The sequence below is a fragment of the Pyrgilauda ruficollis genome, unplaced genomic scaffold, assembly GCF_017590135.1.
Source record: "Pyrgilauda ruficollis isolate IOZ18807 unplaced genomic scaffold, ASM1759013v1 scaffold12, whole genome shotgun sequence".
Lineage (NCBI taxonomy): Eukaryota > Metazoa > Chordata > Aves > Passeriformes > Passeridae > Pyrgilauda > Pyrgilauda ruficollis.
The window spans coordinates 3,953,980-4,023,645 of record NW_024510321.1 but is presented as its reverse complement, the minus strand read 5'-3'; the positions used below and the strand labels follow the sequence as shown (position 1 = coordinate 4,023,645).

General features: G+C 45.0%; 3 protein-coding genes across 7 annotated transcripts; 2 read left to right on the top strand and 1 right to left on the bottom strand.

Annotated features, from left to right (window-relative positions):
* Positions 1 to 6,429: 6,429 nt before the first annotated feature.
* On the top strand, positions 6,430 to 14,368 carry CRYGN (crystallin gamma N). The gene is made up of 4 exons (XM_041487983.1): positions 6,430 to 6,477; positions 6,939 to 7,187; positions 8,941 to 9,086; positions 14,151 to 14,368. Exons 1-4 carry the CDS (start codon positions 6,457 to 6,459, stop codon positions 14,284 to 14,286), a joined length of 552 nt encoding a protein of 183 aa, XP_041343917.1. The 5' UTR covers positions 6,430 to 6,456; the 3' UTR covers positions 14,287 to 14,368.
* A 15,041-nt stretch (positions 14,369 to 29,409) lies between these two features.
* Positions 29,410 to 52,605, top strand: WDR86 (WD repeat domain 86). Of its 5 annotated transcripts, none has more exons than XM_041490152.1 (8): positions 29,704 to 29,821; positions 30,058 to 30,327; positions 33,184 to 33,325; positions 34,779 to 35,018; positions 35,103 to 35,211; positions 43,910 to 44,045; positions 48,311 to 48,414; positions 50,311 to 52,605. In XM_041490152.1, exons 2-8 carry the CDS (start codon positions 30,165 to 30,167, stop codon positions 50,527 to 50,529), a joined length of 1,113 nt encoding a protein of 370 aa, XP_041346086.1. In that variant the 5' UTR covers positions 29,704 to 29,821; positions 30,058 to 30,164; the 3' UTR covers positions 50,530 to 52,605. The 5 variants fall into 5 exon arrangements, with proteins under 5 accessions (XP_041346078.1, XP_041346070.1, XP_041346086.1 ...); XM_041490151.1 differs by having other exon boundaries at positions 34,779 to 35,211; positions 50,311 to 50,414; positions 50,607 to 52,605; XM_041490144.1 differs by lacking the exon at positions 29,704 to 29,821 and adding an exon at positions 29,410 to 29,449 and having other exon boundaries at positions 34,779 to 35,211.
* Positions 52,606 to 53,755: 1,150 nt separating this feature from the next.
* NUB1 (negative regulator of ubiquitin like proteins 1) lies at positions 53,756 to 67,512 on the bottom strand. The gene is made up of 15 exons (XM_041489854.1): positions 67,335 to 67,512; positions 65,060 to 65,177; positions 64,812 to 64,973; positions 63,497 to 63,555; positions 62,887 to 62,957; positions 61,973 to 62,155; positions 60,377 to 60,465; positions 59,275 to 59,381; positions 58,220 to 58,406; positions 57,745 to 57,852; positions 57,425 to 57,577; positions 56,413 to 56,559; positions 56,017 to 56,112; positions 55,052 to 55,244; positions 53,756 to 54,422 (listed from the first exon to the last, which is right to left on the bottom strand). The coding sequence occupies exons 2-15, from the start codon at positions 65,174 to 65,176 to the stop codon at positions 54,259 to 54,261; spliced, it is 1,836 nt and encodes a 611-aa protein (XP_041345788.1). The 5' UTR covers position 65,177; positions 67,335 to 67,512; the 3' UTR covers positions 53,756 to 54,258.
* Between the last annotated feature and the right edge of the window lie 2,154 nt (positions 67,513 to 69,666).

Here is a 69,666-nt window from a genome sequence, read left to right as displayed (position 1 = left end):
CAGCTTTCCCTGACCATCGCCAGGCTTTTCCATGGCTTTTGGACTGGAGGCTTAGCAAGCTGTAATCTCCCAAATCTGGAAACAAACTACTTACAACTACGTATTTAAAAAATTTGCAGTTGACCTACTTTGTATTGAAAAGCAGAACAAAACCCAAAACAAGGCTGATTTGGGGAACAGTTAACTAAATGAAGTGTTTCGCCTGCATTTTTGTGTTCATTTGAAAACTTAATTTCTGACAGGAATACATAGGAAGGGAAAGCTGGAGTGTATTTGCAACCAGAATTAACTTTTACCTTACAGTCTGTGCTAAAAGATACAAATGAAGCATTTTGTTCCTTTATTTTCTTTGTGCAGTTGTTCCCTCCTATGATATAAAAAATTGTCTAAATCTCTTAGCAGTGTACATTGGGAAGCTTGGTATTTGGTCATCATGAGAGTAACTGGTAAAAGAAAAAAAGCCCTTTTTCTCCACTTAGGTATTTCCCAATGTTTCTGAAAACCCATTTTCCATGAATTCACACACCCTTGTGCCAAGCACAGGTTGAGTAGCTGGATGATTGTTATGCATGTTGGATTGCTGGAGTTCAGCAGAGAGTTTGTTCAGGGAAACGAGCCCATGCTTTGATTTTGGACCCAGACTGAGCTGGGGCTGTTTCTGCCCAAGAACCTGCAGCATTGCAGCGAGGGCTGCTTGGCTGGCAGTGGAATGGCTGAGGAGGATGCAGAGCATGGCCTGAGGAGCAGAGCACAGGGTGGTGAAGGTCTGTGATCCTTCAGTGCCCCATCCCCAGCACTGAGGAGCTGTTGCACGACCCGAGGCTGTGGCGTTGTGTCACGGGCACAGCGTCGTGTTCTGCGTCACAGGGTGGAAATTCTGGAGTAGCACAAACCTCAGTGACCACATCTGCTCCATTTTTTTGTCAAACTGGCTGCAGGTGTAATGGCATCAGTCTAACCCCCATAATAGCTGCTGCACTGCTTCTTGAGGCGTGCCAGCTGCTAAGAGTTTTAAAGGAGATGCATGAGGGCATGTGCAATTTAACAGTCTGGGATAACTGAAGTCCTGCCTTGCAGTGGTGAGGCTTTCCAGAAGGGCTTGCTTAAAGGCAAGTGCAGATTCTCTGGATGATTTGTGGTGGGAGTTTCTGAGACTTGAAAGGGACATTTCACAAGGCCATGTGTTGATAGGACAAGGGGCAATGGCTTCAAACTGCAAGAGAGTAGGTTTTGAATAATTAATAGGAAGAAATTCTTAAGGGCAGTGATACACTGGAACAGGCTGCCCAGAGTTTGTGGATGCTCCACAAAACCAGGTTGGATGGGGCTCTGAGCAACCTGGTCTAGCAGAAGGTGAACCTGCCCGTGGCAGGAAGGTTGGAACTGGATGGGCTTTTGGGTCCCTTCCAGCCCAAACAATTCATGCACTCAGCACTGAGATGTGTAGTGCTCTTGCATTTTCCATAATAGCTGAAGAATTGAGCTCATCCACATGTTATTCCCTTCCTCTTTCTGCTTCATCCAGTAAAAAATTGAAATTATTCCACTCGTCCAAGCCTTTGTTAATAAGATTTAAAGACCAGCCATGTGCAATAGTCTTGCAGTTCTGCTGAAATGTGTAGTCAAGCTTGATCAGTGAATTCCTCCTCATCCTTGGCTGTACACAGATTTCACTTGGCTTCTCAGGGTGGCACTTCAGCAGCTGGAGTCTAACAGAGGCTGGGGCAGCCTTGTGCTTGCTTGTCCTGAGCTGGCACAGGTTGGGTTCTTCACCCTGAGAGCCCTGAAGGTGAGGATGGGCAATTGTGGAAGTCCTGTTATGTACAGAAACAAAATACTGCTTTGTAGCAAACTGCTGCTTTCCTGGAGTTGATGAATTTATACAGCCTTGTTAAAGTTCTCTGATCCAGGCTAGAAAAATAATTATGTAGACTTAATAACCTTAAGTCACCTTAACTACTCTTAAAGTCATGTTAAGTTATCACTGACTTGATAACTTGATAACACTGATTTATAACGCCCTGGTTTGGAAGTGACTCCTGCCTTGCTTGTGCCCCTGTCCAGCTCCTGCTTTGCTGTGTGAATAATCCTGAGAGCCAGGGCTGGAGCTGCCCATCTCCCAGCCTGCCATGTCTGGAAATGCTCAGGATGAGTAAGGCAGTGGGGCAGGTGAGCTCAGCTGGGGGAGGATGGACTGCAGGTGCTAAATGGAAATTTTAAATTATTTTTCCTGTTGTTTCCATACCTAAACGAAGTTTGTCCCTGCCTGGTTAACTGGATGACAGGGAGTTTGGGGAGTCAGCTCTGGGTCTGTGGGGCCTTCTTTGTTGTGCTTCTTCCCAGCTTCTGTAGAGGGTTGGTGAGTCCATGCTGGAGAAGAAAAAAGCTGGAAAAGTGTTTTCATTGCTGCTGTGTGTCTGCAGTAGCAGTGCTGTCATATCTGGACGAGGTGCAGATGTCCCAGGTGCTGTGTGAGCACGGTGCAGGTGGTGATGATGTGATGTGCCCAGGCTTGCTGGGCTTACCCTGCTAATTAACACAGCTGAGCCTCTCCAGAAGGAGAAATCATCAGCTTCTAATTAGCCCTTATGTAATCAGGACTGCTCATCTTCAGAGCATTTTGCTAATACTGGCTAATCTTCACAACTTCATCTCATATGGTCAATATTGATTGCTCCCCTTTGACAACTGGGGAGGGGGAGTGAAAACCTTTGCACAGATCCCTTCAGCTATTGTGAGTATGCAGAAATGTGGCTAAACTGGTGTGGGTGATGGGTGTCCTTAGCATCCAACTTTTCCTTGGATATCCTGTTTCCCTATTTTTTGAAATACAGTGAAAAATGAAAGGATTTCTCCCCCTAGGCTTTCTGATGCTTTCCAAAATGAAGTCCAGGTCCCATCTCAGTCAGTTGCTGAGGTGTGTGATGAACCCTGGACAGAATATTACTGAAAACAAGACTGTAATTGGCTAAACCTGACCAGCAGGTCCCCTCTCCAAGGTGAGGAGCTGTTTTTCCTAGTAGGAATCTGGCCAGATCCATCATTTTGTGACAGGATTTGCTGAGTGTGAGGAGGCTTTTTGGAGTCCTTACCCCACAAGGGCAACACAAGGTGTTGCTGCCATGGGATGGGTGGTGGGTCAGGGTGTGAGATGGCCACCCTTGGTAGAGATATTCCAGAGATTTTTATGTTGTAGTCCATCCATGCTGAAGGCAACACACTGAACCCAAAGCCTGGCAGCTGATTCCCATTCCAGCAGCAGGTGATGTGTTCTGCCAGTGAGGGTGTGGGTTGGATGTTTTGCAGAGATGCTCTGCAGTCCCCCTGGCAGCTCTGGGAGGCAGCACGTGGTGCACTCAGGTAGAGGAGTGGGTTATCACCAGCAGAAATTGGTACTTGTGGCAGCTGGTCTGAGGTGGGCCAGCAAGCAGCGTGTATTTCACACAGAAACTCTCCCTTGAGTCCTGAGATGGTTTCTCACTCAGGTCTGTTGCTGCTCTGAGGAGTCCCACAGGATGTTCTCATCATTCCCAGCAGCAAGCCAACAATTTTTCCATGGGAAGGAGCAAGACCCATGGTTGTTTCATATTTAACGAGTTCAAAGTATCTCATGCTGAGGTATGTGAAAAATCTATGAGCTTTTCAAAGCAAGGTGGTGTTTTGAAAGACCTGAGCTAGGGATTTTCCGTGCCAGGTGTTAACACTGCTTTGCAAATATTACAGGCTCCTCCAGAAGCTGAAGTGTGACCCTTTCAGAGATGTGGAGCAACTCCTTGGCTGCTGCTCCATTACTGGTTATTTGTGTGGGGCTGTGCCAGCTGTAGGAGGTACCTGTGAGCAGAATGCTCATCCTGCTGAGCCTCTGACAGGGAATATTCCACTCACATATGTGAGGTCACTCCCAAAGATTCACCTCCAGGAGTCACACCCTGCTCAGCTCCCCTGGCTCTGGCCTGGACAATTTGGAGAGCAAATTGTCTCTCACCACTTCATTCCTCAGCCTTGTGGCAGCAAAGGCCAGCAGAGATAGCACAGCCTGGAGCTGCCCTTGTGGACACCAAACCCAATTCCTTCCTCTAAACCAAACCCACAAAAGAATCTCAGATTTTTGGGTTTTGGCTGTTGAAGCCAAATACTCAAGCTTACAAGTTCATTTCCAATGCTTCATCCTTTAAGCAGCCACAGTGGAGGAAAGCTGCCCACAACCCTTTTGCTGTGGGGCTCATGGTCAGATGGACCTGGGCAAGAGCAGGAGGCAAGAATCACTTGCCTGAAATGCTGTTTGTGGCCATAGGCTCCTCAGGCTGCTCTTTTCTCTCTTCCATTGGCAGCCTTTCCATCTTTGGCAAGGAGTTAAATGGCTTTGTCCAGGAATTATGATTTGCCATTCTCCCCTATTCTTTTTTTCCCCATCATTTTGCTTTTTTCTAGAGATTTTTCTTATTTCATATCTTTAACATGGTTTCTCCAAGAAATTAGGATAAAATTGCCACAACCTCTTTCTACCTCTCCTGAAATGGCTTTTGAACCCGTTGGACAATCTCTAAGAAATGTGACAGCTGGGCACAAGTCTCAGATTCAACAAGCTCTTGCACATTGAATTAAATGTCACACCTTAAGAGAAACAGGAAAATCCCCTCATGAGACAGAGCCAGAGGAAACCAGGCTTTTGTGGTTCCATAAAAATCCCCTGAGGCAGTGTTTGCTTCCCTGGGTGCTTTGGAGCAGTTTGCCATGGATACCACGGGTTTTGCCCTCCAGGCACCCAACAGCTCATGGCCAATGCAAAGAGTGCTTGAGCTCCGACCCCAGTGGGTGCAGAGCTGGCTCCCATGGTGCCAGCCCATTGTCCTCGTGCTCCCAGCCATGACTCAGAAGAGGGACACTTCTCCTTCCTTCCCAGGGCACTGACTGTCACAGGGAGTGCCTGGTTTTTGGGTTTTTGGGAACACTGCTGATGCCCCCCATCTTGGCTGCAGCTCTTCCAAGTGGGACTCTCTGCGTGCTGTTGGTTTTCCCTGCACCATCTGGTGATCAATTTAACACCTCAAAATTAGCACTGCTGTTTCAAAGAGGTTTTGGGCAGGGTTGGTTCTTTTAATCAGATGAGGGTTTTTCATTGTTTCCTGCCTCACAGCACAACAGATACGTGTGAGCCGTGTTGCTGGGATGCCAGGGCAGGTTTGCCTGCACCAGCTGGAGGATGTGTTTCCTTTGTGCCACTTTGTGCCACCTCTCTCCTTCCTCCTCCAGTGCATCCCAGTCAGTGACATCCTCTGGCTCAGCCTACGTGTGTCTGCACATGTGCTTATTAACTTTTACATCTTAATTGAAAGGGTGGCACAGGTTTGAGCCCTAATAATGACATCCTTTCTCCTGAAGCAGTCTTTACTCTCAAGATGAAGCAGTGAGCTGAGGCAGGCTGCTGGCACACCTGAGGATGGGAGCAGCCTGCCAGGAGAGGAGGTTTTAGGTTCCGATTTGGAGCCTGTTCCTGATGGTCCAGGGAGAGAGGTGGCAGCAAGGGGAGGCGATGGGGGGCCAGTGAGTGAGAAGGAGGATTCAATGAGCAGGAGCTGCATGTGAAGTCTCTTCCAGAGCTATTAAAAAGCATAAAAGCACAAATCTCCTTTTAATGTGGCCCCTTGGTATGTCTCTGCCTGCTGGTCCATGGGCCACCCCCATGCATCTGCCTTTACTCTTCCTAGCCTGGCTCGTTAGCATAAACTGATGGGATTTATGGGCTGGGAGCTTCCTTTGCTGTTTGTCCTGGGAATATGATAGTTAAAAATCTCTGGATATTCTTATAACACAAACAAGGACTTTATGGTCCCATATAGCTGCAATATAAGTTACTTTAATATGGTAACTTTATGGTCCAAAAGTTCCTCTAATCCTGACTTACAGCTGTGAGTCAGGGCTTCAGTGCTGGAAGATCAAAACATTCCTGAGAACGATGCTCGTGAGTAACATCAGTGGGTTTGTGAGGCCAGCCTTTGTGCTTTGGAGGGGATCAGGTCCTTGGCTTTTGGAGGTGCCATTAAGAGAGGTTCAAAGGTTAAATGAGAAACCATTGGTTTGACAGATGGAGTGCAATGTTTGTTGGTGGGGAGTCTTCAAGGACACCCTCTCTTGGCTGCCACGCTGCAATAGGTGGGAAGAAGCTGGGAAAAAGCAAACCTGACACAGAGAAATTATGTGCCATGCTTAGAGATGCTGCTGTTTCCTCATTTACTTGTTATCTGTTCTGGGGGAAAAAAAAAAGAAAAAATAGGGGAAAACAGAGGGGGGAAGTAAATAAGAAACAGAAACAAAGATGAAAAAAGTAAAAAAAAAAAAAAAAAAAGGCCCCGCCGGCCCCCCCGGCGGCCCCTATATAGCGGGGTGTCCAAGGGGCTGTCCATCGCCGTTCTGCCCTGGCTCCCGCTCTTGGTCTTGGGTAACAGCCAGCAGAAAATGTCTCAATACTCAGGAAAAGTAAGTAGCGACTCCACCGCTTCCCTTTCAGCCCGGGGCCGGAGAGCCGGAGCATCCTCTGGGTGGACGGAGCTGATGAGGGTAATAGAGGCAGCAGATGTGGTGTGAGCGGTGATCCCGGGAGCAAATTTGGTAGGAGGGATGATGGGGAGGGTGTGGCAGAAGGAGCTGCATTTCGGGAGGCGAATTTCCTGTTTAAACATTCCTTCTGGAAATATGTGTGAGTGAGCACGAGGCGGTGAGAAGTGTCACAAATGCGGGACGCACTGCCTTCCCAGAAAAACAAATACGCTTCTTAGGAAAAAATGCCAGTGATGCCGTGCTCCTTTTGCTGGAAAGCAGCTCAAATAACCCAAACCACCCTGAAATGATGCATCTGCAAGAGATTCCCATCTGCTTGGAATGGGAGTCCGGCCGTGTCCCTGCTCCTCAACGCGGGCCCTTTCTCCTCCTCCCCCCAGATCACTTTCTACGAAGGCAAATGCTTCACAGGCAGGAAGCTGGATGTCTGTGGCAGCTGCAACAGCTTCCAGGACCAAGGTTTCCTCAACCGGGTCAACTCCATCTGTGTCCAGAGCGGAGCTTGGGTCTGCTTCGACCACCCCGACTTCCGAGGGCAGCAGTACATCCTGGAGCACGGCGAGTATCCCGACTTCTACCGCTGGAACGGGCGCAGCGACCACCTGGGCTCCTGCCGGCCCATCGGGATGGTGAGTGCGGTGTTGCTGCTGTTGGGTCTCCCAGCCAGAGCACTGTTGGGTTTGGTTTATCCTGGTCACAGGAGCCCCACGATAAGAGCCATAAAAAGGTGTGTTCTGTAGGAATAGGGTGTCCCACTGAGTAGGAAGGAGATTCCTGGGTGGGTTTGTCCCCGTTCAGAGCGGTCTCTGCAGGCCACAAAGCTGAGACAGTTTCCTGTGTCCCCAGAGAGGAGGAAGATACATCTCCTTCCTCTCACAGTGAAAAACACAGTGCCTTTAAGAGGGTGAGATATTCCTGTGGTTTTCCAGATGAGATGGCAAGGTCCTGCTGGTACCATGTGGTTTTCCTTTTAATGTAAGCTGCTGTGAGATACTCTTGGGGGAATTCAGAAGGAGATTCATTGCCCAAGGCAAGTTTGAGCTGCAGCTGCTCCATCTCCCCACGCACCCAAAGCGGGAGAGGGCAGCCCAAGGGCTTTCCAACCTGACCACAGGGCTGCTCCTAGCAAATTTTAGTTAAATTCTCTGCTGTTGCAAACCACACTCTGACCCCGATAATCCTAAACTAAACCCAGTATTTTCCCTTACCGTTATCAAGCTTTCAAAAGCACTGTCCAGAGGAAGGGTTAAATGGGAAGATTAAAAAGTAAGAAAAAAGAGTGTGGGTTGGGTCTTTCCATTGATTCTCCTGCCACGGAGGGCCTCTGGGGCAATGATGAGCCCAGCTGGAGCTGGTGGGATTTCTCACTGGCCCTGAAACTGCTTTTGGCACAGCAGCAGCTCTGTTTCAGGTCTGTAACATCATTCCTAAAGCACCTCCATGATCCATACGTGGAGGGATGCTCTGGCCCAGGCCCTGGACCTTGGCCAGCACAAGGATGTGCTCCTCCTTTCCTGGCCCAAGATTTTCCCTGTGAGATGCCAGCAAGGGCTTGGAGGCGTTTGTGCAGCGCAGATTCCCAGAGGAATGTTTGCTCAGGCCCGGTATCCGCCTGGCTGCTGCCGGCGCTGCCTGCTGTGGGGTTTGGCATGGCAGCCCGGCCTTCTTGTGTGCTGACGTTGTTTATTTGAAAAATGCCTTTAGGTATTCTTTGAATTTGGCTTAAAAATATCCTTTGAGCTCACTCTGTCCCACATAGCTCTGCCACAGGCTGCAGAGATCTCCCCAGAGTCATTTGTGACACGTCAAGGGCTCACGCAGCAACAATGATGCTGGGAAAGTTTCCTTTTCTCCCCCCTGTTTTTATTTTCCTAAAAGAAAGGCAAACATCTCTCACGAGGAACAGCAGCTATGCATGAAACTGCAGGCAGCACTAATTAGCTTAGGGGAATACTCCAACATCTTTGTACACTCGGGATACGTTTCTTTTTTCCTGTTTGGGTGTGCGGAGCGTCGGGGCTGCAGCTGATGCTGCATTGGGATGGAGGGTTTGTGGGCTGGTGGGGGGATCTGCAGATGGATGAGGGGCTGTGTGTGCCTGAGCACTGGCACCCCACGATGTGTTAGCACGTGGACAGCAGCGCAGGAAGGTGCAGCTGGGCACGGGCTGAGGGATTTTTGGCTGCTTTCATGGTCGGTGTGCTGGGAGGCAGCACGAGTTTGTGCGCGCTCTGTTCATGCTGGCACCAATGGTCTTGGATTGCTCCTCACATTCCCTTTCCAAAGCACCCTTCTGTCTCCCTCTTTGTCTGACAAAAGCCAGAGAAATAATTTGTTGTGCTTTTTTGGTGTTGCTGTTGACTCCAATCCCTTTGTCCCCAGCACGGCGAGCATTACAGGATCGAAATATTCGAGGGGAGCCATTTTAGGGGTCCCAGCCTGGAGCTGACAGAAGATTGCTCCTTCCTGCAGGGACAAGGCTGGGACAAGGCCTGCATCAATGCCCTCAAAGTGTACGGCGACGGCGCGTAAGTGATTCCACGTGTCCTGGCATCAGCCACTGCCACGCTCCCTGCCCTGGGCACTGCAGGGGACAGGGGGCTGCAGACACTCCTCCCTCATGGAAAACCCTGTCAGTGCTGGGGGCACTTGGAGAAAGCCTAAAAATGTTTGTTAAGCCTTTGGTTAAAGGTGAATGTTGGTGCCTGCCCACTGTGAGCTGCTTCAGAGGGGTGTGACTTCTGGAGGGTGGCAGCAAAGCACGAGTTACAGGAACTCTGAGACACCTTTTAAAGGTGTATGAAATGAGAAGCCTACAACCATCTCCTTCCTTCCTTCCTTCCTTCCTTCCTTCCTTCCTTCCTTCCTCCCTCCCTCCCTCCCTCCCACACCTCTTTCAACCCATGCTGGAGCTCTCAGGGAAGTTGGATTGATGGTCCCAGGTGATACAAGTCAGGGCTTTTGCTTTGAAAGTGGCCTCACCACACCTTTTCCTATGATGGCAAAACTGAGGCAGCAGCACCTCCCCTTTCCATTAAATCCTGTCTCTGAAAGGCAGGGCTGGCAGCCGTGGTGATGCCCAGATTGAGGCTCAGCCCCCCTCCTTGCCCTGCAGATGTTCCTGAAAGCCTGGGCAGAATGCCAGTTTTGCCTTTTCCTTGATGTTTGGTGGCAGTTTGTGTTTTCTCAATGGTGTTGGTCCTTTTTGTGGTTTTTTTTTTTTTTTTTTTTTTTTTTTTGTCAGACAGGCTGTTGTCTGTCTCCCCTTTCCTCTGTCTGACTGCAAGTGTGCTGGGAGCTGGGGAATGCCATAACACCTTCCCAGAGCCAGGCAGAGGGTGGCTGGGTCAGAGGGAAGCCCCTGCAGAGGAGTGAGCACAGATGCCTTGTTCTTGTTCTTCACCTGTCCTAGACTGGATGTTGTGCAGCTCACAGACACCTGGTGTGACATGCTGCACCCTTTGTGCCCTTTTTTTCCTCTTTTTTTTTTGGAAGAATAGGGAAAGGTTGTTGCCATCAAGACATCCTGACAGCAGCAGGTGTCCTGCAGGAGTCTTTCTGATCCAACCAAGGCCTCTCCTCTTCCAAAAATCCAGCCTTATGATTAGGCAATGGTGGTTCATTAAGGAGCAGAGCTAGCCACACCTGACAGGAAGAAATGGTTGGAGCCCACCAGGGACCCTGTTAGTGCTGAGCATTTGAGTACCAGCACCACAAAGCCCAGAGGGAGCCTTTGACTACTCTGGCAAGAGCTTTAGGGCCAATTTACTGCTTGGGTCCCTCTAGCAGAGGCTGAAGCTTGAGAAATTGGGAAGCTGCCCAGAAACTTTCAAGCACTTGAATTTTTCAGAGTGATTTTCCCCCTCCACTACAAAATATATAAAGAGCACAAAGCTTGCTCTCCCTCAAATGAGAATCTGGATTGTTTGTGTTAACATTACAGGACTTCTCAAGGTCCATGAATAGTGAGAAAAAATTGGAAAAAAAAAAGCACAGAGAGGAGCATGGTGAGGAAACTCGCTGAGGTTTGTAGCATTACATTCAGATCCTGGGAAGATCAGTGTTGGACATGCTTGGAAAGGTCTGTAAAGGCAATTAAAGGCAGGACAATGCAGAGGGACCTGCTGTCCCGGGCTGCAGGAGGAGAGAGGGAAGGATGAGATACCACTGCAGAGAGGTGAGAGCAGGGAGAGGTAGGGACCCTGTAGCACCACTTTTCTCCTTTGGATGGACCTTCTAAACCCAGGTGCCTCCAGAGGTGCAGCAGGTGTAGATGGTGCTGGCCAAACTGTCCCAGGACTCATCCTTGGATGTCTGGGGGGCAGAGGAGATGGGGTCAGTGGAGACAAAGGGAATTTCAGCCACAGTCTCCCTCTGTGATTTTCACCCTCAATTCCCACAAAACGACATCTGTTGGATACAGAAATATTTGTTTCCATTTCAAAATCCATGGATGGTGTCATGTGCTGATAAAAAGTTGCTGCCTGCGCTTTGTGGAGGTGGCTGTGCCCGCGGGAAGTGATGATGGATCAGCTGGAAACATGGCAATGGAGACAAACATCGGCCTTTGGCATGGGGCATGGTGAGCCAGAGGGGGTCCAGCACCTTCCCTTCTGCCTTTCTGGGGTGGGCAACTGCTACCCCCACAGCCAGAAAGGGTGATGGTAAAGCTGTTTAAGGCACACTGGCGGTGAATTGCTATTTCGGAGCAGTTTTGAGGTGTCACCGCCTCCTCGGAAGCTGTTGCAGGTTTGTGGTGAGTGGCTTCGCCCGTCCCACGGCACAGCCAGCTCCAGTATCACATATGGTATCATCTGATTTTAGATGAAGATGTGTGCTTCTTGTCCTCCTTTGTGCCTCAGCCACTCCACAGAGCACGGACTAGAAACTGCAGTTTTAAAAAGCTGAATTTGTTTTGTGGCCCAGGAGAGAATACCCCAAAAAGAGCTTTTCTACACTACAGTGGAATAACCTGAAGGAACCAGACCAACCATTTATTCTGCTGAAGCATTCATGAGTGCTTGGTAGCTGCTCTGCAGTCAGGTTGCAAAATACAAAGCAGGACAGGTACCCAAATACTGCTGCCCAATGAACATCACATATTTCTCAGCAAAGGTGCAACTCTCAGTTTCTTGTGCAACTGCTCAAGTCCTACATGGAGAATAAGTGACTTTGAGCTCCACTGAAAGCCTCCTGCTTGGTTCAGGCAGATGCTACAGCATTCCCCTCCTCATTTTTCAGTTGGAGCAGCCAGTGTTGGCTTACAGAGTTTGAGCTAGTTCCATGAGCATTTTATTCCCATGTCCGCTGGGATTATGTGCTAATGAAACACAGCACTGAGATGTTTGAGGGCTGTGTGCTATGTGCCTGGATCAGCTCTCTCATGCTGGGCTTGAGGACAAGATCATCTCTTTTTTTTTTTTTTTTCTGGGCTCCTGACTGACTTGATTTCCCCTCTTGCTGATGGTCTCAGAGAACGTAAATTTTAGGCAATAAAGGAACAGCTAAGTAAGCCATACAGTCCTTCACTCATCACCTTGCACTGCCAGCACAATTCACTCCCATCTTTCTGCTATTCCTTTTATTCCTTTGGGTTTTTTCAGCCCTCCCCTAAGCAGAGGGACAAGTCAGGGGGGGTTCTTATCACCACACCAGGTCACTCAGTCTGCTTATCTACACCAAAGCCTATCCCATTCCCTCCATGTAATGGTGCAGACACATCAACCATGTGTCTGGAAAGAAATCTTGGGAAAGACAGTGACTGTGAGGTGCTGCTCTTCCCCCTGCTCTATTCCCCAGGGTCCACATGTCATTAAAAGATGCCCTAGAGCAGAAGAGCTGAAAAGAAAGAGAAGGAAAATTTTATGAATTGTGGTTAATTAAGCTGAGGACGCTTTCTGTCAGTGCACACTGGGATACGTGGTGGGGGTACCCTACACTCACAGGTGAGCAGTGGGCAGCCTTCCCCACATGCTGCAAAGGGAGCATCAAAGCAAAAGGCTGAGAATGATTTTGTAATTCCAGTCTGGGATACAAACTGGCTGCAACAGGTGCCAGAGAATGATGTTGTTTGTTTGCAGGAACCACGTGTCAGCAGTGCCAGGGCTCTGGTACTGCAGGATGCTCTTTCACAAAACCAAGGCACAGTATTCCATGCTGGTATCCACAGGCTGGTCCTGCACAGGGATCTGGGAGAAGGGACCACCACAGTCCCACCTCATGTCCTCTCAGAAACACAACACAAATATGTCAAGGAACCTGTAAGGTGCCTTGGATAAATACCCCAAATTTTCTTGTTTTGTTTTTTTTTTAAATAATGCCTGTGGGTGGCTGGTTTTATAAACAATTTTTCCTAAGCCTCCAGCTTTTTGCTTTGGGTTAGACTGATCTGAGTTCACCAGCTGTTCTCTGACCCTTAAGGCCCAGCAGTCTTTGACCCCTCCAGTTCCTGAAGAAGTTTCCCCCTGGAAATCCCACAAACAGTAGGTCCCAACCCCAGTGTCCCAGCTGAATTCCTGCAAAGACAGACCACAGAAACCAAATTATTTGGAGGATTGCATTTCTGCTTTGCTGTCATTGCTGAGCACTGAATAAATGGGAAAAGCAGCAGAGATCCTCATAAAATCTTAAAAAATATGGGGATGAGAGGAAAGAGGCAGAGATGAGCAGCTCAGCAATGGCAGGGTGGTGACCTGACTGTAAAAATGTCAGAGCAATGGCAAAATTTGGTTAAGAAGCATGGGAGATTCTCATAGAGGATAGGGGTGACACTTGTGGCCACAGTAAGATCATGTGAAGTGAAGGGACAGAAAAGCAGCAAAATTGTCCTTCTTGGCCATCAGAATTGCTCCTGACTTGACCTTCAAATGGAGAAAGACATGTCAGAAGCCAGGGCGATGGAGAGCAATGTAGCCAAGCCAGGTGAAGAAATCAGGCATGCCAAAACCACCAAGGTTATTGAATGTTGTATCCATTTGACTGCATTCCAGGGGAAAGTTGTCATTAACTCTGGATGTAGAGATAAAGTAAAGATAACAAAGCCAAGCCCTGCTCTCTGTTGGAAAGCATCAAAGAGGCCATTAAGAATTATTAACAAGGAGAGAAATTACTAAATATGGTTCCCATCACAGCTAATGAATCAGTTCAAAGAGGCAAAGCATCCATCAAGCATTGCATGTTTCTCCTTACAGTCCCTAAAAAAGGGGTTTATGCAGGGGCTGAGGGGACTCATGTCCTTCTTTAGCACTCTCAAATGCTATTAAATTGTTCCTGTTGCACATGGTGGAGCTCAGAGAGATCCATTCCTACAGTAATGCGAAGCAGGGAGCCCTTGGGCCCAGGCTTTATTGCTGGTGTAACCCAAAACATCTTCCAAAGGCAAGGTCCAACCTGGCTTTGGGTGTTTGCCATGCTGGGGGGAGCGGGGGAGGCGCCCACAGTGAACTCCACCAGGAGCATTTCCATGTGCGGGGTGGGACTGGGAATCAGGCCCTGTGGTTTGCAGTGCAGCAGTGCCTAAATGCAGCCCCTCGGAGCAGCCACTTTGCAGGAGCACGCTGCTGGGGCCCAGGTGACCCCCTCTTTGTGCCCAGGTGGGTGCTGTACGAGGAGCCCAACTACCGAGGCCGCATGTACGTGGTGGAGCGCGGCGAGTTCAGCAGCTTCAGCGAGTGGCAGGCGCGCAGCGCCAGCGTCCAGTCCATCCGGAGAGTCGTCAACTACTTCTAGCTGAGCTTCCACCCTGCCTGCCATGGCCTGCTGAGACTGAGCATCACCCTCCTCCCCTCTCACTGACCCCTGGAATAAATTGTTAAACACCAGCTGTTGGCTCTAAGCAGTTTTTTTTTAATATAACTGAGTTCATGAGAGAAGAGGCTCGTAATCTTTCTAAGCTTGATTTACATTATGCTGCGAGTTTGCTTTCTTATTCTGCAGTGGTTTATGAGGAGGATATGGGAGGATGGGCCAGAACTGGTGTGACACGCAGACCTAGAAGATGCCTGCTGTTGTGGTTGTGCTCTGACACATGTTCCCTCTGCCCCGACCAGGGCCACCGTGTGATGGCCCCAGCTGACTCCAGTGCCTGGAGGGGATCACATGGATGCACACATGGGTGGGGAGCACAGACTCAGAGCCATTGGGAGCCATGTGAGGACACACATGGGGATCATAGCAGGAGCTGAGCGACTTGTGGGGTCTGTCTGAGCCTGACATGCTGGTCTTGATAAAAAGGTGAAAGCCACCATTCATCCGGAGTTACTTTAACTTTAGATCAGTACACATTAAAAATATATAATAAAAAAACCCCGTGCCTGAAGGCACAAAACCTGAGCAGCCTTCTCTTCATTCCCAACCCTTCATGACAATGACATTTTGAGGGATCAGCAGCAAAGGGAAACAGCCACTGCACTGCCATTTATTTCACAACCCCCTTCCCATCTTTCTGTCCCTTCAGTGTTCCTGGTCCATCCCAGTTGTTTTGGTGTCCCTGAACCCCATTCCATGGCTGGCAATTGGGATGGGAACCACTCTGCCCCTTCAGCTACAGACTGTCCACTGCAGCCTGGGCACTTCCCCTGCCATGAAGCCCCCAACAGTGCAGTAGCCTCTCTTCTGTAAAATCATAAGCTGTGTTCAGCATTAGCTAGGGTGTTTCTGGCTATTTCAGAAAGGGGTAATTTTATTCTCTTCACTCCGTTACTCTATTAGCTGTTAAGCCTTGGCTGTCTGATAGATCCTGACAGGCGCAGGCATGGTGCCGGCAGAGCTGCAAAGCTCTGTGCTAATCCAGCGGGAAGGCTGCTGATGTAACCCCAGCCCCAGCCCTCTGAAGGGACATGAGTGAGGCTGACAGGTCCCCAGCACACTGGAGCACGAGGCATGTGTGCCCTCAGTGCTGCTCTGCTTTGCAGCCATGGGAATCTGCCCTTCCCTGAGCGACGGGGAGGAGCAGGACTGTGCTCTGTGCCAGGGGCTGCTGTGTCCCGTGCTGCATCCCAGTCTGACACTGGATCCACCTGCCATTCCACCAGCTCACACTCATCCACTTGGATCTTGGCTCCCTGTGGCTCTCCACCAGCACCAGGGCTGGGGTGACTGGTAACAGCTGGGCCTGCGTGAGGACATGTGCTGTTCCCATGATCAAGTGACACTGTTGGTAGAGTTGCATCGATTGAGATTTGCCCCACATGCACATGTGCTGTATATGTGTCATGAGGGGGTATGGAAATGCAAAAAAAATTCCACCTTGTGAATTTAACAGCAGTTTGGGTGATGTCTGCCTTAGTAGTGATACAGATAATCATGCCTTCTTGTAGACAGCCTGTTGTCTCCATGCAAATCATCACAGCAGCACTTACAGTTACACCAGCTCAGCTCTGGACTGCAGTGGCCATGTCCTGGGTGGCTTGTGGTGACACGGTCCATTAGAGCTGTAAAAATATTTAAGATCTTTAATGGGTTGCAAGGTATTTCTGTGTCAGAGAAGGCAGGGAAATGATTCATTCATTGAGTGGGATGCACAAATGTACAACTCGTGCATCAACTCTTGCGTATTTCATTTTCTTTTAATTAGATGCAGCTTATGAAAGATTTTAGGAGTCCTTCCAGGATTAGCATTGCTCTTGCCTCATGAAGGCTGTAATCGGCTCCTGAGCAAAATGCACTCTATTAAAAGTTAATATCCAGTCGTATGCAGTGCTCTCTGTTGTGACCTCCTGGACATTAATCTGTTAAAAAAACCTCAAAGTGGTCCCAGAGAAAGACAAGCATCGAATTGTGATGAGCTTTAAAGGAGGTTTTTCATTCATCTGAAACACATTCAATATCACAGTGCAGTATGAAGGATAAAGAAACAAAGGTTTTAAAATATACAATAAGTGGAGCCCCAGATGCTCCAAGTATTTGGGGAACAAAATAAAAGAAAACAGAGAACAACCACCCACCCACATTCCCCTGGGAATAAGCCCAGACACCCCCACATCTGGGTCTCTCAACACTCAGTGCACACAGCCAGGGGAGGTGACTGTCCCACTGGTGTTGGGGTCAGAGCTGTGACATCACAGATACTCTGCTGTGTGGCTTCCATGGTCAGTGGTGCAACTCCAGCATTAGAGGGATCCACTGACATCCCTGCCCGTCCTCAGTGGGAGCGTGGGACTGTGCACGTACACACAGCTGTACAGGCTGACTCCAGCATCCAGCCACTGTGTGCAAGCCCACTTCATCTACACACTTCAAACTAATTATTTGTTTATATGATCTAGGAGATTAATATTTGCTGCCTAAATTGTGGAAGTATGCTTAGGATCCCAGTCGTGGACTGAGTCATGCCTTGTGCTAGGAGTCAAAAGCACAAAAAACGCAGTCTGGTTAATCTGTGCTGTTGTGTGGAACCCTGTTTGTAACCAGCGAGTGTTTAACTACCTATAGCACATTTTACACAAGTCTGTAATATGCCTACAGAGTAAACACTCATCATTTATTGACATCTGATATCCCATTTATGAGCACACTCTCGATGCCAAGAGCTGGTCCCATGTGAAGACTGTTTAAAAAATTCTTCTGTGTGCACAAGCCTAATCTCACTAAAAACTGGCAGCAGGGAATTGAATACTATCTATTTTTTGCTTATTTGAAACCTAAGTAGGGTGGCCATGGGCCTAATCCAAACAGTGATGCTGCAGGAACATGCATTGCGTTGGCAGCGGGGGGACGTGGCTCTCGTTCTCTTCCTTTTCCCTCCCCCTCCTTGCTAAATCTGCACTTGTTCAAAGGACAGAACGTACAGATCCCATATGCTTGCTAGTGGCTTGTTGGTGGTTTTTTTCCCATTAAAAAAAAAAAAAAAGAGATTATTGACATTGCTCTAGTATGAAATGACATGATTTGTGAGTTTATAGCGTATAAAATATAAATGACAAAAATGCCAGCTCGATGTGAAGTGGATGTGAGATTGTGCAGCAAAGGTTTGAGCTGCACGTGGTTAAACTGTGTGGCTGAATGAGCTCTGCTACGTGAACCGAGGAGGCAAGCAATGGATTAAGGAAATTGGAAAGTGTTCCACAAAACACTGAAGATGAAATGAAGATTCAAAATGAACAAAAGGGACAAGTTATTAATTACAAGAGAGAGAACGAAATGAAATCAGCTCCATCTGGAAAACCAGGAAAACCCTAATAATCAGCGTTACTGTGCTTGGCTAAGCTGCTGCAGTGTAATATTCAGAATAACTTTGAATTACATATGGCCCCAAAGCAAATAGCTCCTGCCAGAATGCCTGCACACACGAACGTCCTTTCTTTGTAGCTGGATAATGTGCAAATGTGATGGAATATCTCTTTCAAATGAATCCTTGGAAGATATCTGAGGAACTGCAGTGCTTTTGCCTTGCTATACTACTTGGCACATGTAGATATAGTGAAGGTAAGGAGGAAACTGCCTACTGATCCACTGTTGGCATGCGTGATGTTGTCATGTTCAAACCAGTCTCTCCTCACTACTTACAGAGGTGAAAGGGCTGCCCAGCCACCACCTTCCCTGTGGAATCAAAGAGGTGTTATTCTGCTATCGAGGCTGCCCCACACTCACACCTTCCTGTGCTTTTTTCTCTCCTCCTCCAGAGACACTTCTCTGGACCTGGTAGAAATTAGTTCACTCCTTGGTGTCTGCTAGAGCTGTTTTATTACTTCTTTAAGTAGGAAGTCTGGCTCAACAGTGACCTCTTTGACTGAGTGCAGAAAGGAAATGAAGAGCTTCAAAAGGTCTCTCCGAAGTCTGGCACCAGCAGGAGAGCCCTGGCCATTGTTAAAGCCTAAGCAATGGCAGGGTGAAAATGTAGAGAGAACACAGTGATTGGGCTCTGGAAGAGGCTGCCCAGAGAGGTTGTGGAGCCTCCTTCCCTGGAGATATTCAAAAGCTCTTTGGACACAGTCCTGAATAATGTGCACCAGGGGACCCTGCTTGAGCAGGCAGGTTGGAGCAGATGACCTCCACTGATTCCTTCCAACCTCACCCATCCCGTGATTCTATGATACCCAGGACCATTGACAGACATTTGGTTCCCATGCTTCATCTAGTTTGGTTTTCGCTTACTTTTCTTTACACATTTTCTCCAATTGAAGTCGAAGGAAAATTAACTTGGGTGAAAACACATTTGGCCTTGAAATTTTTACTATCCATGGGCTCAAACCCTGTCGAGGAATAAATGTGATCTTTTCTTTACACATTTTCTCCAATGTTGTATTGAAGTCAAAGGAAAATTAACTGGTGAAAACACATTTGGTCTTGAAATTTTTACTACCCATGGGCTCAAACCCTGTCGAGGAATAAATGTGATATGCACACTTGTTTGTTTTTTTTTTTGGTTTTTTTTTTTTTTTTTTGGGTTTTTTTTTTTTTTTTTTTGTGCCACTGGAAACCAAGAGCTTAGAGAGAAATAGCAAAAGACTGTTCATGGGACAGACCTCTTCCTTGCACGCTTTGCACTAAAACCAGTCCCTTACATGCACATGAACCAGTGCTACAGCATCCATAAGGCACCTGCACACAACTGAGCCCTCTCTGACACAGAAACACACCCAACATTATGGGCTTCCTTTAGTCCTGCAGGGCAAGCTGCACAGAAATCCTGCTCTTAAATCAAGTTTTCAGGAAGACAAAGCACAGTGTGGGCCACTCCACACACAGGGCTGACCTGCTAAACTCTGTGAGTGCAACAGCTGCTCCAGCAATGTAAGTGGGAATCAAAACTGCTGAGATTTGCAAAACTTTGTGTGGTTGTCTTTGGTTTTCTTGGCTGGTAATGCAAGAAGAAAACAATAACATTTGAGTCATATGAACCAATAATAATAGTAGTAGTAGTAATAATAATAATAATAATAATAGGATTTCAAAGGTTTTCTTTTGTGTGAGTCTTGCTGTTATTGACTTGCCCTTCAAAATGATTCTTCTGAAAATAATAGAGCCTTCTTTTTTTTTCACTGAGGATTGGGGCTAGATTAATTTGTCATCTCCCTTCTAAAAAGAGAGGAAAAAACCCAGGCAAACACCATTTTGACTTCTGGAATTTATCATTTGTGTTCCGGTCTCTCTATACAGTTGACAATCAGCCTTTCAAAGGTTTCAGACTTCTCTTCTTAGAACGTATTAATATATTAATGATATTTAATAATCAGCTTCCTGACAATTAAACACCACACACCCCATCAGAACCAGGGGCTTCCACAACATTGGAAATACTTCTGTTTATATTGAATGATTCTTCTTTTCAGCTGCATTCAGATAATACAGGTTTGGAAACACAAAAAAAAATTCTGGTAGGAATCCAAAATTTCTGTAACAACCCCCCAGGCCTGGGATTTGTCTAATAGTTTGCTATTAAAGGGTTCTTTGGCTGGAAAGAAGTACCAGACAGAGTTTCCCTTGTTCTAGTTCTTTGTTTATTTTTTTTTCTTTTTCTTTTAATTTGGTATTTGACTCCTCAGCACAAACTTGCTGTCAAGATGATGGAAGCTCCAGGGGGGGACAGAGGTTACCAGCTTCTCAAAGCTTGCACTGATTTATTGCAGGAGTAAGTAAGCCAGAATAACAATAGCATGAATAATAGTAACAACAACAATAATAAAAACATTCTAATCTGTGATTTTTCCATTAAGGTTCAAATCACCTCTTAAAAGACACAGCGGAGCATTTTAGCTTGCATGGAAAAGACCCCAAACTGTGTCAGGAGTTGTCTCTCCCAGCCCTTTGGTGTTCTTGCCTTCTGCTGGGGGCAGCAGTGACGGGGACACCCTGATTTCCCGGCAGCACAGGGTGATTACCCAGCACTGAAGGCAGCCAGTGCAATTAGTGGGAATTAGGGCAGGCCCAGAGCTGTGCCTTGGCTCCTGCAGCCTGTCCCAGAGGGACACTGACTGCTTTAGGAGCCTGGTGCAGAACTGGCTCATCAAGCAAGCCAGAGAGTTCAATCACATTTATTTAGCATGACTGCACCAATTTACTGCAGCTGAATAGCTGGCCCACAGCGTGCACATGTTCCTAGATGGTTAAAAGTCACTCTTCACATTTCCCTTCCTGTTCAAGTGCTCCAAGGCTGCATATTTCAGTAGTGCCTCTGGAAAGCAGCTATTGTTTTTATCTTTTCAGTGGTTTAGTTGTGAAATTCATGCTTGAAGAAGGGGTGGAGGAAAGTCCCAGAACAGCCAACTGAGGTAAATAGCATTTCCTCTGTCCTAATTATTTTCTTCTGTCACTTCTGTGCCTTTGCAGCTCCCTGAGAATCCATCTCCATGCCTTAAACATCAGATATTTGCTGACACCCTTGCAAAGTGCTGATCAGATGAAAACAGTATGTCAGATTTAAGGCTGGAAGTAAGTCAAGGCCATTTGTCTAATCAGCTTCTCTTTTTCTTCACACAAAAATCAAGAGTAGAAAGCACCTTCCTCATTAACAAAGAGTAATGGACACCAAAGCAAATTTACAGTGGAGAGAGGAAAAGTATATTCCCTAAGTTAATAACCTTAGCTAATGCAGCTGATTTGACTTAATTGAAGTCAGTTGTAGAACTGGGCTCTGAATCTTTTCCTCATTGCATGGCTCAGCTAACAGGAAACCCAAGGGTTAACAGCACAACTGCTGGTCCCCTTAGCATATATCTCTGTGACCATAAGTAATGCATATTTTGAGCAATTGCATCCAAAATGAACAGATCTGCGAGAGGAGATGGATCACTCACAGAGCAGAACAGGAAAAGCCCTCAGCTGCCTTCCAAAAGCAGTGGATGGTAATTTCCTAGGTCCTAGTGCCTTTTCCCAGTGTATTCCAGGCTCAAACACTTAATCAGCATGATTATCACCACACAAATGCTGCCAGAGAGTCTGATTTGCACAGTTATTTCTTTGCTAAATGAATAACCTTTCCAAAACCCCATGATGCTGGAGCCTCTGTCATAATTCTGCATTTTGGATGTCTTTTTCTGCCTGCTTGAGGTTTGGTGCTTGTGTAAAGAGGTGTAGTAAGAAAAGTTACTCACAGGAGAGTGTAAGATAAAGCAGGCAGCTCAGGCTGATTGAACCAAGGCCTCATCCTCCTGGGGCTGAAGCTTGGCCGTGGTGTGAGCAGATGCAGCAGCTCCTATTGCTATTTCAGGGGCAACTGATCTGCTTAGAACAGGGGAGGGATTTTATTCTGGGCGAGCAGATGTTTTGCTGAAGTGGTTCGAGCAGCAGGGAGCTGTGCTGGGTCTGTGCATTTCCTTTGTCCTTGGATCTCAGTGGGTGCATTGCTGCTGCCTTGTGACAGCTTCCTTTTGTTGGCATGATCAAGGGCAAATTCTGTGTGAGTCCACCCTGCCTCAGACCCCCAGAAGGTCCCTAATGGTGTGACAACAGCCCAGGCTGAGATTTATGGGGGTGTCTCAGACACAGCTTCCCAAAGAACCCCTTTGGGGCACAGTGGACAACTAACAACCCGTGGGTGACTCGGCTGAGCCTCCTGGCCTTGGTTTCCTAGCACAGGCTCTCCTTGTCCCTCTTTGGAGGTGGAATGGGGGAGCTCAGCTGCCCTACAGCTCCAGAACCAGGGCTGAGCCCCAGGGCACTCTGGTGCTCTTTGTTCACCCTTTCTCAGAGCTCCACCTCTGCTGCTAGGGCTTCACAAGCCATGTGTATGTGTCTGCAACTTTTCTCTGTGCCAATTTATTCTTGAATGCCACCAGAATGTAGCACCAAGCCTTCTAAGGACCCCAGGGCCCTCTCTCTCTCTCTCCCTTTACGGCCTTAATTCTTGGCTTCTTCTCTGAGTCACAAAATGTCCCTCTCCCTGCAGCCAACTCACTGCTCTTTCTCCTGTTTCTTCTCCATTTCTCTCTCTCTTTCTCTTAAATAGTTGGCAGGAGGCCCTTTCTTTCCTAACTTCCAGTCATTTTTGCCAGGTGACCCTGTGAGTAATCTCCCCCAACAAATAAGTGAAGGCCTAGTTAAACGACCACTTCTGGCAGGAAGAATATTCCTCCTTTGAACCCCCTCATTATTCTCTCCAGTGGGTCTCTCAGGCAAACAGCACAAAATCCAGATCACCCGCATCCCCAGACCAGACCCAGCTCTGTGGCACACGCACGTGGTTCTTATTTCCCCCCCTGAGAATGGCTCTGGGAAGAAGTTAACCTCTTGAGGCCAGGAAAAAGGCAGCAGAAGATGTAATAGCTTCAGTGATTCACACAGAATATTCCATAAAGTGGCATGGCAATTGGCTTTATTTTCCAGAGTCACGCACAACCATTATTATTATTTTTTTTGGTCAAGTTTAACCCAGCAGACATTTTAAATGTCACGGTTTATACCCCCGATGAATTTCACTTGTGAGTGTTGTTGCTAAGACAGACCATATTGTGGCATCAATGTTTAATCAGGCCATTCCCTCAAACTCAACAGGGAGTTCTGCCTGAGATCTGGTGGTATAAATCATGAAGTTCTGCTGTTAGCAATTTTTATTACTCACTTTATGCCTCTTTGTGAAAATGAAGGGAAGATAAAAGGAGAGGGAGAGAGTTTAACTGAAAAATGAAATATTACAACCTTTCTGATGAAATCTGTCTACTCTACATCCGTGAAAGTGCACCATCAGCCCCCCTTGGAATTCAGTTTGTTTTTCCTCCCAGTGCTTAGATGCCTGAATTTGGTACTCCTGACACTTGCTCAGCAAGGAGCTGGATGCTTGAGCCCAAAGTCTGGTGCTGGGCCATGTGTGGGTTGGGGTGTCAGCAGATTGCTCCTTCACCATCAGCTTTCTGACCATGTCATGCCAGTATCTGCTCCATTTTCCAGGGCAAAAGAACACTCTCCAAATCTCCCAGCCCCACCTAACCCTTTGTTCTGGACGTGGTTCAAGTCTGCACAGACTGTATCAGTGCATTGTTTTCGTGGGCAGCTGGAAAACCTCAGGAATGAATGGAAACAGACGGTTACAGACCAGCTAAATTGCAATCTCTCCTCTCAGCAAGAGAGGACTCCAGTTAGGGTGCCTTTCCAAAACAAGACTGGGATGAACACTACTGGGAACTCAGGGGGCAGATAAAAAGGAGAGCAGACACAAAGAAAGATTTATTCACCAGGAGATATGTGGGCTATTATTGAGGAGTGAGGTGACATCCTGACACCTGATTTGTAATGCTGGCATCAGTGCCTGGCATCAGGCTTCCTTTATGTCCCCCCTCAATACAACATCAGTCACTATCTGTGTTTTGCACTTGGATTGTGCCATTGATTTCCATAGGATTTTGCCAGGCACTGGCACTGTGGGCCCAATGATGCTGCTGCTGTCCCAGTTCCATTCAGCCCAAGAGGAACACGAGAGACAGACTGTGCCCACTGGTGAGCCCAAACTCACACAAACAGAGGTGGAGGTTGTAACAGCACAGCTTCCCTGAGCAAACCTATGTTAGATCAGGCAGAAGTAAAATCCAGTCCTAAGGGTGAGAGTATTTGAGAAGGAAAAGCCATGTATCCTGTGAGATGACAAATGCACAAAACAACATGAAGTGCCAAAAAAGAATAGGTGCATCATGAGAATTTTCTCTACGAATCCAACTTGAGACATTACAGCTGAGACGTTCAAGCTTTGGAGGTGCTTGTAAACCTCATGGTGGGCTGAATGCTCACCCTGGTGTCCTTCTCTTTACCAAGGACCACTCTCATATTTGGTGGAGAAAATGAAGAACAGCATTGGCTCTAACCATGCTCTGGCAGAGGCACAGAGCGGGGCAGAAGCTTTGACATCCCTTGGAATGGTTCTATTTACTCCCACCACCAACTACACCCATCCGAGACCTTCCCTGCCTTTCTCAGACTCCTGGAAGAGCTGTGCACTTCTTGTGGCAGCTGTGTCAGAAGCAGGGGCAGTCTGGCCCTGAAAGCCTCGTACAAAGCTCAGTCAAGGCTGCAGAAGATTATTCTGTGGTCAGTGGGTTTGGTATCAGTTGTTCCTATAACTTTCTCAGCAACAATGAGGTGTAAGAGATCGTGACTGCTCCCCCCTTACCCAAGGTTTGGCTCTGCTAATAAAGAGGCAGACAAACAACTGAGAAATCTTCCAGAGGCCAGATGTGAATGCAATTGTTAAAATACTGCCTGGGTCACTGGCTGCAGCTTCAGCATTTTTGGAAATTTGTTTTTGTACCAGTGTCAAAGGCACTGGGGCTCTCTGCTTGCATCAGTACAAATCTGGATTAATGCAGTTAAAGCCAGCAGAGTTGTATCCGTGCAAAAGCAGTTAAAATGGGCTCAGAATCAGACTCAGAAAGTTACCCTTGTGTCACTTAGTAAGATATATTTCTTTTGGCTTCCACTTAGATTTGGTCCTTAAGGAGCCTGTCATAAGAGATATATGGTTTGGGCAAGAGGCCAACTTACCGTCTGGAAGAAACAGCAGGGCTCCCATCGAAGTAGTGAACAGGGTAAAATGAGCTTTTGACTATTATTTTGTAATTCTGTAAATATTTGTGATTTTGAATTATTCAGTAAAGTTCCATACGCTGTGACATGATGGAAGGACCTTGTCATCTATAGACTGTGCGGGGAGAAACCTATTTACAGTGATCTTTGAAACAGCTGCCGTGAGATCTTACACTTCCTGGCATGTCACAGCTCAAAAATTTCTAGGAAATTGCAGCTGCTTTCTTAGCCAGGGAGATAAGATGCCTTTGCAGCAGTGCTTTTAAGCCATTGCTTCATCACAGCAGAAAGTTAATGCAACCCTCTCTCTGCCTAGTCCAAGTTCACAGCTAAATTCCCATTGCTACCAGGGCCTGACATTGGAGTCAGCTACTAAGAGCCCGTTTGTACAACATTACCATCACCTAACCATTCTTTAGGTCACTGGATACCAGTTGATTCTCCAGATCCCAGGCTTTCAGACTCCTGGCATTGATTAGGGGCACCCAGGTGAAGCAGGAGTGGGGAGCAGGGATGTACATGGGTTTTGCAGATGGGTGTTCTTGTTAGGAAACTCTTAAAACCAAGTATTTTCTGAAATAAATGTTTTGGAAATACAGTTTCAGATCTGATTAAAAACCAAAAGAATGTTACATACAATTACAGGAGAATCTAGTGTAAGTGACAGTTTCCAAGCATCTTTTGTCCTGTAGGGGAATTTGCTAAACATTTATACCCAAACTAGATTCCCGAGCACCCTGGGGCATTTTAAGCTGCATTTTAAGAGGGAGGGAAGGACTGTATTTCCTGTAAAAGAGGCCAGTTGCAGAAGGCTCAGAAGGAGCTGCAATGCTGCATCAGATTGGGTCTGCAGTCTCAAAGTCTGCAGACTGCTCTTCCATCCTCACTTCAGAGTAAGGCTACATCTGCTCCATGGTGATAATTGAACCCATGTAAACTTAATTTGCCTTCACCAATGTCAATTTTTACTGCAAAGTGAGGCCACTTTGATGTTGATAATATTTTTGATTAAATCAAACCAGTAGAAGCTACATTTAAATCTATTTAAGTTTAAATTTTATTTATATTGTACCAGTGTAATTGGATTGATTTTAAAATCAAATTTCACTTTAGCAGGGAAATTTTCTTAGAGTAGTTTGCTCAGTGAAGGAGCTTGCCTCTGGAGACACCATGTAACATGCTTTTGTTTGTAGTTCTCATTGACTATAATGCTGTGGTTGAATCAAAAAAACCAGCCAAGACTGGAACCATGCAGGATGTGCCACTGTAAATCTTTCAGGCCCCTGACAGTAGTTTTAAGAGAGTTAGTTGGCTTTTGCAATTTTCTGAAGTGAAAGAAGAGGTAATACTTAATTATCAGCAATTTTGAAAGTGATTGAGGTTGACAGCCTGAAGGAGAGAATAGATGAGAGAAAAGACCCTGGCAGCTGGAAAGGCCCTTCTTTAGAGAAGGAGGAGGGGCTGCGATGATGGAAGGGGTTAATTCTCTAAGAAAGATAATTTGCATTGCTGCACACTTTATTCTTTTGTTTTTGGTCGAGCTCTCTGTGCTGACTTCTTTGGGGTGTTATTGGCTCTGCTTCCTTGACAGAACAAAGAACCTTTGTTGTCCATCAAAGACCATCCAGATACCCAAGGCCCCAGGAGGGGGAGGTGGACATGGAGGAGTTGCCTGTGTTCCTTCCTCCACAAACAGCAATAACATTTTTGGAAGCATTTGCAGCATTGCTGAAATGTTTTCAAGGGAAATGTTCTTCAGCATTTACATCAGTGCAGATAGTGATGTAAATACTGACTTACTGATTTCTAACCCTGGGAGCCTACGCTGTGTTTCTGAAGGTCTGGCAAGTGAGTCTAAACACAGATAATTTGGGATGAAGTTGTTCACAGAGGATTTTGCACCTGATCATTACTGTCTTGTGTGTGTGGATAATAAAGTCTCTTGTCCTGTGTTGTTGCTGGGTCAGAGATATGAGAACGGGTTGAACCTTTGGTGGAATGAAAGTATGATGTGAGGATAAAAGTCTTAATTTGTTCTACTTAATTGTGGAGAATTTGGAACCGTCTGAAGTTGGACCCCTGTCATCATCCACAGTGAAGGGCAGAGGCCTCCCTCTCCCCTTCCAAAACACAGTGTAGCTGATCTAAACTCTGCATCCTTCCTTTGCTTCTGATAATTGCCTAAAGACTCTAAACTTGGCTCCAACCTTAGCAACAGCTACTGGATCCTGCAAATAATGAATCCAGCCATAAACACCTGGAAGCTTTCTTAAGGTTTTTCACTGCCTGGATGTTCTAGGAGCAGCTCATGCATCTGTGTATGTACACATCTGTCTGGATGAAGGAGGAGTAACTGCAGGATTTTAGCCCTGAGGAGCAAAATCAAGCAACAGGTAACTTTCTTTTACTTTCTTCATTGCCCTACAATTAAAAACCCATCACAAGAACACAAATAAAATAAAGAAAACGTGCCTAAAATTCAGGCAGATAAAAACAACTGAAAAAAAGATTTTAAAAAGCTCTCAAGAAAATGAATAAATATTCATGAAAATATTCAAAAGCTCAGATGTTTTCATTAGTCACCACAGGAGGGAAATATTAATTTGAAATAATAATATAAAAACCTTGAAAAGACTTTAAAAAGAGCAAGGGGAGGAACAGCACACCCTCTGCTCCCACAGCTGATGCATGGCTGAGCTGTGGCCAAGGGTTTCCCCTCTAGCTCAGCCTCCCCTGGAGATTTAAATTGTGTGGGTTTAAAATGTGCAGACCTGCTTCAAACCTAACAAAATATCCCTTCCCTCTGAGTTTTTCCTTTTATTCACACCATAGAAACACAGGAAAATAAAAAGGAGTGCTAATCTATCCTACAGTTTCCCAAGCAAGGACTCTGGGCAGGGGTTTGTGAGTGGATTTGACAGATGTACGAGCAGATGGTGAGGGACACTCCCTGAGAGCACCCGATTCCCAGGCCTCTATGTCCAAAAAAATATCTTTTCACGGATAATGGGATTTTCAGAGGGAAGAAATACAGAATTCACGTCTCACACCACAACTTCTCGGTCATTTCTTGAACGCACAAGGGTTGTGTGGAAACGTTTGTCTTCAGAAAAGAGCTGGCTTGGGCCCATAAACCACAGGGCTCGATCTGACCGTCACAAAACCCAGATTTGCAGCCCGACATCTCCATCTGGCAAGTTCCTCCATGGCTGCATGGCTACAACTGGCAGCTGAATCGGGATCACCTCCTTGTTTACATTGGGTGTGACATATTAGTCCTGTTTGGCCTCTGCCAGAACGTGCTGTGCAAAATAACACATCCCAGGAATTATCCATTGAATGCACGCACTTCTGTCCTGCCCCCACGCTGGGGCACCTCGTGCCAGAGCAGGGCTGGAGCCTCATTAATGTCATTAACGCCTGCTGAACCCCGATACTGCACCAAGGGCGTGAAATGGAGCGGGGGGCTGGGGATTTGACACAAAAAGGTGCTTTTCTGATCCAGTGGGGCAGAAGCTAGGAGAATAAGTTTTGTGATTTATCTATCCTACCCCTGGCAGCATGTTTTTAGCTCCAAATCAGCAGCATCTCCCTTTTCTTGTGGGGGGAATCCACGTCGGACCCTGCTGCTGCCTTGCTGGCAGCTCTCAGCCTCTGCACATTACTTTGCCCAGGAGATTTAGCCTTCCTACATTTAACTACGGAGCGGTGGGACAGAACCCTTCGGCCCATGTTGTCAGAGCCCTCGGCCAGGCGGTCAGCAGCGGCACAAAGCCGGGGCTCACCACCGCAGCCGTGCCCACGGCGTGCAGGGGGTGGATGGGCGAGGGGCTGCACTAATTAGAAACAATTAAAAGGGCCCCAAAAGCTTCGGGTCGGAGCAAAGCGAGACAGCGCTTGCTGTCTCCTTTGGGGCTCCTGTGGGGGGGTCCTCAGGCGAAACGTGGCAGGAGCTCGCCCAGGCAGAGGGGCCAAAAGAGGAACAAAAGGCGATGGTTTCCCTCAACCCAGCTCCCAGCACAAGCCTCTGCTCCCCGCGGGAGGCACCGGAGAAGCCAGGGAGGAAATGCCGGTGCCCTCGGGCGTCCTGAGGGGCGAAGGTGCCGCAGGAAGCGCTGCCTCCCCCGGGACGAGCTCCGCCGTGGATGCGGGGGTGCTGTCGGGCTGCTCCGGCTGCAGTGCGGTTCTTAACGAGACCCCAGCCGGGAGAGACCCTCCCACCCTGCCGGGAGACTGAGCTGCGGTACGGCCGGCTGCAGCCCCGGGGAGGCCGCTGGCCCGGGAAGGGGCGTCGCTGCGGGCAGAGGCCGTCCCGGCGGGGCAGCGCTGCCGGGCACCTCTGGAGCGGAGGACGAGGTGCAGAGCGGCAACACCGGGGAAGCTGCGAGGGAGGGGCGAGGCGGCCGCCGCGGGGGGAAGCAGCTCGAACGTGGAGCGGGAGGTAATGGAGGCAGGGCTGGGGCGGGGGGTGAGGGCCCGCCCCGGGGTGGGCTGAGGGGGCACGGCGGGAGCCCTTCCCACCTCCCCGCAGGGCGGAGGCAGCCGGGGGGACCCTGTGCTGAGGCCGCCGGTGGCTCCGGAGTCCCGGCAGGAGGAGGTTCCCCCTGCCCGGAGCGCGAGTGCGGGATCGCTCCGCCGGAGCCGTGCCCCGGGCGGTGAGTGCCGAGATGCCGCGGGACCGTGCGGGAGGGATGGCGGCAGCCCGGGGCTCTGGGGGCCGCCTGAGCCCTGGCTCCCCTCTCGGAGGCGTCGCCTCCTTGGAGTGCCCGAACTCAGCGCTAAGATTGCTTCAAAAGCAGCAGCCTGGCACCAGGTAGCGGTACCGCCGCCCTGGCTCAGCCGCCCCAAGGGGCTGGAAGTGCCCCGATGCCCATGGAGCGGGCACAGCGGGCAGCGTGTGCGCCCATCTGTGCCGTGGGGCTTGGGATCCTGCAGGGAAACGGGGACCCAGTGGCTTCGGCTCACCCTGGCTGGGAAAGCGATGCAGCCACGGGGGGATGAGATGATTTAAGGCGCTCTCCCCCGTTCCCCCTTTGTGTCTCTGTGCAGGAGCCCGGAGTGCCGTGCTGATGTTTCGGCGTTGAGGTAATGGCAGAAGTCGGTCTGTGGGGCACGGCCGGAGGTCCGGAGCACGGTCTGCCGTGATCTGCGCCGGGATGGGGAACAGCGGCTCGGCCGTGAAGGTCTGCACGGATCACCAAGGCGGCATCAACTGGCTGAGCCTGAGCCCCGACGGGCAGCGGCTGCTGACGGGCAGCGAGGACGGCACGGCGCGGCTCTGGAGCACCGCGGACAGCCAGTGCCGCGGGCACCTCCAAGGTACGGCAGCGGCTTTTCGCCGGGGCTCTGGGGCTGAAGGGTGGCACAGGCCACACAGCGTGTTCTGTCTCTTTCAGTCCCTGCCGGGCAGCCAAAATCAGGCTTGTTTTCGTGTTTATTACAGCAGCGTTAAGCAGGAGCTGTTTCAACCCAAAACAGGTTACCGGCACTACTGAGTGCACGGATCCTTTTATCTCAGGGTGTGCGAAGTTGTTTAACTTATGTCACTTTCTGGAAGCCCTGGTTTACCCTGTGAAAAAATACTGTCTTTTTGTTCTTCTGTCTCTCTTTTTTTTTTTTTTTTTTTTTTTTTTTTTTTTTTTTTTTTGGTCCTTTTAATAATCTCATTTCTACGTGGTCTTTATTTAGAGCCTCTTGACCCAGAAGTCTGGAAAGGAACCTTGCTAAATAGGTTACTTCTGTTTTCCCTCCTCATCTGATGCACAGAAATGTTAATTGCTGGGCTTTTTCAATTTAAATTCATTTTTTAATAATCTCATTTCTAGGTGGTCTTTATTTAGAACCTCTTGACCCAGAAGTCTGGAAAGGAACCTTGCTAAATAGGTTACTTCTGTTTTCCCTCCTCATCTGATGCACAGAAATGTTAATTGCTGGGCTTTTTAAATTTAAATTCATTTTGCATCTTAAAAAAAAAAAAATATTATTATCGTTAGACTGGTGTGTCAGTAATTGAAAAGAAAAAAAAAGAACTGTAGACAGTGGACATGCAGAAGTCTAGATGTGGGCTAAAAATGTTTGTATTCCCACTCATGTTCTTTTCATGAAAAAAAAGAAGCTGTTAAATTTGGAATTTCTAATGTTTTTTTCTTCCAAAGAAGAAATCACATTGCTGTGATTTCTTTGTTGTTTGTTTGCTTGCTTGCTTGTTTTTCACTATGGAGTATTGTCTTTTTTCCCCACATCCTGCCATGATTCTAGCTTCTGGAAAACTCACTGCATTTGCTTAAGGCTTAGAAATCCCTTCAGACTAGAAAGAGAAATGTATTGGATAGCATCCATTATTATGGAATCTGCCAGTGTTTGGGGTAAACTCTGAAGAAGGTTGGGCTGGGTGGTTTGTGAACTGCCAGTCAAATCAGATAATTGTATGTGTTTTATACTTATGCACACACGCAGTTGTCGTGTCAATTTTGATTTTACAAGCTATAATTACTGATAAACCTGTATCTCTAATGCAGTTTCAAGCTCCACCACAGCACAACCAGCAGAGTTGTGTGGTGGCTGCTTTTGGCCAGACCAGCACCAGACCTTGCCTGCCACATGGGGTTTTGGCACCCTGTGTGTGGCTCGGGTTTTACTGATGGTTAAAATCTGCCTGGCAGACTTTGGTGCAGTAACCAAGATGCTGTTTTGATCTCAGAGCTGGATTACATGATGCTGTGAGAAAAATCCCAGTGATTGAAACCTGATCTGTTCAGGCTGCTTTGCAGAAAGTTTCACAAATGTGGGAGAATGAGTGTAGTTTTGCTTATAGCCCTGGTGATCTGTTTAATTTTTGGCATCTGATGAATTTGTTTTAGAGGAAACAAGCCATATGTTTGTAACATGGATTCTGGTTTGCTTTTGAACTACAACAAGGCTTTTGAACTTCAGGACTCATACTGAAAACTGGTTTTTGCAGTCAGTGAAACAGTGCTTTACTGGGCAGTCTGCTTTCCCTCAGTTTTTTTACCATCTCTTTATTTTACAACATTCAGTTTTTCTAATACCTTTGTCCATCTGTCTCTCTTTAATCACAACTGTCCTTTAATTTATTTTTTTTCTTTTTTTTCCTCAAAGAATAGTATTTAAGTCACAGTAGGGCCCACCAACTTCAGCCACAGCTGTCACTCTTGTAATAGTGACTTAAGTGGAAACAGTTCTTCTCCTAAAAGCTTACAGTTTAAATGTTAAAGCAGAAGAGTGCAAGGTAATAGTAGTCCAATGATTAGATAGGTGACAGCAATTTCACACAAGAGATCTTGGATGAAGCTGAGACTTGTATCCTAAGGTGATTTTTACATGTGGTGCATTTAATATTACAATAGAAAAATGATACATCTTGCTAAGCAGCAACAAAAGCTTGAGGTGGTAATATTGATTTCTCTTTTTTGGTATTGCCTTGTTTGTCAGTGTGACGTTTTTAAAGCAGTGGTTGTGCCTGTTTTTATTGTAACTGTAGAATCTATGTACTCTACATATTGTGTAAACAATTGTGCTCTAATCCTCCCTCCCTCTCTTCCTTTCTTTTCCTTAAAGGTATACTTATACTTAGAAAATTGTGGGGTTTAGTCATGTGGGGGAAAGTATTGGCTGACTATTTACTTGGTATGTCTTTTTGTTTGCTTTTCATTCTGCCTGGACAATGAAATCAAACTTGCTGGTAAGTCTCAGGTCATTTTTTCAGAGTTTCTTGCTTTGATTTATGACTGTGTCCTGACAATCAGTGGGCTGGGTTGAAATGCTGCCTTTTTCTCCCTGCTCTCAGAAGAAGGAAGCAAAAGCATTTTTTAATTAAAAAATAAGCTAGATTTTTACGTTTCACACTTCATTAGTCTGAGTTTTTTATATTGGTATTAGTCTATCTCATTACATTTTTATAATACTGTTTGCTTTACCTGCTTGGTGGAACTGTACTGTTTTACCCTCTCACTTAATCCTGATATCAGTGAAGTTTTCTGCTGTGTTGAAATGGTTGTTGTTTTACACAAATCTTTAAACGCTAAAAGCGCAGCGGTGCATTTAAAACTGGAGCTTTGCTGCATTTGTTTGTATTTTTCTTTTGGCTAAGGTGAAGAGCTGGACCGGTCTGTCCTTTCTGCACGCACAGTGACTGATTTCCTTTGTTATTCCTAGGACATGAAAGTTACATCACCTTTTGCCACTTGGAGAACGAGGCTGCCTTCACGTGCAGCGCTGACCACACCATTCGCAAGTGGGACGTGGTCACCGGACAGTGCTTGGCCATTTACCGAGGCCACACATCCATTGTCAACAGGTGGGCTTGTCCCCTCGTGCTCCTGTCATCTGCTGTCACACACTTCATCATTGCACTGCAGCTCCCCATTGCTGCACTCATAAAAGGGGCTGTGTAAACCTCCGAGTTCGTGTTCTGAGCTGCAATGATTAGTTTTTCTAGCAACACTGCTGACACAGATAGGAGAGAAATGAAAGGCACTCAGCAGGGGAATGGAATCCAGGGCCAGGAATGAAATTCCAGAAGAAATGATCCAATTGATAACAGATGCTGCTGATAAATAGGTTTAAAAACATCCTGTCGAGCTTTTGTGTCAGCAAGAGGGATAAAGTCAGAGATTTTTCTGTAATTATTATTCCTGTTTGGGCAAATGAATTTTAATAATAAACTTACTGTGTGTGGCTGATTGGCCTTTCCATTTAAAGTGCCCATTAATAGTTGGACTGGATTTAATTAATGGCAAATAGAGCAGTCAAAGATTGGTATTTTTTTAACATTTCTTTTCTGGTGGGCGTGTGGGCTTTTTAGTTCCTTTCTAAACTCAAAACACATATGACGTGTAGTGAGATTCTGTAAATAGTTAGGGAGGCTGGTTCTGTGTTTTGGCACAGGCTTGATTTTTGCTTGAATCAGCAAATGGGAAATGTGTTCCCCATTCATATGACTTTGTTGCCTGTTTGGAAGGTTCCAGAGGACCAAGCTCAGCTGACAAAGAAGGCAGGTTATGGATGTTTCCTATCTCTGGTTTGGAAATATGAACTGTAGATTTTTTCTGGTTTTGTATGTTTGTGCAGCTACAACTTATTATTTTGAAGGCCCAGGAAGTTGAATTCCTGAGGTGTAACCTTTGGTTTGCTCTTCACTTATGTAATAAGTGGGGTGCTTGTGCTTTACCTTTTTTGAGATCCTGAGCTAAGTGGAATTAAGTGTATTTTTTTTTCTTGCACTCTTCTTATTTGATGATGGAAAGATGGTTATTTTGCACACTGTCAGTTACAGTTAAGATTTCTGGAATGTTATTTTGTTGCTTTGTTGTTGTTTTGGTTCCAAGCTATTGTCACAGGTCTGTTTTTAAATAATTTTTTTATAAAGAAATATTAATGAATAATTTACAAGAATTAACTAATTACAAAAAACCCCAACAAACACAAACCAAACAACAAAACAAACTTCTAGGTATTATATATAACTTATGAAAGTTCATATTCCTTGCTGGAAGGAATTTCAGCAGCACAAAATGCAGAAAGTTACAATGCTGTAGTGTAAAAATATCTGCATCAATGTACCTGAATGAGGGATCTCAATTTTAAAAGTAGAAACAGGGAAGTGTTTGATTTTTAAAAATGCCAAAGATGTTATGGTACATGCTGCTATTTCATGCTTTGGGGTACTTGGCCTGGCACTGAAATGGTGACAAAAGATGGTTATGATAAAGAACAATACTGTTCACATACACAACCTTTATTTTTTGCAGAATCCTGGTTGCTAAAGACTATCTCTTCAGTGGCTCCTATGACAGGACAGCCCGCTGCTGGAGCGTGGACAAGGAGAAACAAATCCAGGAATTCCGGGGCCATCGGAACTGTGTCCTGACCCTAGCTCACTATTCCTCCAGGGATGTGCTGGAGGAAGAGGAGGAGGAAGAGGAGCAGGAGGAGAAAGTGAGCAGGGACCTGCTGGTGACAGGGAGCACGGACTGCACTGTGAAGGTCTGGTGGGTGTCCAGCGGGCGCTGCTACCAGACCCTGCTGGGACACACTGGGGCCGTCTTATGCCTTATACTTGATGCACCAAACAGGGAGCTGTTCTCTGGCAGCACGGATTACACCATCAGGACCTGGAATATTGTCACTGGAGAGCAGCTGAAAGTCTTCAAAGAGCACCAAGGATCAGTAATTTGCCTAGAGGTAAGGGCAGAGGCTTCCTCAAGGGCCTTTGGGCATCTATGTCTTAATTCATGTGGATCTCAGTTATCTTTTCATTCATAAAGAAGCTCTTCTGAGACAGGTTATAAATGGTGAGCTTAAATATTTATGTAATAACAAAATAATAGTGCACTCTGGTCTTGAGACAAACCCTCTTTCTCTAAAACACTTAGTGATTTCCTCTTAGCTTCTGGTGGCTGCCCTGGTCTAACTTCTTTCTCAATATCTCTTTAAATTCCACTAGGTCATGGAACTCGTGAGTAGGTGTGCTGAGGGCACTGTTCATCTGAGTGGAATTGTGCAGTCAGGCTCACCAGACTTGGAAGAAAATAACCCGAGCAAGTAACACAGGGTCAGGTGTTTTAAAACGGGGAGGGGAAAAACACTCAGTAAACCAGACAACTTCAAAAAACCCAACCCAAAGCCCAACCCCAAACTGTGGGCAAAAGATATTAGGAAAGCATAAAGCTGAAATCAATCCTACATTAAAGACCACACAGACAAGATGGAGAAAAAAAGGGAGAAACAGATGGCCAAGACAAGAAAACAGGCAAGAAAAATGGAAAAGAGAAGAAGAGCATGAGGGAGAGAAATCAGGAAATGATGGAGCAGAGAGGGAAAAAATGTAATGAGATCTGAAAAACTATATTCTGTTTTTCTGTTTGCAGTATTTTTATGTTGAATGCTGCCAGCTTTGTTAACGTTGCAATGGAGAGGAGGAGGTCAGGCAGATGAAGCAAGAGGGGAAAGATAGTTATCCACAAGCTCATTATCCACCAGAAAATGCTAATAGTGCATTTAAAAGAGTACATGATGGTCTGTCACTCAGTTTCAGGTCATAAATGTTTATACATGGATGTGTCTGGCTGAAGTTAATGACAGTAGTTTTTCTCCCTGCTCTCCCTGTTTGTGTTTGTTGTCCATAGGTGTTTTTCCCTTACAGAGCTACAGGAGCTATCTTTAATAGCTGTTTAATAAAAGTTGCCTTTGTTTCTAAATAAGGTAGTCACAGCTGACACTAGAAGACTAAAAACCTGGGAATACTGAAGGAATGCTGTTTTCCTTCACTTTTAGAAAAGAAAAGAAAAAAACCCACACAATATCATATTGCCCTGGAGTAATGTTTGTCTTGCTTGGGTAAATTCTCAGTGTTAAATCTTGTTTTTATGATATTGTGGTAATGTACTCTGAGGATACTGAAGTAAATCTGTTGCTGTCCTTAGTGTCACGCTATGTTTTGTTGTTAATTGTAACCCTTCTCCAAGGCACAGATTGGCAACAACAGAGCTTGCCTTAATTTAATTGGGTTCTTGCTAAAATTGTTACACAAAGCTGGCTTGACCCTCTCCCAGAAGCCTGGGAAATTCAATTATGCCCTTTGAATGCTCAGGAATGAGCAATGCCTGTGAGCACAGAGTTAAGCAATGGCTTTAAACAAACAGAACTTCTTGTAGAGGGGAAGAAAAGCAAAACCAATACATCTATTTGGAAAACCTGAACAATTCAGAGTACACAAGACTGCTGCTGCTGCCAAGACCGTGTTGGCAGCAGTCCTGGCCAAATCTTCTGGAGTGGCTGGTAGCCCCTCTCTTCTCTCATCACCAGTTAATGTTTGGGGCTGGGAGGGTCCAGCTGAGGTACAAACAGCCCCTACAGAGAGCATTTAGTGTCCAGGCCTCTCAAACTTACCCCAGCTTAAGCAGTCACTACTGTTGAATAGCTTTAGGCTGTCAGTCTTTCCTAATTCCTCCCTCTGCTTTTCTGGGTTCAACACTATCCCTTCTGTTCCACTTGGCTGCCACTCAGCACAGCCCACATGGTATTTTCATTCTTTTAGAAAGGGGTCAATCACCAGAATCTGTACAAAGATGTTTCAACAGAAAGGAAACTTCCTGAATAGAGGTGTGTTTTTTATTATTATTTTTGTTTTGTCCTCAGAAAGCTTTTGGGGCCTTTTTTGCCTCAGGCTTCCTAGTGACAGTATTGGAATCTGTGGCAATGAGCTGGGATGGTATTTTTCAAACCCTGGGTCAGGAAGGACTGGGAGGTAGTTGTGAGTTGCCCACAGTAGCCAGAAGTTTTAATTGTTGACAGTAATTAATGTTCTCCAGTGCAGCAGTGAGCTGCTAATTACATCAGATTTTCACTCTGCTGTCCTGGAAGAGCTGAGTTGGTGCCAGCAACTGAAGGCAGTTACCTGTTCTCTGGGTGGTACAATGCTTGTGTGGGGAGAAAAAAAGGGAAAGAAAAATAAAGACTTCTTTTCATTTTATTTATTAAAATAAAGATCCCTGAGGGAGGATGACCTTTCAAAAAGTTTGAGAAATGCTCAGTGTGATTTCTCATCCTGGACACAGATCAGGAAAAATTTGGATATTGAGACCATATTTTCCCCAACTTTAAAAAGCTGTTATTGATGGGAATGCCCCAGGATATTCTGAGCTGCTGCAAATTAGGTCTGGTCTGTTCCAGTCATCTCCCATTGCTTTACAGTAAACACCAATAGTGTTGCTGTAGCAGTGAATGGAAATTCCTGGAGCTTCTTGAAGGAGTTTTCTGGGTAGATAGCCATAAAGCACACCCATGTTTTCCACCCTGCTTCCTGCAGTGGTGGTGTGTGGAAAGCAGAGGGGTCATGCCACAGACAGGTTCAGATTTTGAACATTCCCACGTTGCTCTAAGATCCTTTAAAGTGTTGTTGCCAGGTAGTGTAAGTACAGGAGCCTGGAAACAATTCTCATCTAGCATGGCAGAACAGAAAGTGTTGGTGGGCTTTGGGCTTTCCCTCGTGCCCTGTCCTTGGTGGCTCTGGGCAGGGGAGTGATGAGGTTGAGCTGTCCTATTCCCCAGGCTCGTCCTGCTGTCTGGGGGCCAGGCTGGTGAAGGTGACCAGCTGAACCCACCTCGTGTGCTCTGCTACCAAAGGAGTTCTGCAGCTTTATGTGTTCATAATGCCACTTTTCTCCTCCTTTCACCATTTAAATTGGGCTGAGAGAGGTTTTGCTGGGAGACTTTCTATCTGCCGTGGGAATTGTGTTAGGTGCTTTGGCAGCGTTGATTTCTTGACCTTCCCAGTCAGGCAAGGTAGCTCACAGTGGAGCAGCCAGAGCTCTTCACTCTCCTCCTCCTGCAGTGTGTTGATAGCTTGGCAGACAAAGTACAGCAGCTGTTTTGGGAGCTCCCTCTTCATATAAGAGCCAATAATGAGATTTTATAGGAAGTGATGGGAAAAAGCAAGGGTGGGCTGAGTGTAACCACATAGCTCATGCTCATTCTTCCACTTAAAATTTCAGGCCTGGCTAAAGACCAGTATTTACAATTAATAATCAAATATGCATTTTCATTAATGTGTCTGCCTGCAATGGGCTGAATAACCCTGATTTAAATATTTACTTGTGTGTGTTTTTCTAAATGTCTCTCCTAAGTAGCTTTGCAAACTGTTCACAAGGATTGCTTTGTCCTTTGCTGATTGTTCTGCCTCTGAGTATTTATCAAAATTGTGCTGCCAAAAGCTGGCAGAGAGAAATGATCCAGCTTGGAATTTAGCTTGGATCCTACTGCAAACATTCTTGCAAGAAAACTCCCTTTTGAAGAACATGAACATGAGTGGGCAAGGACTTGCTTCTGCTTTTCCTGCAAAAGTTCCTTTGTTTGGACCATTCCCTTCAGTTGCCTTTTAAAGCTGACTAGAAGAAAAGAATGCTTTGAACAAAGCCACTGCCTGAACTCTGTTTATGTGCTGAACTGTTGTGATCACGGGGACAGAAGTGTTTTCTTGCCACACCACTTAATTTAAGTGCACATATTTTTTGCAATTTGTGTTGATATTTGTTGCATCAGAGGATGAAGATGTGAATAAGTGGAATGTGAAGGTGTACAACACATGTAAGAACCTGTAAGAAACATGGGGCCATCACTTTGCACTGCAGTAAAAAAGCTGAAAAACATTCTCTTAACAGCCAGTCCAGAGAGCTCATTCTAGATGGATTCTCAGGGAAAAAAAACCCAACAATTTCTTGCCCACAGGGAGTTTGTTAGCTCGTTAAAATGGATGTGGTTTGAATGGGATCCTGAAACTCTTAACTCGGCCCAAGACTTACATAGTTGTATCTTGACATTGGTCCAGCTTGGTGATTTTTGACTTAGAAGTGGCTGTGAACAGAAGACCCAAATTCCAGATTGTAGGAACACTGACCTCCACAAGAAGAATAAGCTGGTGATGGGGTATGTGGTTGCTCATGTGAACTCATCCTGAAGTTGATGAGAGCCAGGCTGAGTGCACTGACCCTCAGCAAAAGGATGTGTCCAGATCTCTTTGGAGAATCAGTTGCCTCTCCTTGGCTCTCCAAAAATTGTTTCTCACAGCAAAGGTTAATTGGGAGGGCAAAGTCCATTCCTATAAGGTTGAAATATCTGCTAAACAGCTCTTTTGCTGTTATTTTTTGGCATTTTTACAGGTAGAAGTTGGCTTAAGCTGCTGCATTTATGCAGTTCAGCCAAGCTTGTGAAGCAGTTGGGCTGTGATTGTCTTGAGAGACCAACCCTGGACGTGATAATTTGTTCTTTATTAAAATTCTGATGTGTTTGTAGGCTACAACCAAGGTTTTTTCTTATTAATGAAACCTGTAACTACTAAAGTGTTTACAACTAGTCTTTTGCTACTGCTATTACTATGCAGCTCACAAGCAGTTTGACTGAACTTTTTCAAGGGATAGTTACATCTCCAGTACTTTGGGTTGAGGATTAAGACAAATTTGCTCCATTCACATGTCAGTGTTTCATCTGGTTCAAAGCAAAAGTTCTCATGGGAAATATTAACAATCCAGAATTGCCAATATCAATGCAATGGGGTTTTTTTTCTGCTGTCTGGCTGAGGCTTTAGAACTGGGCATCAAACTGTTGTCAGCTTTTTGATGTTTTTGAAGCTACATGGGTTTGAAATGTCCACTCAGCCCGTTGGTATCTGAGCTGCAAATCCGTTCTGTGTCGTCCCCTCTGCTGCAGGTGTCCTTGCCTGGCCGTGGTGTTCTGTGCTCAGGAGCTTTGTTGGGCAGTTGGCCAAAGTGAACCAAGTGTTCAAAAGCCAGCCAAGGAAAACACAGCTTTAGAAATGTCACCTCTTCTCTGGGCAGACACAGATTGGAATATGTAACTGTGTCTGCTAAATATTTTGAAACCACAGAGTGTGGGGCCAGCTTGTAAGGTGCTTTTTGCTGGGGGAACAGTAAGTGATGATAATGGTTATTTTAAATGTAGAGTAAATGCAGATATCTGAAGTGTTGCAGCTTAGGCTGGAGTTGTAAGCTAGACCTATCTTTAGTCAAGTGAAGGAGTGATCTCACCTGAATTATTCTGGCCACAGCTGAGAAGGTTGTCCTTGCTGGGTGTGGGAAATTGCGAGTTTTAAGGCATGATCTGTTTCAGATGTGCCTCAGGATGAGAAGAATTGTGCCCTAGACCACAGTGACTGTAAGGGAGCTATCTCCATCCTGTGGAGATGTGAACCAATTTAGATGAGATTATGCCTATCATATCACTAAAGACAGATCTGATTTGCAACTTCAGCCTGAGCTGAGAGCTCTTGAAGGCTTTCTTCACTGGCAGCCATTTCATGCTGTTTTATAAAAATGCCATGGGAATGAGGGGCTGTGCGACAGTCAGAGCCTGCCCTGGGTTTTGCTGTTGGCTCTGCTGCAGGCTCAGTCTGTGGCATCTGGTGGATTGTTTAACTTGTTAATACTTCCTTTCTCATGCAAGATTGAGAATCCTGTGCCACTGTGCTCACCTGCTTAAATTGGCAAGGGGAAGGAAGGTTCATGGAAGTGTTTCATTGGGCAGCACAGAGGCTTTGAATTTAATTGAGATGCTTGGTGTGCCAACCACCTCACCAGATCTCAGACACTGAAAAGCCAACCCTACCCAGGGCTGCAGCAAAACCAGTGCAGGCAGCAGGTCAAGGGTGTGATTCTTCTCTGTTTTTCTCTTGTGAGACCCTACCTGCAGTGCTGCATCCAGCTCTAGAGTTTCGGTACAAGAAAGACATGGATTTATTGGAGCATCTCCAGAGGAGGTTGCGAAGATGATGAAGAGGGATGGAGCACCTCTGCTGTGGAGACAAGCACAGAGAGTTGGGTTGTTCAGCTTGGAGAAGGCTCCAGGGAGACCTTAGAGCCCCTTCTAGTGCCTAAAGGGGCTCTAAGAGAGCTGGAGAGGGACTTTGGACAAGACTGTGGAGTGATGGGACAAGGGGAAATGGCTTTAAACTAAAAGAGGGTAGATTTAGATAGGGAAGAAATGATTTCCTGTGGGGGTGCTGAGGCCCTGGCACAGGTTCCCTGGAGAAGCTTTGACTGTCCCATCCCTGGAAGTGTTCAAGGCCAGGTTGGAAGGGACTTGGAGCAACCTGGGATCGTGGAAGGTGTCCCTGCCCATGGCAGGGATTTTGAACAAGATGATCTTTAAAGTCCCTTCCAACTCAAACCATTCTATGATTCTAAGGCTCTTAAAATCCTGATGCTGTAAATTATCTGAGTAAATCTGCATAACTTGAAACATTTTTGTGTCTAATTAGCAAATCTAGGAAAGCTGCAGCTCTCCTGTTCATTGATACACCCACTTAAATGTAGAAATGAAGTGGTATAACCTAATGTACCATTAATACAGAATGGCATTTACCTGTGGGAGGTTATAATTTAGTGTTTTTCCTTGCTCAGTGGGTGGGTTGATGCTGCTAGCAAGATGTCTAAAAAAGAAATGCAACAACTTGGCCACAAACCACGCAGCAGGATCTCAACTCCAAGCATCCTCTTCCATTTAGCAGGTGCACATGACAATGTTCTTTATGCCTGTTTAGCGAGAGACTGAAATTTGAAAGTCCTTCCTCAGGCTAACTTGTGGTTCTTGGTTTTGTTACTGCTGCTGGCCATTCGTTCTCTCTTCTCATGGAGATGTAGCATTAATGCTGTTGCTAAAACAGCTTAAAAGTAATAGGAAGTGACATTTCAAAGTACTGCTGGCTTTTTACAGTGGTTTGTGCTTTACAAGCTCCTGGCATTCAGCTGTGAAATCTCTCCCATGGGCCAGGTTCTGCTGGGAGGAAGAGTGGCATGTCCTGCTCCAGCTGAGCTGGTGGGAGCTGTGGCAAGGGAGCCTCTTAGTCTGCTTGCACTCATTTCTTGTGTGGGTTATCCCAGTCCTATCACTGTAGTGCTTCATATCTTAAAATACCTTTTGCTTCACGTTGTAACACAGCACAGTGCTGTTTTGTACAAAACTCACTTCTGATGCTTTTTGGGAATGGGGTCATTCCTTTATGGATTTGGAGTGGAGATGGAAGAGCATGAACAGCATTCCAACCTTACAAATAGAGAGTGTGAAAAGAGTGGGGACCAAATCAAAGGTGGCAGGAAAGCCAACCCTTAAAAGTGCTCTACGAGCAAGACCACAAGTTGATTTGTTATTTGCTGGTTTCCTGGAGATACTGGAGAAGCATCAGGGGTTTGTGCACTGCTGGTCATTCAAACCTGGGATGTGTGTCTGGTGGACAAACAAGGTACCATTCATTACTCCTTGGGGAAATTCCACTTCTTGGTGGGGGGTCAGAGTTCTCCCTCCTGTCTCTCCATCCCTCTGATACAGAGGCTGCTGCAAGTCCATAAAACTTCCCTCGAGCCACAGCTGGGTGTTGCAGTGACTGGCTGCTTTCAGCAGGAGTTGGGCTCTACATAATAACAATGGCTGTGAAAACATTCAGTTTGATGTCTTTACACAGACAGAGAATGCCAGATTTTTCTATGCACTATGGAATTTTTCCTTCCTGAGCTTTCAGGCTTTGTGTAGCTTGTTTACTGTGAACTGGTTGTTTTTTTTAGTTTTGCACAGGTCAGTTATTTTCTCTCTGTCTTTGTTCCCCAGCTTCAGTCCTTCCTTTCGTCATTCTCTGTCCTGTCTATGTGGAACAAGTCCCATCCTCCCCACCAGTGAGTTCTCACAACGTGTAGGATGACTGGTGCAATGAGGGGTAGCACATAGCAGAAGACAATCTGCTTGAAGATGTTTAAAAACCTGTGTCAGGATAGTTACTTATTTAATCATTCAATAACAGTCTAAAAAGACTTGTGGAAATCCAGATACAGAACAGTTTCAAGGATGAGTTAGTGTTTCTGAACACTGACTTTGTGCAGAGTGATCATACTAAATATAAACCCTGGTTTATGGTGTGTGGAATTTAATTTTAATTTACCTTTTTAAGAAATTTTTGTTACTCAGAATTGTTCTGAATTTTTTTGTAATTAGCAAGTAACAATTGGGTAAGAGTTCTTTGTCAAATATGCTTTGCAGAAACAACACTGCTGGGGTTTTTTTTGAGACTTTAGTAATATAACTGATTATGGATGTGGGGTTAGCATTGTTAAGCTCCCTGGAATCCTGCCTGCTGGCACAAGCAGATGGGCTAAGCCTTTATGTTCTGAAAGCTAGGGGCTGTTTTTAAGACCCAGAAGTCAATGGGAGATGCGACTGTGAAGAACCCAAGGCTGGTTTGCTCACCACTCCTCTGTTTCAAGGTGCAGCTGGTTGCTCTCTGAGTCAGAAACTGTGACTTGGGATGGGTCCCTTCAGTGCAGCTCTTTCACAAAGGTGCCTGAGAGGCCATTGCTGATGTGTTTTTCTCTCCCCCCAGCTGGTGAATCGTCACCTGTACTCGGGGAGCGCGGACAGGACGGTGAAGTGCTGGTTTGTAGACACTGGGGAGCGGATCCAGACCTACAAGGCTCACAAACACAGCGTTAGCACTTTGAAATACCATGCTGGCATCTGTAAGTTGCCTTTCCTGTGTTCTCCAGCCCCCTCCAGTCTCCTTTTCCATGTCTGTGTTTGATTGAAGGTGGTTAATGGAGAATAATTTTGAATGCTTGTGAAGTTGTCACTTTTTTTCAACTCCAGCATGATTACATTCAGTACCAAACTGCTGCACCACTCCATGTGGGAAGCTTAGGCCTTCCCTCCATTTTCCACCTCCTTCTCACAAATGAAGAGGCAGTTGTTTTGTTTCTGTTACCAAGGGATGTGGCTTAAATCCTGAGCTTGTTTTTGTCGCTGTGGTTTAACCTTGACTAGTCTGGTGTCTGTCACCTGCTTCTGCTGCATGCTGGGGACAGCAGGTGCTGCTGCTGGACACACAGCCCTGTGCCTCTCTCTGCTGCCTTGTAGGCTCTGTGGAACACCCTGTCCTAAACCAGAATGACACCTCAGGTGCTCACTGCTCCTTTCTAACTGTTAAGCTTCCTATTGAGGCTCTGACCATCTCCTAGACTCATTTCCCACAAGTTCTTTACCTGTTATCTGTTATCATTCATGGACTTGTTTTCCAAATCATTTTCCTCTAGTAGCCAAGCCTTACTAATGCTCAGGACTCAGCTCTGCTACCTTCAGTCCTCCTGTTTACAGTGGTTTCTGTCCGTCAGTGTCTATTGCTGACCATCAAACCTCCCTCTCTGTGCTGGCTTTCCTTCTGCTTGTCTGGGTTTGGGTTGCCAGGCAGCACCTCTGTTTTGATCAGTGAACCTCTCTGTGTCATCCTGGTCTTATCCTGCTTCTGGTGTTTGACTTGATGTACCTTCCCTTGCTTCCCAAAAAAGAACTTCTCTCCTTCTCTCCTCTCCTACCCTGAAGGAGATGGCCATGGCTGTCTTAAGCTAACCTAGACGTTCACAGCTCTTTCCTGATTTTGATTTCTTCACTTCAGCTTTGAAGTGAACACATCACACTAAATGAGTGGTTGCTATCTGGGCCTTGATCTCTCTTTTGGCAGCTCCTCAGTGTGATGGTGATAAATAGCTGACAGATGCAAGATGGTGCACGTTAGCAGAGTTGTACCTGCACAGTTTAGTAGCAGTTGTCTGGCACCATGCTTGCCTCACTACATTTATAACCCAGTAACTGAACTGATTTCTTAATTATGTTTGGAAACTTAGTATGTAACCAGGCACAGAGGTAGAATTTTTAGCCAGGAAACCTTGTTTTGGTCTTCCTTTCAGCATGAGTCCCACATGACTGCTTTTCTGCAGTAAAATATTTATTTATAATTTATGGTTATTTCAGCTCTCCTCACCTCCATGGCAGAATTACCCCATTCTTCCCTACCTGCAGGTTGAAATTTTTGCTGGTTTCAGCTTCCACAGGTGGCTAAAAGGCTGAAATGGAAGGGATAAAGGGTCTGAACCTACACTGCACTTTCAAGTTATTATTGCTTCAAGATGCAGGCAGGTAGAGCAAGAGAAATGAACCAGAAATTGTAATCTGAGATGCTCACTGGTAGACAAAGTACTGATGATTTTGTGTGTGTGTTTTCCACCTTTTAATTATTAAGACACAAACCAGATTTTGTCCAGACTAGGCAAAGGCCAGTGATCTGTGCTAAGCTGATGTTTGCCTGATCCCGTGCTGAACTTGCATGTCTGGGTGGCAGACAGGGATTGTCTCCTTCATTAATGACACCTCCAGAGCTGCAGTTGTTCAGTGTTGATCCTACTCTTCATGCAACCTGTAGAGACTTGACCAAACTGTAAAGAAAAGGAAGTTTTAGCTCAAACAAAAGTTTCATTATGTGACACCACCTCCATCAGCTCTGCAGCTTTCTCTCTCTTCCCCCTCATTCTACCACCTTGTCCCTGCCATACACATACATTATTTTTCCACAACACTCTTTTTTTGAATTAAAATGCAGACAATATTGCTGCATTTAGTCAGACTTGCAAAGAACATCCTGATAGTGTGATAGAAGAGTTTGCAAAGTTATTTAAGATCCTGTTTTAAATCAAATGCAAAAATACTAAAAGTGTCAAACAGGGAGTATCAAATTGTTCCACTTGAAGGGCAGAAAAAAAGTTCTGGAAAAATATTAGGAATTTGTTTGAATGCATTATGTGCGCTTTAATTAATGAAAGAGGAAATTTCCCCCTAAGAATTAATTTATATACTATAATTGCTTGCATTATTGTGGTGCATTCATCACTTATTTCCACAGTATCTAATAATTTTGTTAGAATTAGAATTATAAAGACATGTTAACTGGATACCAGTGTAGCTTAAAATACAGTCTGTTCACCTGGGACAGATCAGAACAGTCTCTCAAAAATGTGGAAAAAATTATTGAAATTATGTTTGTTACGGTTTATGTCACATTTGCACCAGTGCAAGAACATGAAAAAAACATCTCAGCCATGAAGTGGTAATTTTCTGTTAGAAGATCTTAATTCTGCTGCTTTCTCTCTGATCACAGCCCAAAGGCTCATTGCCCCAAAGGGTTTGTGGTCTAAATAAGAAAACAGAGTAGAAGAAATAGAGGAAAAATACATGTCTGTTTCCAAAATCACTTTATAGTATACAGGGAGTCCAAAAAGATGTGAAAACTAAGCATTAAATCATCAGAATGTGTTTCCAGTGACTTTCCTCAGTCTGCTTGTGTAATTAATAGCATGGGGAATATTACAGCTGGTTCTCAATCTAATTTATTTAATGATATGTTGATTATTTTTCTCTTAAAGTATGTGCACAGCCATTTAAAATTTAATGTGGTTTATATATTTTTCATGTTGCAAAAGCTCCAGGGGAATATTTCAAAACTGTTCTCCCAAGGGTCTATGAAAATTAAGTAAAAAATGAAAATTAGTTTTATTTTGTTGTTGTTGTTTATTTCACAGGTGATATATATAAGTATGTATTTAAATGCTAAATCTGGGTTAGATCAACAGCTCTTCTTTGAAATTCAGAGGTGGAGAGAGACTTCCTAAATCCAGAGTGACAGTTCAAAAGACATAAAGGATGTCTGTCAAAAGGGAAGTTCTGATGGCAACAGCTGAAGTAAACTGGCAGCTGCATAGTGAAAACAGCTCTTAACTGGTTCCTACTCTCTGCATGTCTGTAACAGAATTAAGTGCTTTCCATTCACTGGGAAAAAATCAGTACCTGTTCCCTGCTTTACTTTGTTGCTACTCATTTGCAGAGTGGGACATGATGCTTTTTCAGGACTCTGCTGGAAATTGAATTATTGTGTCCCATATAAAGTGACATTGATTTTCCACATCCAGATGTTTCTTGGAGGTGCACCCAGGAGGTGCCCAGCTCCCTGCTGTTTCATTTGAATTTAAAAAGCTCGTGGCAGTACATAGTCAGTTCTCTCATCTGTTATTGTAGTCCTGAATTTACAACCATGATAATTTTTTCACCTCTCTTTAGAGATTCAGTTCCTGACTTCTCCTAAAAGATAAGAATCTGTTGGCTTCAGGCACACCAGTTTTGTAAAAATCTTCCCATGCCAGTGGCTTTTACATGAAATGCAGAGAGCAGTGAATATATTGCTTTTTGCAGCTCTGAAATATTTATGTCTAAATAAACTTGAGGAGTTTGGGTTAACTGAAGGGAAGTGTTTATTAAGATTGTTTGTAACCTTTAAAGCACACAAATGGGCTCCTTTTTGGGCATATTGCTAAGTACAAAATCTAAATATTAAGACTGCCTTACAGTTCCTGGATGCAGCAGTCTGGGGATCTGATGTGAAGATGCTGAAGTGTTGACAAATTGTTCTTTCAACATGTAAGGTGCTCTAAGGAAACCTGATGAATAGCCAAAATTCCTGGTCATGCTCAATTTAGTTACCCCAGCCCTGCCCCTCTTGCAGCAGCAGAAGTAATGGAAACACTGGAGTACTGAATGGAAAGCTGTAAATAACTCTGGTAAAACAAATGAAAGGTTGAGTGGAAATCCTTAAAACCAGACTTGAGATAAATTGCCTGCTTAGAATTATTATAGGCAGGGAAATAGCTGGGGAAGAGAAGAGCAGAAATAGATACTTGAAACATGTGCAGAGTGAAATGCTGGTATGTGTAGGAACTTCAGGTTTAAATCAGTATTTCAAAAAATACAGCTCAAAGCAAGCATGCTGGGGTCAGCAAAATGATCTGGTTTGTCTGAGGAGAGAATCAAAATGATTTGTCATACCCCCCTGAGAGCTGGTTTTAGGTACATGTTTTAACTTTTATGAAGTGTCCTCATGTGGCTGTGCTGTGTGGTTGTGTGTCAGTGTTCACAGGAAGTGGTGATGCCTGTGCAAGAGCTTTCAATTCCAGGAGCGGAGTCTTGCAGAAGATCTTCCGAGGACACAAGTTCATCATCAACTGTATCCAGGTCAGGAAGGGGTTTCTTGATGGAGTTTCTTCCTTTAGATTGCTCCCTCATTTGTTTTGTGGGATCTGGTGTGGCTGACTGTTCTGTGTGTCTTGGATTGGATGTTGTTCTAGCATAATACTTGAATATTCTGTACGTAATTTTAGAGAAGCTTGTTAATAATCATAAGGATAAGTGAAACCACGGAACGAGTCCCCAGGGACAGCCCCATGTCTGGGACGGGGTTTTTTCAGGTCAGCTTGGATAAGCAGCCACGAGAACTGAGACAGATGAACTGATGCTGTGTGGAGCACAGAATGGACTCCAGCCTCATGAGACCTTTTCCATTACAAGACACTAATGATAAGTGTTTGCAGTGCTCTAAGGGGAAAGGAAGTTCCTGCCTTATGCAGGCAGAATAATTATAGCATTGTCCCCCAAACCACCCAGGGGCATGGCATCCCCAAACAGTCTGAAGCAGCTCAGTGGTGATATCTGACCCACATCCTGCCAGGAAAATGGAGGAGTTTCTGCCACTGGCTTAAAACTTAAAAGTTATTGTTTGCGTAATGTCTAGGGTCAAGTGAGACTGGCATTTAATGGTTACCACAGGAGGAATTAGTAATCCTTGTGGCCATGCAAAGACCATGGAATCACAGAGGGGCTTGCATTGGAAGGGACCTCATTCCAACACCCCCTGCCATAGGCAGGGACACCTTCCACTAGACCAGGTCCCTTCCAACCTGGCCTTGAACACTTCCATGGGTGGGGCAGCCACTCTAAGAATCTGCATCTCCCTGCACTGGGATCTCAGTGTAAGCTGTGTGCAGGATGAAGATTTTCATTAACAATGGGAGACATTGTTGGTAATTCTGGCAGGCTGACAGTCCAAAGAAAAAGAGAGAAGATAAAATTCCTTTTGGAGTTGATCCCAAGCACATGAAGTTGTAAATACAGTTTTCTCTTGAATTAGCAAGTGGCTGCATGATCTTAAACTGCAACCTCCTGGTACTGGGCAGTTGTTGTAAAGCAGGTGGGCATGTGGATGTGTTTGGGGAGTACCTGATGGAACCACCCTGGGCAGCCCCAGGTATTGACAAGACCAAAGCTTGGCCTTGTCTTGTTCTTCTTTGTAATTGAATTTCCAACTGTACAGGGGCAAAAAAAACCCCAGGAAGAGAGAGGACTGAGATGTGGCAACCTTAAGATGATCGTAGGTATAATAATGAGGGCTGGATGAGAGGTGTGGTGCTTGTGTGGTACTTCATGTAAGCCAGGGGATGCTCACTGTCCCAGCACAGACAGGCAAGCACAGGGCACCCGTGGGGTGGGCAGGCTGATACAGGAGCAGGAAGATCACCAAGACTGATGTCTGGTTTCCAGGGCAGAACATGGGCAATTGGAAACATTACCAATAGCAGCAAATGGTTTGTAAAGGAAATGAAACCACAGCAGTGAATCCAGGTTAAATTACTGCAGATTTGAAGAGCAATGGAGTTTGAAGGAGGAATTGTACCTATCATTTAGTGCAAAGGAAGAAGGGAAGTGAGAAAGGAAGCATTCCTGAACCCACTGCTGCCCACTGATGATGATTTTGGTGCCTCCTGAAGTTCCACATCAACCAGCAGTCTGAAAACAGTTCCAGCAGGAATTCCCAGCCACAGCCTGCTCTGACATTGGGTTTAGTTCTCCTTTGCTTTTCTAGAGGGTATGGGTTATTAACAATTCTTGCTGTTTATGGCTCTGTGAAGTGGCTGAGAAATGAGTCCTGACTTGGTAATGTCTCATCCCACTTCAGCAGCTTTTGTGATAATTTATACTGGCTCTTGCAAGGAGCTCAGGCCTTAAGTGTTGGGATCAAGCTGTGTTTGCTCTGCTTTTTGACAATTTGATTGTGCTGTGACCCTATTGTTCCAGATCCACAACGAGCTGCTCTACACAGCTTCCCACGATGGCACACTGCGGATCTGGGACATCCGGGGCATATGCAAGAGAAATAAGCGGCGCTTGAAGAAGGAGAGGTCTGTGCAGGGCAGGAGCTCCCAGAAGGGGAGTCTGTCTCGTCTCTTCAACAATAAAGTTGGCTGTATGATACAGCAGGAGAATGGGGAACATGAGGCTGTTGAACTGATGTGACTGTCCAGAGCAGGCTTTATGTCAGTGACCAAAGCTGAACCTTTTATTTTCTGCACCACTGTGTCCATGTAAACCAGAACTTGGAAAGAGATGGGAAGTGGCTTCGCCTGAATCTCTGTGTGAGGAGCCAGGATTCTCTGTGGCTGCCAGATGGACTCAGGTCAGATCCCGTGGCTGTGATGACTCAGCTGAGCAGCTCTGGGATCGGGAGGGGAGGCAGCATGGTTCAGGTGAGGTAGCACTGTGTGACTGCAATTAGGGACTTTCCTTACCACTGCTGACATCAGTTCCCTGGGCACAGAGGTGGCTGCCCGGTGTCTAATGAGATGTTTTCCCGTTCCTGTTGCCCCCTCCCATGACCCCTGTCCAGCCCAGTGTGGCAGTGAAAGGTGGCCTTGAATTCCACCTTCACAGCTGCCCTTCAGGTCAGTCGTTGGCTGACAAGGCCAAAGCAGGAGGGTTTGGCTCTGCAGCAGGATTTTAAAGCAGACTGGAGACCTCTCTGTGAAGCTGGGAGTAGTAGGACAGAAATTAATTTAATTGTTTTTTTTAACAAAACATAAGCCACAGAGCAAGCTAAACCTCAGCCCTTTTGTGCCAAGGTTGTTTGTGCCTTTTGTGTCACCTGTTTGCTGACCTTGTGTTGTCTTTCCTCCTCCCAAAGCTGTGTCTTGCTAGGTTGTCAGTAGCATTGGATAAGCAGCCAAACTCAAGAGTTTTCCCAGTCTTTTTCCAGGTTCATTCTTCTCTGATAACCACTGAGCCATGAATTAACAAGGGTTCTTATATTTTTCTATTTGCAGATATAACTCTTTGTAGAACCAGTACAAAAATATCTAACCACATGTTTTTATTTTTATGGCTTTATTTATTCTGTACTACAGCAAGATAAAAATGCTGTAATTCTTTTTTAGAATGGATTAATAAACATGTGGCATCTCCAGACAACTGCCTGTCTAGTTTTCATTTTTGTCTTATATATCTGGAGGGGTGTGGCCTAGCTGCAGAAGCACAGACGTTCAGAATGGATGGAAGGAGGGAAAAAACCCCACATACACTTTTGGAGACATTTCTTGCCTTTTCCTCAATTCTGGGGTTAGAGTTGGGTGTGTGTGAAGCTGTCCTGGCCTCCCACCAGGCACCAAAGTGCCAAAGCTCAGTTCCCCTATCAGGGGAAGGAGGGACCAGACACAAAAGCACAGACTTAGGGAAAGCAGGGATGACAAAGTGCTACAAGCCCTGACTCAGCACTGCCCTAATGGCACCAAGCCTCCTGTTCTGACACTTTAACACTGTGTCAGTGGGTCAGACCCATCACAGACCCTGCTCTCCTCTCCTGCTGAGCAGCTTTGGTAGTTCTTAACTGGCAGGTTTCCACATCTAGTAGAAAACAGCATTTAAATTTTGTGAAATGCCTACCAAGAGACTAATTTGGGAGGTGAGCTGCATCGTGCAGACTTAATTCCAAAGTAAACCTCTCAGGCTGGTCATTGTGGCTCAGTGGCATGTGTCTGTGAGCTGCTGCTGGCTTGCCATGCAGCTGATTGTTTGTATTTTGCTTCTGAGGACAACACTAAGTAGGAGGCCTTTGGGAGCTGGATGGAGTTCCCCAGACCACCTGGGCTGTATTTAGTGTTTAAAACTTCACACGCAGTACGTGAGACACAGGAGCCTATCTGGGCACACAGCAGCTGCACATGCAGTCAGCAGAGAGAGATCTCAGAAAGTGGAATTAATGAGTCATTACCACTTCTGCCTGTTGCTAAACATATCACAGTGCCTCCAAATACATGGTCAAAATTAACTTGCAGCTTTCAGCCAATGCCTCTTGCTCTGCTGATCACTTACAACTGCACTGGCAGAGTTACATCATTGATGAATGGCTGCTCTGACAAGCACTGCATGTTATGATGCTAATTTTAAATTCCCCAAGGACAAACCTTCCCTTCTGAAGTTGTCGCTGCCAGTTTGCTGTGCAAGCCACTTCAAAGAGAACTGCTGCATGTGCAGCTCAATGCTGCCTTCAGTGCATGCCCAGGGGCAGGCAGCCAATGCCAGAAGGTTTGGGAAGGGAGGAGTAAATTTGTGTTTCCACCTCCTTCCTGTTAAAACTACATCCATGACTTGCATGCTTTCAATTTTAAATTCTTTCCTCTATTCTGTTTTTGCTCTGTATTTTGTCCAGGGGTTCCTCAGTGCTGGCCTGTAAAGAAACCAGGATATAATGGGTGCTGGGGCTGGTTTTCCCTCAGAAGCTCCTACTGCTGTCTTTGGAAATCCTTCAGCTTTCAGGGTAGAGATACAAAGCCATTCAATTTTTACAGCACTTGCCTTGATAGAGAAGAATGAAATACAAACAATTCCTTAACAGTGTAATCACTGCCTGTTTTTGCTGTTTGGCTGAGGGAATCAGTGCAAAACCCAACCTTGTGCTGCAGTCCCCGCGCTGGAGCTGAGCAGTCCTTCCGAGCCAAGGCCCTGCTCCCTGCAGCGCACAGCAGCTCACGCCCTCCCTTCCCGGCCGGTAAGTGCCGGCTGAGGAGACGCTGTCACCACACGGAGGGCTGATGTCCTGGCTGGAAGCGGAGAGCGCGGCCGATTCCCTGCTCCCACCGGCTCCAGACGGGGCCTGGGCTCCCTCTACCGAGAGCGTGGAGCCATGGAAAACGAATAAACCACGTCCAAGCAAGGCTGCCAGGCAGAGGAATGTCTGTTCCCGGCGCAGAGGAGTGCTTACAGGGCAGGAAAAGCGATGTTATAAAACCACAGAAACCCCCAAATGCTTCTTCAGAACGCTGGAGCTGGACACAACTTCTGAGACAGCACCTGAACAGAGCTCTGTTCAACAGCTGATTGCACAGTATCCTGTAATCCCCCGAAATCACAGAACCACAGGGTTGGAAGAGACCTTCAAGATCATCGAGTCCAACCTTTTCCCTGACACCTCAACTAAACCATGGCACCGAGTGACACATCCCAGTCTTTTTTTAAACACATCCAGGGATGGTGACTCCACTACCTCCCTGGGCAGACCATCATCCTTAATCCACACCTTAATCCATCAACCTTAATCCACACACCTGCAGAGGTTAAACAGAGCTGAGGGAAAGTGGCTGTTTAGTTATAAAAGGAAATTCCAGTAGATCAACTCCCCCAGTCCCAAGACAGGCCCAGCCAGGTAGTTCCCACTTTTTAAACAAAGCACAGAGGTCTCTCACCGAAGGCAGAAGCAGCACAGAGTTACCTTTATTGCCTGTGTAACACCTGTAGGAAGGGAAAAGCAGAACACGGTATAAACCCATGCACAACAGATACATTAATGTCTCTTAGAAATCTTTCAGAAGAAAAGTTGGAAAGCTGATACACCTCTACAGCCTCATGAGCTAAGGTTTCTTGTTTACAAACTCACATTTTTCTTTTAAAGCTGGTATTTTAAAATGGTATAGAAATGCTTCTTTACTGAGTTAACTTATTTCACAATAAAAATATAGTTTAGTTCTATTAAATTTTCTTCTGAAAATAAATGTTTCTATATCTCTATGACAATAAATTACAATGTATCACAAATGTAGGCTTTAAGCAGAGTTACAAATAAGCAGGAATTAAGTATTCCAACTATAGTTTAATGGAATTCAAGGCCCTTAGTAAGAGATAAGCTGAAGGTGCATTTATAATCCAAACTCCATTTGACAAGGTAAATACATATAACTGAAGTAGATTTAATGGGATTTAGTGCTGTGGTACTTGTATATAGGATAAGTATTCATGAATTATCTGCTCCTCTTCCTCGAGTGTTAAATCCAGATAATCCTCTTCATGCTCAGGAATATCCTCTAGGATTTCATTGACTGCATCAGTCTCCATGTCTTCATCTGTTGGTGAACTAGAGGAACCTTCCAATAAAAAGCAGCAGCAGTGAATTCACCACTGAAAGAAGTTGGTGCTCTCCCTGTTTCAGCAGCCAGCCCCTTCCTGCACAACCACCTCTTACAATTACTGTGCAAAGGACAGGGCAGGATGGCCATTTTTCCTTATTATTTAAATGTGGTGTAGGAAAGCTTTTAATTATACAGCAGGGATCACTACAGCTCTGACAAGTAATGAGAGAAAAAGTATGTGCAAGTTACTTTAAGTTTAAAGTTATTGATTATGGTTCTATCCTGTAAGGGACATGATGAAGGAGTATGGAGGCAGGCCAGCCACCTGCAGAGGACAGTTCTGGAATAAACTCCTTAGCCTTGCCCAGGACACCTGAGTGTCACCTTTTCTCCTGGGCTGCACCTGCCTGCAGCTGGTACCTGTTTCTTCTGGTTCCTTTGTGGCTGTCACTGCAGGGAACAACAGCTGCCTTCCTGTAACTGTGTTCCCAATAAAAACAGCCTGAGGCATTACTGCAGCCCTGTGTCATGATTTCAGCAGAAATTGCTTAACTATTTCCTACAAAAGCCAGAACAGCCTTCCCTTCCCTTCCCTTCCCTTCCCTTCCCTTCCCTTCCCACCCTGCTGGATGCAACATTCTCACCTGCAGACTCTGTGAGCAGGTCCTTGGAAGAAGTGGATTCCTCTGATGGACTGGACCCTTCTGAGGACAGCAGCAGTGAAGGGGGAAGAACTCCCCCATAATGAGCAAGGGTTTGGGAAGCCACGTGGATGTTCCCTTTAAAGACCTTTAAAGCTTGCTCTGCCGACTCACGGCTGAAACCCATGTACGTCAGCTGCAGGGGGGGAAAGGATAAAAATTAATAAATAATAATAATAAAATAATAAAAAATCTGGGGAAATCTAAGCTCTTCTGACACCAGGGTCTGACAGGAATCTGACTCTGCCTCTGACAGTCATCCTCTCACACAGAGAAAAGCACTGCATGCCAGGAATTCCAGGACACTGACTCTGGTTTACTGGAACAGTTAACAACAGGGCAGTGACCTACTAAAGGCATGAGGATGTTGAACAGGATCAAGAGCCTCTTGTCTAGTACCAGACCAATTCTCTTTCTGTTTTCAAAATGAAACTTCAAAGCACTCCAGTGTACCAGGGGGGTGCATGTGTTTTTCTGAGGCAATACAGTTTTCTTGCCTGTCATCAATTACACAGCCACTCTAACTACTGACGAGCTTGTCAGACAACCTGTCACGAGAAATACACATTCCAACTCTTTCCCTTGTGCACTGCAGAGTTTAGAGACTTGAACAGATTTCTCATTTGCTGTCTTTTTTGGGACAGAGCATTACAGTGCACACAACTTCCCTCCATATGCATGCATGGCAGGTTGGTGCACTGGGCAGGAAGTACACACAAATTACATGTTAGCCCAAGGGACTGCACCATGAAGAGTGAGTGGATGCCAGACCCTGGAGTGTGACAGCCTGAGTGAACATGGGTCCAAGAACACTTGTACAGCTTTACTTCAGGAAAATCTGCTGTTCTTGCAAGCACAACTCAGAAACAAGACAACCAAGTCACAAGAAAGCAAGTGGTCTAGCTTACTTGCTCAATATTTTCTTGGGAAACCTGAAACTGGTCCATGGCCACAGAATCATCATCATCATCTTCCAAGAGTAACTCAGGATTGTCAAGAATAAACTGTAGGAAAACAGAGAGAGATCAAAATAGAGGAACAGAGCTACAACAGTCCTCAACACGGTTGTGTATGCAGCCCAGTGGTTGATATAAGCAAACCTCAGCCAAGTTAAGTGACATCTGATTTATTGGGTCAGGAAGTGCAAGTTCAGTCATTACAGCTCAGAAAAGGTAGCTATGAACTAAAAAGTACAGACTACAGAAAATAGGAATCTGCTAAACAATACAAAAAAAACCCAACAACCAACCAAATTTCTTTTGTACAATGCTACAGAAAAAAAAGTGTACAGAGAAATCACTTACCTTAAAGGCTTGGTCTAGGTTTCCTCGTGTCTTTTGAAGAGCTATCTGAGCAGCTCTCTCTGAGTAGCCCATACTTTTCAGGGTATTGATGTCCTCCAGTCGCCGCCGCCTTTTAGCTCTCTCCTCCCTTCTGATCTGTGCCTTTTCCTGCAAGAGCACAGACACTGCAAAGCTCACTGTGCATGGGAATGCTTTAACACATACCCTGTGCATGTAGGGTTTCTTGGATTTTTTTACTTCAAGTTTGAATCTCTTGACAAAAAGGCTTTTTTTTTTTTTTTGTAAATACAGACTGTGCTGCCAGACACTCGTTGCTAAATAAAGCTGCATTTCCATGAGCCAGCCCTGTCGCCACACTTCCGCTCTGCAGATCAGATCTGGTGCCATCACAGCTATTCCAGGCCCTGTGTGGTAAGTGACAAACCCATTTGGCAGATGGGCCCACAGACAAGACTTGCCAAGGACAGACAGTCAGAACTGGGCAGGGAGCCAGGGAGTTCTGTTCAGTCTTCCCTCAGCCAGTTGGCTTTTCTGTCCACACTTCACTGTCTGAAGTCTAGAAGTGCCTCCTCAGCTTACCAAACATCACTTCAGATCTGGACAGCACTGTCTTCACTCACTCTAGCACAAAAAAATCTTTTCCCTCCTGGATCTTCCAAGTACAAACCCACAATAGGGGGCAGCCAAGCCAGGGAGTGACAGCTTGGTCCTGGTGCTTTATTCCCGTATCACTGCTGAGTAGCAAACACTGGTGCAAAACCTTTCCATGTGCCTCTGTAGTACAACCACAGGTCTTTGGCACTCTTGTCCCATCTGTTTTGAGACAGAGCTTCCCCTGTTAGTGCATTAAGTTTTGGTTTCAAACTTGTGCCAACTCATCCAACTGTCAGCTACACCAAGAGTGCCAGAGCAGGATAATCCAAGTCCTTAACTCAGCACCACCCTGCCCTGGCCACACAACTCATGGACACCTCAACTCAGATCCGTGGTTTAACGCTTTCACTGCCCTTACCTCTCTCCTGTTGGTGATTAGATTGGCAGCATGCTCCACATTCCCATGGCACGCTCGCAGGGCAAGGCGAGCTTCCTGCTCCGAGAACCCCAGGAGTGACAGGCGATCCACTTTGTCAGGATCTATGGACAGCTCTCCGTACAAAGAGGATGCCTGGATATGGGAAGAACAAAATGACACACGTACACTGTTAAAATACAAACAAAAAAAGCCTCCCTGTTTCTCTGAGTAAGCAGAGAAGAGGTTCCAGATGGAACCCAAACCAAGGGGTTGGAGTGAAGGACTCCAGAGTTTTACCTAGAGGTAAAAGAAGGTCTTACCTTCTGAATGTACTCTGCAGCCTCCTTTTCTCTGCCACTGTGGTAGTGCCCAATCCCTTGAAGGAGGTAAAGCCGCAGAAACAAAACCTTCTCCCGACCATAGCTTCCCTAAGGAATTGTTTAAAGTAGGAGAGGGACCATGTAGATAGAAACATGTGATACAACACCAGTTCATTATGAACAGAACGCTCTACACATTTAGAGAAGACGCAGTCTGTGCTTTGTGACACTCAGTGTGCAGATAAAGCATCACACCTAAACCCCTGATCATGTCTGTGCATATAAACACAAGTTTGCCATGACTTTTTTGCCAGGCTCAATGTTTCCCCTGTGCTGACAATTATGGAACCAGGTAACAGGCTGATGACACACAGGAAAACTTTAAGCTTCTAAAAGCCAGTCTTGCAATATTTGAACAGCAACTGAATACATGAAGAAAAAAAATCCCACCCTAATTAAGTCAAACCCAGCATACTTTGATGTCAATAAGCCTCTCGTGGTTCTCTCCATAGCACCTCTGGAAGCATCTCTGTGCTGTGGACAGCTTTTTCTCTGCGTCATCCAGGCAGTCCAGCTGCTCCAGACGGAAGTAGCACCACACTATATCCAGCTGCAGCACTGCGTAATTATCAACCGTGTTCAGCAGCTCCGTGCTACACTCACTGGAAAATAAAACCATTTTTTTTTTTCTGCGAGAGGGTTGTTTATTTCCCCTCTCCCCACTACTTTTTAACATTCATAAAACAATATCAGAAGTGTGCACATTCATGTTGGAGAAAGCACACTCTTTGTATCTGAGGCAGGAAACTAATGCTGATCAAACTAATGGGGATCAAATGCTGATCCCCATTCCACTCACTGACACGCAGGACTGATGCCAGTGCTACACCTTAAAGCATTACAGTAACAAAATGAGCTGTGGCTACTGTTTAATATGGCATCTCTAAAAGCATAATGGAATTAAACCCTGTGGAATCTTTGGGAGGACTGAGAAACTGCCTCAGTGCACATGAACATGCTGAGAACTGTGTCAGTCTCCTTGCACACCCACACAGATGAGAAACAGACAGGGACAATATTACTTTTGGGATCTCAAAAGAACAATTTAGGGCTCTGACAGCTGATAGGAAATGAATTTACTTGCAGAAGCACTGGTATGGTTACTGACCTTAGCTATCTGCTCCACCTTTTACAAGAAATTATTACTTCACAGGAGCAACTGCAAATGAATATCCGTAACTGTCTCTCAAGCTAATGCAATTTATAACCTGGTACATGAATATTGACAGTTTCTGTTTATGCTGTTATGAAAGATTAACTTGCCCAGTGGCAGTATCTGTTTCAGCTGTTCTACATGAAGCCACCTGTCACTGCAAGTCAGAGCTTTATCTGCTGCTTCCCATCTGCAAGGAGGGGTGTGGAGCAACCCCAGGCAAAACTGGCCCTGATTTATATGCACAGGTAGAGGCTGTGCTGCTCCTTTATGGGCTGACAGTAAAGACAGACACAAAGACTCAAAAATGTTCTTACCAGAAGTGTTTATCAGCATCCAACAAATATGGCAGTGCTATTTCATACTCTTTCTTCTTCATTAATGCTCTGCCTTTCTCATGGTAACCCATAGCCAGCACAAGTGCCTAGAAAAACAGATTGAGACTTTTGACTGCACTTCCCCAAATCAAAAGGAAATAATGCTAAAAGGAAATATCCAGGTAATCCATCAGAGTCCTTGTTCTTCCTAGTGAAACATCGCTGTATCAGTTCTGCAAGACCAGTGCTATCTCACACTGCTTGACACTTCTCTCCCACCTGATAACGTCAGATATTGTCCAGTTAAAAGCAAGGGATGTTACTGGCACAAGAAATGCTGCACCAAGCCTACTTTAAGTATGCAACCCCAGAGAGATTCTCAATGGTGAGTGATACAAAGCTCAGCATTTTTCTGGGTGCTGCACTTCCTAACAGCACCAAACTTGTTTTGCTTCGCTATCCCCATTATCTGGCAAAACCTAAGAATTCACCTCCTGAAAAGCCTCAGAACTGAAAACGAAATTTTCAATCTGTCAGGAAAACACTCCTGCAGTATAACAAATGAAAATGTAATAATAATTCTGGATAGAAACAACCTGCAATATTTCCTCTGATCCTTGATCAATACTGATGAAATCTCATTCACTTGAACACTGGATGCTTTACGTCTTCAGGTGAATTATTACGTTGAGCACTTCATCAGAACTGCATGCAGACTCATCAAGTTTACAAATGGAAATAAGGCCTAAGAAACAAATTACTTTCATGCCTTTCTAGGACACCCAAAATTTATAATAGGCACTAAGATCAACAAAATTAAAGCTTGTCTTAAACCTCAAAGTAAGATGTGGACCACACAGGGGTCAGTGCCAGATTAAACCTGCAATGAGATCAGGAATCAGAGGTTGTCTCCAGATGACTGAAATGTTCCCACCTATAGAATTCTACTTCAATTGTATTTCAAAATTATTTATATTAAACAAACATCTAGTGGGCCCAGGGTTACATCCCCAGAAAGTCTGAATATATTTCAATCCCATATTTTAAATGTTTCACAGCTTTAAGAGCCACATTAGTGGCACTGTAAGATGCTTTCACCTACTTTTTTAGCTTGAGGAGGAATCTGAATTGACCTTCCAGTTTGATTAGCTATATCTAGGTATGGGGCAGAGTCTGGATCCAAGTACTCCTCTGAAAGATATAAAGAAATTTAACATTTAAACATCACCTTCAACAGAGCAACTCTGCTGCCATAAGATTATTTTAGTAATGTTGTTAAACAAAACACCAAACAACAAAAAAACCCCAGAATTACATATAAAGGCTGCATGTCTGTTTTTCTGGACACACCAACAGTGGCTCTGGCCAGGTAAACATGAGGAACTTCTAGAAAGGTCACTGTGGAAAAGGCCTTGTGCAAGCAGAAATTTAGACACAATATCAAAAGTTCCATGAACTATAAAGAAGTTTTTTTTTTTTTTTTTTTTTGCAGAAGACAAAACACCTACATTTTACACAACAAAGCATTTGAAATGATTTATCAACTAAAGCTGGAATATTTAAAAAATACAGCTGAGCACAGTTGATAAAGCTGGAAAAAAATACAGCTCAGTATTTTCCTTCCCCACATCTTTAACGCTTGTTATCAAACTACCAATTTTGTTTTCACTTCCATTTGATTTACAATGAAAAGATTGTTTTCTTGTAGCCAAAAGACAGTTAAGGAAGAGCTTGTTGAGATTAAAAGCTTCTGCCCTGCAGCTTCTCTCACGTGAGACAAAAGGATTGTGAAACCCTCACTGCACTTCTCACAGAACCTTCATCCTGGGAGCCCATTACAGACTCTGCTCTTTACTCTGACATTGGCTCTAACTGACAGTGGCAAAAAACATAGAGAGACCCAACTCAGGATTCAAAATTTGGGGTCTAAACCATCCCTTATGTCCAAAAAAGGCAAACACTTCTGTCATGTGTTCAAAATCTGGTATTGTGGTAAGAAACCAGAAGTCACAGCTTTGAAGCTTTGTTCAGGTGCTTCTGCATTTGGCAGGAATTCGTGACCTGCTCAGCTTCACAGCTCCTTGCTTGTGGAATAGAGAAGTGATTTAAACTCACCACCAAGCACTGCAGTTCACAAACACAATCTCATTTTGAAGAATTATTACTGTTAAATTAACTATATCCCTTTAACTTAATCCACAGTTGCCAGGAATCAACATCCCAAGGGAATGAGAGCACCACAGCCGTGTTGCAGATGACAGTGACAAATGAGCTGCTCTGCACAATGAAACCATGGTTACACACAGCCATAGCTAAACTACAAAAAAAAAAGTGTTTAATGACTTAAAACACATTATGCACTGTGCTTTTGTCTACAATAAATCCAAAGCTTCTCACAAGTCATCAGTCCTTTAACTGCCAAGTGAATTAAACAATTAAACAATTGATTCATATTATGTCCTTCTCAAAGTGCCAAAGTTTTTTGTAGCATTCTAGTTGTGTAAAAATGGTAGAAAAAAAATGTTTTAGCCAACTTAAAATCCAGTTTTCAAGTAGGCAGAAACCTAGAAAAGTGTGAACTGAAATTCAGCCATGGTATAGGCACTCTTCCATGTCGAAAGGCCTGTGAGAATTTAATTTTGGACGCACAAAGATTAATGAACACCCACCTCCCCCCCAATCCAAGAAGCCCACTTACCTCTTGCTGCTAGAATTTCCAAACCCTTCTTAGTTCTCTGCATCTTGTCATTTATTTCTTTTTCTTTCTTACACTGAAGCTCTTCCTCCTGAACTTTTCTTTTGGTTTCCTCATCACTCTGTTCCAGTTGAAGCACCATCACTTTTGCATTGTGTGTGACACCCTGATCTTCAAGGGTTTTACCTTTAAAATAGAGTGTGATTAATACAATTCAGCTACTGGAACTAATGAAATTTCAAGACTTGAGAACTCAGTCAAAGCCTCTAAAAATTACTGACAGTCAGCAAAATTTAGAGTCAGATTTGTGTCTTAAAAGTGCTTTTGAAGTGACTGCTATGTTTCTTTCCTTGTTTTTTTCCAAACATTTAAAAAATACCATTATTTCTATTTCAGTTAATTGATCTTAAGGCAAAAACTGCAATAAGAACATGTCCAGGATCATACATCACAAGAGTACAGGACAGAGAAACTGGGAACTGAATCCAAGTTCCTTCTGTCAGTTCTGTGTCTCTAATTCTGATATATTCCAGGGCCATCAGCAAAGAAAAAGCTCTATCATCACTTCCCACATGTCTGACAGGTTGAGCATGGGCAAAACATTACAAAAAGTCTTTGAAAATGCTCTTATAGAGTAAGTCTAAATTTCTTCAAAAACCTTTCTCTTAAATGTGCATTTTCAGTGTTTCAACACTAGGATTTTCTACATTCATTACAGTATTCCTTTAATTAATCTAATTCTATTTAAGCATGTGGATTATTATAATTTAATAAATTTCCTGTAAAGCAGAAACTGAAAATATAACAGCTGTTTTTTGGAAATTTATGAAATTGATAGAGTTGCAAGGCAAATTTTCTAGTTTTCTGTTTCTCAGAAGAAAATTATCATAAAAGTATCTTTAACTAGATATACATACCCAGATCAAGCTGCTTCTTATTTATGATTATTTTGACAGCATTTTCTTGTAATGCATATTCCTGTGCTATCCTGTGAAATAAATAATTTGATCCATGAACATAAATTTTTAAGGTTATACAATATTGTTGTTTCAATAGTAATAAAACCTAAAAAAGTGCTTATAAATGGCTTAAAATTTTTGCTACAAAAGGCTGCTAGAAGTAAAATAACACCATCAGAGAGCTTTATGTACTACATAGAGGAAACCTGGGATAGAAAAAGGGAAAAAGCAAAACAGACAGAAAAGAATCTGATTTTTTTAGGCTTAAAAACACAAAAGAAAGAGAAAGTCATGTTCAATGTTTAGAGGATCTGCCTGGTTACAGACTTGGAACACTGGTACTTGCTGGGGATTTACACAGAACTATCTTTTTCCTGTTTTCCATCTGTTAAACCACAGCTGTTCCCATGAAGAACTGCCCTACAGGGACACTGGACATCCTGTTCAGAGAATACATGCTAAGAAAAAGCTTAAATCAAACAAAAAGCATGTTTGTTGGCATTTTTTCAAAATGCTCTGTGACAGGGTGGTGTCTCATGAGAGAAGCACAAAGGGTGATTGCACTTACTGGGATCTGAGCTCTTTGCCTGTGATGAACAGACTGGTCTCCAGTGGGATTTTCCTGCTCTGTAGTAATTATATTGGGTGGGGAAAAGAAAGAGAGAAGGAAAAGCATATTAATAAATAGATATTAATATACTTTGGACATTTTCTTAATTAACTCTTCTACAATAACATTCCTCTTACAAATAACAATCCTATTTAGAGGGTTATGGCTGGACATACCTAGCAATAATTTCTAGTTCTGTACTTGCTATAGTGCTAAAAATAAGCATTATAACAGCAGGATATTCAGAATTAAATAAATCTAAATTCAGAACCAAACAATTTAAATTAATTTAATTATGCACCTCCAATCTTAACTGTGCTTTGCAATTATGCCACTCACCTGTGACTGGCTAAGTTATGATTAATTCCTATTAATGTCTCTGGTCCCAGTTTAGATAAACTGGAATTTTAAATTAATTCGTTCCCCTATTTGCCCAGAAGCATTATAAAGTAGAATTATGAAACTATTTAGTTGTTTTAACTGCATGGCAATCACTTAACACTCTCTACCCTTTAGCCCAGGTAATTATTTTTCACTACAGGAGTATTTTATGCATGAAAATAGAAGTCAAAACCTGACTCTAAAAGGGCAAAACTTAATTCAGTTCTCTGTTAGACAAGATTTTAGGAGTCTGCTCTAGAAGGCTGAGCTTTGGAATGGACTGCCCAGGGAGGTGATGGAATCTCCATCCCTGGAAGTGGTCAAAAAACAACTGGAATAGTCAGGGAATGCCATGGCTCAGTTGCCAAGGTGGTGGAGATTGAACTCGATGATCCTGGAGGTCTTTTCCAACCTTAATGATTCTGTGACTCTGTAATTCTATGAATCCATGAAGGGAACAGGTGAGTGCCATCACAACAGAAAATCCTGCTCCTCATTTCCAAGTTCAAGTGACATCAAAATGTTGAATCAACTTTAGGTATTCTACAGCTGAAAAAAATTCATCTGTTCTTTATTGCTAATACAAGCAGTTACATTAGAAGGAATCAAATTGAAATAAGACACTTAAATCTAATTTACTTTTCTTAATTGAAAGATTATTTGCCATTAAATCCTAAGGGGAAAAATTCCTCATCTCCTCAATATTATATTTCTCTGCTATGATATTTCCATATACCTGGGAAACTAAAACATGTCATTTTCCCCTCCCCATTTTTTTTATACCTGACACAGATCACTCATACAAAACACTGTAGTGAAAAAAACCTCAAAGTAAACCTACTCAAACCTCAAAGTAAAGCTATTTATGCAGATTTTTTGCAGTGTTACTCACTTTTCTACGAGGCAGATATATATCAAGTCTTGCAATCCCAGTCACTTTAAAATTCTCATTTCCTGTCCCACGCTCAATTGCTTTACACCGTATTTCTTCCAGCATATTCTCTGTATCATTCTTATTGATATTCAGCTTGGATGAATATTTCTGTACAAGTTCCTGAAAAAATGACAAGAAAAACTGGGAAAATGCACCAGCAGTATGACATGGAAAATGCATGACATCAAGTCAGAGAAAATATTTACCTTCATCTCTTCACCAGCTTCCTTTTTTTCATTTGTATATGGTGGTTTCCATAGCTGAATTTTGTCCTCTCTTAAGTAGCTTGTCAGTTTTGCTATCAAATACTTCTTTTGTGCCATTCTTTTAAAATAAAAGCAGAGTGGGAAGGGAAAAGAGAGAAAAATAAACAATCCTTTAATAATAGTTTTCCTGTAGTAGGATATTCTGCTTTTCAAGAAGCCTAAGTGACATTCTGGAATTCTGAAATAAATTATGAGTATTAAATTCATTCCACACATTTTGGTGGGGAGGGGAAACTGAGGCCAAACCATGAGAAAAAATGGGGGGGAAAAATAATTGAAAAGAGGGTGAAATTCGGATCAGAGTAGGGATAACTTACAAGGGCCCTGCCGTTTCAAGACAAATTAAACCTTTTCCTATCCCCTCATGTGAACTGGGATTGCAGTCAATACATCAAAATTGACATTTCAGTTGTTCTGCCCTGCTCTGGATCCACCAATTCTGATTCAGCTCAGACAAAGCAGGAAACTCTGAGTTAATCAGCATGACCCTGGGGAAAAAACCCAAACACCCAAAAAGCAGGGAAGGCACACAGAGGGCAAGGAAAGGCGGGTGCAGAGATCAAGAGAAAAAAACAAACTCCAGGTGCATGATAAAGCATGGGAGAGTTGTGGCTCTTGGGCACTGGGAATCATATGGAAAATGTCCTTTATATTAGACAGAAAAGCATTTAAAATGTTGGCATACATGCACTAAGATGGCCATGAAATTCAATTAATCAGTTTCAATTTCCTTTCAGAGTGGTTTCCATCTTTCATTCTTGTTTATTGGCACAGAGCTCTCAGGAAAAAAGGGAAGAGTTCCCCCAGTTTAAAAAAACTACTCCTGGCTCAGAAAAAAAACTTTTTGAGGGGGGAAAAAAGTAGGCAAATATTCAATTTGTGGTAAGTTTTACCAGTCAGCCTTACCTCAAGCCCAGCTTAACTGAGCTTCAAAGAATTCCCTGCAAGCTGCACTGAGAACAGTTTCCCCTAAAGAGGAGTCAGAGGGATGAAGTGGGCAAGTGGATGGTTTAACAACCCTTCCAGCTGGACTGCTGCAATGTGCACAGTGTCTGTCTGTCAAAACCAGCAGAGACAAACACACATTCTTTTTCCTGCTGGGATGCTGCTGCTATTATTTGAAAGCCAAGGCAAACAATGGTATTTACAAAGCTAAAAGTGACAAAACCACTCAATTTTCAAAACACTGTAGCTATTAATGCAGCTTTCCCCTCTCCCAAAACACACCAGGGAATTCTCATTAACAGCCTGTAACCATAATTTGCCCACTTTTAAGTTATGTTGAAGACCCATTTCATAGCCATAATTCTACTTAACATTTGCAAAAAAAAAGTTACTCATGGTTTTGGGTCACTCAGATAAAATTTAAAATTGCAATCTACACTTAAGACTAAGAATTGTAAATCCAGGTGACATTTATAAACTGGCCATTCATCTGTTTATCAATACTATAGCTTGGTAAGTTTGTGATTTTTAATTAATCTGTCAAAACAGAAAACATCACTGCAGTCTCCAATTAAACTTATTCTTACTAACACTCTATTTAAAAAAATAAACTTTTGCTTTCACAAACACGAAACCTACGATTTTACATGTAACATTTCTAACACTTATAATAAATTCCAGCACACCATCCCTAAATTGCATTAGAATCCATGGCAAAAACATCTGTGACTTACTCTTCCATCAGCCATGAAACGCCACAAGAGCTCCTGAGGCAATTTCACTTTCGGAATGAGTTTAAAGGGACTTTCTCAAAACTCGCTGGAGTAAAGGACGGGGGTATTTCCCCAGAACCGCTCTGAATGCAAGACTCAGCTTTTGTAAATAAAATGTCATCCTCTTAGGCCAGTTTTACGTGAAATAAAACAAGTGGAGGAGTAAGATGCGCGACATAAGATGCAGCAACCAGGTTCAAAAGGCAAATTGTTGACGAAAGGAGCAGGGGATTGTCAGAATGGTTGGCTAACAAAGCAAGACACATTAATTTTCCCTAAAAACGAGTCAAGCACAGCCCTGCCACACTCCTCCGCGGCTGAGCGAGGGGAAGCACTGAAGCAGCGCCACGAGCAGACCCACAGGGAGAGCAGCCCCATCCCTGCGGGCCCGGGCATCCTCATCCCTCCCCAGGAACACATCCAGAGCCTCCCGTGCCAGGGCAGCGCCGCCACCGCCAGTCCCCGCTGCCAGCACGGCCCCGGCCCCGGGCACCCACCTGCGCCCCGCGGGCTCGGCACAGCCGCCGCCGGGGGAAGCTCGGGGGCCGACGCAGCTGCTCCCTGAGCTGCTTCCCGGGAGGGAAGGAGGGAGGCGAGGGCCGCGGTCCCTGAGGGAGAGGATCGGGAGCGGCTCCTACGGCAGCCCGGAAGGCCCAGGGAGACGGGCGTGACGTGGGTGAAGCCGCGCCCCGCCCGCCATGTCCGCGCCCTGCCCTCACTCGGGGCGTGTCCGCTGCCAGGCGCGCAGGGGCAGGTGTCCCTTCGCTCCCGTGGTCTGTGGTGTTCGGTCTCTGCGTGGTTTCAAGCCTAGTGAAAAAGAAAGGAATCACGGAATCACGGCGTCGGTTGGGTTGGAAAAGAGCTCTGAGGTCATGGAGTCTGGCATGACGGAACGCCACCATGTCAGGCAGACCGTGGCGCTCAGTGCCATGTCCTGTCTTTCCTTAAAATCTCCAGGGACTGTGGCTCCACCGCCTCCCTGGGCTGCCCGTTCCAGTGTCTAATCTTCCTTTCCATGAGGAAATTCCTCTAAATATCCAACCAAAGCTCCCTGACACAGCTTAAGGCCCTGTCCTGTCATCCTGTCCCTGAGGAGATTTACCCCATCAATGTTTGAGAGAGGTGCCAGGAGCACGGACCAGGCTCTTCTTGGTGACACCCAGCAACAGGACAAGAGCCAATGGGCAGAAACTGGTGCACAGGGAATTCCACCAGAATATGGGGAAAAACTTCTTCCCTGAGCAGTGACCGAGCACTGAACAGTTTGCCCAGAGAGGATGAGGAGTTTTCCTCACTGGAGATATTCCAGAACCATCTGGACACAATCCTGTCCCATGTGCTCTAGGATGGCCCTGCTGGAGCAGGGAGTTGGGACCAAATGACCCCCGTGGCCCCTTCCAACCTGACCCATTCGTGGTTCTGTGAGACATAACCCATGAAACAGCAATTTACAAGTTCTAAGTGACATTTCAAGTTCTAAGTGACATCCAGATGTTAGAAAAATTAATTAATTGTTGGTAGAATTGCAGTGTTAAGGTTTAGGGCTCAACATGTTTCAATGATCTCAGACCTTGGGGAAGGTTAACAGAGCTTGGGAAGAAGGATCTACTATTGATAGTTGACACAAAGAATGCAGAATTTACAGGCCACAAGGACATTTGGCAGAACTCCCAAGATAAGGAAGAAACAGATAAAACCAACTCAGTAGCTGTGCTGAAATCAGCTCCAACTGGGTAAAAGGTAATTCTGGCATTACCAAAACATCACAACAACTGACCCAAGAAACCCACAGACTCAAAACATGGGAAAGTGCTTATTAGCATAAGAAGTGAGAGAATCATTAACCAGTAGAAGATAGCATACTAATTAAGAAAAGAACTCTCCAACTTGTAGCAGATTAACAATAATGGCTTTGTTTGCTAAAATGTATAAATAGTAAAAAGTTTTGATGGTGGGTGTGCTTGATTGGTGAAAGACCACCAGCACCCAGGCTTGAAATAAATAATGTTTCTCTCAAGTGTGTAATTATTTGCTTGTTGCACACTGGTTAATGTGACAGCAGCAGGGCCTGCTGGCTCCAGAGTATCTGGTGGCTCATCCCTGGGATATGATGGGGGTCCCCAAGGCTGCCTGAGGGACTGTCCCTCCGGGAAAGGCTGGGTCTGGGTTGGGGGCGAGTGTTCTGCAGCCACCCCTCATCTGCCACCTCTGTGTGTGTGAGACAGAGATGTGCAGGTTGGGGTTTTTTTCTGTATTTTTTGAAGGCAGCAGTGTTGCAGGTGAGATTTAGCCTGGGAGTTTGTATTTCCCCATCAGTGGGGGTGGGCAGGGTCTTGCCTGGTTGTGGGGCTGTCAGAAGTTAACCTGGGTTCAGAGACTGGGCTGGAGGGATGTGGAAAACCTGGTGCTAAACAGCACCTCAGGCTGAGTCCAGTGTCACTTTTAGTCCCCAGAATGTCCGGGAATGGGAGCAGGGAGCAAAGCTCCAGGGATTTGGCTGCACAACATGGCTGCTCAATACTGTGTTTTGTATTTGAGTTCCTCAGGGGGTTGAAGCTTGTTCCTGGAATGTTTTTGGTGCCTGTAAAAGACAAACTTTTCTTCTAATGGGTAACACCAGTTACAAGTAACTCATGTGGGCTAATTCTTTCATGTGACCAGCAGCATGTTGTCCCAGCAGCAAAGGGATTTAATTTTATTTTACTGATGTGTGGCTGAAATAATTGCTCAGCAGTGTGATTTATTCTAGAATGGATGGACCTGCAAGACTGTCCTAATATTTTTCTTAGGAAGTCAGGCAAGCTACCATGAGGGTCTTGTTTGCATCTT

Bases quoted from the DNA above. Each gene is read 5' to 3' on its own strand.
- CRYGN (XM_041487983.1), top strand. From the start codon at position 6,457: ATGTCTCAATACTCAGGAAAA. The intron at 6,478-6,938 runs GTAAGTAGCGAC...TCCTCCCCCCAG, and splicing joins TGTCTCAATACTCAGGAAAA to ATCACTTTCTACGAAGGCAA. The intron at 7,188-8,940 runs GTGAGTGCGGTG...CTTTGTCCCCAG, and splicing joins CCTGCCGGCCCATCGGGATG to CACGGCGAGCATTACAGGAT.
- WDR86 (XM_041490144.1), top strand. From the start codon at position 30,165: ATGGGGAACAGCGGCTCGGCCGTGAAGGTCTGCACGGATCACCAAGGC. The intron at 30,328-33,183 runs GTACGGCAGCGG...TGTTATTCCTAG, and splicing joins GTGCCGCGGGCACCTCCAAG to GACATGAAAGTTACATCACC. The intron at 35,212-43,909 runs GTAAGGGCAGAG...CTCTCCCCCCAG, and splicing joins GATCAGTAATTTGCCTAGAG to CTGGTGAATCGTCACCTGTA.
- NUB1 (XM_041489854.1), bottom strand. From the start codon at position 65,176: ATGGCACAAAAGAAGTATTTGATAGCAAAACTGACAAGCTACTTAAGA. The intron at 56,560-57,424 runs GTAAGGGCAGTG...GTGCTCTTGCAG, and splicing joins TAATCACCAACAGGAGAGAG to GAAAAGGCACAGATCAGAAG. The intron at 55,245-56,016 runs GTAAGCTAGACC...CCCCCCCTGCAG, and splicing joins CCCAAGAAAATATTGAGCAA to CTGACGTACATGGGTTTCAG.